Genomic DNA, 71,025 nt, shown 5'->3' on the forward strand with positions numbered 1-71,025 from the left:
TAGCACTAAGGTTATTTAAAGATTAACATATCATATGATGATGATGATCCTACCCACCATGTTGCTGATAACATGAGTGTGGCAGCTACTTAATATTGCTGGCAACTGCAGCAAAGATTTAAACGGTAGATCATATGAGCCTATGGATGAGATCCTACGGGGTACCTTATCAACTCTCACACCATTTCTCGTGGAAAAGCAGGGAAGGAGATCAATACATGGGGGGGGCGGCGCGGGGCAAGGAATGTAATATAAGTAGCCTTGTTTACTAATAAAAAAATTATTCAAAATGCTTATTACATATTGGAACTGGTGGTCTCCTCGTGGATAAATTTATTCTTTTTTTCTTTTTTTTCCAGAAATTGTGTACAAGCAACAGGTAGTGCTTTAGAGGCAGTTTAGGATGATTTCTTGTGGATCGCCAAAATGGTGGCCACGCTAGAAGCAGTAGCCTATCTGGTCGATCGGTTACTATGATCCAAATTTAAATAATTTTTTCTTCTTCTCGAAGAATGGTAGATGGATTAGATAGAATTACTTAATATTTTTTCTTTTCTCTTTTTTTTTTTTTTCAAGACAAAGGTAGGAATACATGTCCATACTATAATTATCCAGGTTTAAACACTTGGTTACATCATCCAACACTCGAAATCTAGATTATCTGGTTACCAGCTATAAGGGTCTGATGACTGTACTTAGTTGAATTTAAATACGTGGGGCTACTGGAAAGAGGGAAATATTCATTTTGAGTTTTATCAATTATTGTTTTAGTTGATAAAGGAGCTTAACTGTTTAGTTGTTGGTCCTACGAGTCATCGTATGCTGTTGTAGCAATAATAATAATGATTATTGTTGGTGCGAGATATCAGTCGGCATAGGAGGAGTTGGAGCGGACGGACAAGATCAATTTTTCGAAGATGAGATCTGTAAGAAAAATTTCGATCAAAGATTATTTCGATGGAGATTTTTCGTCGACGCTTAGGTCAGTATCTCGTTTAACAGAAGAAGAAGGAGCATGAAAAGCAGAGTGATAACGTATCTTGGAATTCTCTTTTTTACGTCTTCTTATAGATGAAGTTCGGAGGTTGTTAGGCTTAAGCCCGTAGACTATTAGGGTAGGCCGCCTACTGTCTATCCACTAAGTAGATTGTTAGTCACGAGTGTCCGTATTGTCACATGGCCACATTTCGAAGGTTTGTCAGGATATTTTATCCGTTATATTTTAAAAATTTATTAGGATATCTCGTCAGGTTGCTCAGACGATCCGATCAGTTGGTGGAGGGGCGTCGGCAGTCATTAAGAGGGTCATCGGACAAGTCATTGTTGGTGAATAGGACCGCGAAAGAGTCGAATGTTACGACTATTCTCTTGGAAAGAGGGTCCTTGGTCGAGGGTTAAGCTGATCGCTAAGCATGAGATTTGTTTATCATTGATGCCTGTTTGTTCAGAAATTACTGACTATGAATAGATGTTTAATCGGTCCGTATAGTTCGCAGATAATTCTGGAAGTCGGTACTAGCGAATAGGCCACTGGGGGGTCACCAATGATTTCAAATAAAACTCATCAAATTATATCGATGAATCTTCGGCATTAATTTTCGTTTAGCCCATGTGAGCCAAAGATTAATCATGGCTTAACTCGGGTGGAGGCCGATCATGAGTCAACCGTATCTTCGCACTATTAGAAATTGGATCCGATCATTTTGGACCTTGAATTTCTTTACATTTTTGACCTGTACAAATTTTTCTCTGATAATTATTGTACTATTTCGTATCATTGGCAAGTTCAATATTGTTGGCATAGAGTATATCACGGAGGAAAGCGGTGAAGCTGTCATGAACTCTAGCTCATCAATAAAATATTTTTTATCCATAAATATTAGTCTATGTTAAGCTAAACTAAGTCTCAGGCTGAATATATTGGAGTTTGTTTTTTTAATAGTAACATTGTCGCCTTTTAGCAGGAGAGAAAGTATGTAATATTATATTAGGAGGGGTAGAGGATAGAGTGAAACGTTGAGAGAGGAGAAATTCAGGAATCCATATGATTCTTTTGACCTTTATTTTTTTGAATATTTTTTATTTCCATGTTTCCTTCTACTACCATTGTTTGATTTTGGTGTTTGTTCTATATCCTGAACTGATGCATTTAATCTACACTGAAAATTACACCATTCTTCACTACCATGTTTAAGATTAGTTCACCAATTGTTGTTAAGCTATTATAATGTTAATTACAGCAAAGGATCGAATATATAACATCATGTGAGTTTGGTTATTTTTGCTCAATTCTTGTTGTTTGCTATTTATGTTTTATATTTTTAAAAAATAAAACAAATGAAGGATTTTATTTTTTTTTTCTCAGAAAGGAGCGAAAAAAAAAAAAAACAACAACAACACCACGATCCAACACCTCTCCATTTAAATGATCACGGGGGTATATCTCAATTAATTAAATGGAAAGAAGTTACTCCATAGATCCCAGCATGTTTATTCATAATATGATTTGGAAAATACTTTGTTCTTTTATGAGTATTGGCCTCGCTAACAAGCAACTTATTAACAAACAAGATCCGAGCTTCGGATTATCTTCCGCGAACGTTCGTACGAGAGGTGCAGCCTCCGATAGCTATCAGCCGCCCGCCGAAAACGGGATATTAAAAGCTTCCTTGCCTGTAAAGAGACAAGCATTAGGTGAGTTTAGGGTCCTCAAACCCACCCAATCTCCTAATCCCTATCATCAGAATAGAATTGAGAAACCTAGAATATAAATCCAATAAGGTGATGTCAAGGAGATAACCACGAAAGAAACCAGGGCAGCCTCCTCGTGTGCCAAGCATGGTCTAAAAATACAAAAACTGCACCAAATTCAAAGGTAGAAATGGTAAGCATCTCATATTTTATAATGCGTGGCTTTTTATATATATATATATATATATATATATATATATTGGGATTTTGTCGTGACCCATGATTCATGCATATTAAATCCTAGTGAAACATGCTGAAGCACCATTGTTACCGTACTTATCAAAAAGGGAAGGGGAATGGAAAAGAACAACAATATATATCACGGTGGATCAGCATCGTTCATGATGCCAACGAGGATGGGAAGAGAGTGTGGTAATGTTCTCGTCGGAGTGCTAGTATGCAAACGTCTTGTCAACGATGTGGACTGAGATTAAACATCGTGAAATGTCTACTTCATTCCCCATCTTATCCAACTTTAGAACTTAAAATCCTCCTGGACATGACTCCCAGCTTTTATCAAATTTAGACGTAAGTATAATGTTTATTTTAATGGAATCGTCATCCAACTTTGATATAGGCTAAAGTTTAAAGTTTATCCAAATTAAAAAAGAAAAGGTCCACCTCCCTCCCTCTCTCTCTCTCTCTCTCTCTCTCTCTATATATATATATATATATATAGTCACCAGAAGATGGACGGTAATTAAACAACAGATGCTGTATATAATATGATAAATACTTGCTGATTATTTTATTTGATGATCGTTCTTTTTTTTAATGGTGGCCATTGAAGGATGTAGAGCTTATGATACAATCCATGCACCACAGAAAATGGTTATATAAATGGTCCGTGATATCGGTTAAAGGTCGACGACGATTGGACTTAGGTGCTTAAGAAGGCGACATGCAAATAGAAAACAAGAGCCATCGCTTCTGCCATCCGATTCCTGGATGACTGCAGGGGCAAAATTTTAGACGAGGCCTACGAAAGCACTTCGAACCTAATAAGATAAAATGGAAAAGGAGGCGAGGACTGGAGGGAGCGGGTAGAAATGGCAGCCAAAGTTAGATAAGCCTTTTGGCCCGGGATCGACCACGACCAAATTAGATTATAGTTTATGGTAGGGGATTTATTTTGTTTGAGGATGACGGATTTTTGCCGAATCACAACCAATCACACTAATGCCGTATTGGAAGATGGGATCTTACGGTGTGATTGAAAGGCACTCCATGACATTTTTCTATTTTAATGCCGTCGAGGTACCTAGAATTGGTTACCTTGGAGCTGGTCTTGACTGTGGGCTTGTACATAGCTAGTTGCATGGTTATTGGTAGATTGGAGTGGGATGCCGACAACCTAATGCATCCACAGATTTGGTACATGGACATGATTTTTTTTTTTCCTCTTTTTTTTAATGAATCAGCAGTTCACACAGCTCTTCAATAAATACATCTACTTGAATCAACCATCAACAAATCTCGAAATTAACAAGATAAAGTAGAGAAAGATTCCCACAACTCAAATCCACCATGATCAGCAATAAAGAACGCTATCCATTCAGCTGCCTGATTAATCTCTCTGCAGACATGTTTAGCTTCACACAACAGATAGTAGACTTTAATCTCCAAATGTCCGACAGTAATGCAAGAGTATGTTCCTATGAATGATCTTCCAACGTAATCCAGAAAATAATTGTTCTGGAATCCTCTTCCAACATGATATGATCGACGGGTAAAACTATGATATATATATAGCATAAAACCAATCCTTCCCAAGCGGCTTTCGATTCAACCATGGACATGATTTTCGTTAAATCTATGAGCACAAGAGTTTTAGAAGTTCCATATGCCCAAACTACACATGCCCTCCCATCCGCTAGAAGGAATTTTCAACCAGCATACCTTGGCAAACAACGTTTTTGATGGTTTGTGGATGGTGGCTTGATCACTTTGTGTAGTTGTTAATTCCATGCTATATAGCAGCCAAACTACTTAGCTCAGCAATTGAAGCGTTGAGGGATGGCTGGGTTGATCAAGTGTCCTGTAACGAGGAATTGCATAAATTGTAAAGCAAATATATAATGTGCTCCAAGACCATACTCATGTGTTGGTATGCCAGAATTGACAACATAAGAATAGATGTGTCTGGCAAAAAATATCTGCACCACACAATTATAAAGTAACTTACTTGTTCATAACTGAGTTGATTGGATTTATATAAATCTTAAAAGTAAATCAGAATTAGTCAATGTATGGTGGGCCTCTAGCTAATCCCCCAACTTGTTTTAGAGGGTAAAAACCAGTTGAATTGGTGAGGTGTCCCTTCGACTAGATTCTCGGCCGGGCTTTCCTGTCCGTGCTTGGTCTTAAAAGGGAGGGGGGGAGAGAAAGAGAGAGAAATTTATAAGTATTTCTGTATAATGAAATTTTAAGAAAAATAGATGCAATGCCATTCTCTTAAATAATGAGAAAGATAGGCAAAAGCAAGTTGAGTATAATGAGAATAAGAACTGATAAATAGGTCGGCAGCTTTTAGCACGACTTACTGTTCAAATTTGACAGCCACAAGCCACTTCGACAAATGTCGCATGTCTACCTTGGGACTAACATACCAATGCCGAAGGCGCCTCCTGCATTAAAAGTTGTTATAATATGGGCGGTGCTTGGATTCTCATCATATATCTTTGCTTTCTGGTTGCAAGTGCCAATTTCAACTAGATTTTTTTTTATTTTTTTTTGGGTACATAGCTTCAACTAGATTTATCTGAATGGCGTTAGTTCTACATGGCGTGAACCTGGGCACGCATATAACCAATTTTAAGAGAACTTCCAGGCTATGCTGTTCTGTGTCTCACAACATCCTTTGCTGCGAATGACGTGGCGAGTCCGAATTGGCAGATCGACGGTCGTCTCGCCCGTCATCAGCCTATATTTTTAAGAGAACATCCCTGCTGGCTCGGTGGCGGTCCTAATTGGCGGCTCCACCTCCGGAGCCGCCCAGGTGGTGGAGGGAGGCCGCCAGAGGAGTGACGTCACCGTTGACTTCTCCATGGTAACACGTATCATGCCACCACCAACTAACATCCGTACGTACGTTGTAATTAAGCAATCCGGCGGCCCGGTTTCGCGCTCTGGATCCACATCTATGTTAATAGCTCCATTCAGGGGTAATATTTCCCAAGAAAACCGACGAGACGACCTCTCTCTCGCTCGCTCTCTCTCTCTCGTCTTTCTTCAAGACAACTAGAGGAAAAGGTGAAGCCTCTAGCTTGTAGTAGCTTGTTCAGAAAAGATATTTTAGTTGTTTGTTTTCTCTACGTACTTTACGTCTCGGGTTTTAGGCTGTGGTATTTTTATTGATTTTGTGTTTGGTTAATGTCAAGGGAGATGATGATGGAGGGAAGAAAGAGAGTGGAGAAGAACACGGCACAAAAGGTGAAGGACAAAGCGCAGAAGGTGGATCTGAGTGGGATGAGCTTGAATTCCCTGTCAAACCCGCCTGCTATGGAATTGTTGTGTATTACCAAGCTCGACCTCTCCAACAACAACCTTGAGGTAGGCATGCGTCTCTTGGATGCTCCATTAATAAATTTAAATGAAAATACTTTCGAGATATCTTTGTTTACCTCATAAGATTTTATTATTATTATTATTATTATTATTATTATTATTATTATTATATTATTATTTTCTCCATAAGATTTTAGATGGTTTTGATAGTAAAAGGTAATAGAACGCTTTTCTTTCTTTCTTCCTTTTTCTTTCTTCTTCTTCTTCTTCTTCTTCTTCTTCTTTTGAGAAGAACGCTTTTAATACTGTTTATAGGTTTATACACTCCACTATTTCGCCAGTCCAAGTGTTCATGCGTGAGAAGAGAGAGATGTTTTACGTTTTTCTTCTTTTCATTTAATTTCTTGTTGATTTGGACAAACATCATCCTATGCATAGAAGGGGAGCAATTTGAGTATCTGTTTGTTTACTTAAAAGTATTTTTAAGACTACGTGGGTTTGGTAGGTTGTTGTTTACTTAGTCCACGTTTATTTAAGCATATAACTAAACCATTAGCAAGTTGATACATATATATCACCTACTTGGCATCCTACATGCAAATTAGGTCTTGAATAAAGACAGAACCACCAAGGTTTTGGTCATTTTCCAAAAGTTAAAAACGACTCTGCACGATTTGTGTCCCCAGGTTCCTTCTCAAAAAGAAGAAGAAGAAGAAGAAGAGAGAAAGAGAAGCTTTCTGCGGACCTCTTACTTAATTAAATGGGTTACCCATGCTTCTTTTTCATGAAAAATACAAATATATATTTTCCAAATATTTAAAAGGAGTACCAACCTCCTATTATGTTGCCCTTTTTTTTTTGTTGGTGGGTTGGTGGTTTTAAAAGAGCGGGTGCCAACATGTTGAATCGACAATTTTTTGCCTCCAAGCCTTGTAGTTTAGTAAAAAAAAATTCTTTTACTTATTCTTTGCTGACTATCTCTTGCAACGTCGGTAACAGAGCATTCCAGAATCACTTACGGCGAGGCTTTTAAACTTGGAGGTATTGGACGTGCATTCGAACCAGCTGAAGGCGCTGCCCAACTCTATTGGTTGCCTTACCAAGCTCAAAGTCTTCAATGTCTCCAGCAACCTTCTTGTGTCCCTTCCGAAGGCCATTGAGAATTGCTGGTAACCACCATGCCTCTACCTTTATTCTTACCTGCGGAACCCACCTAGACTTCATTCGAATAACAGGATCAGCGTCATACATGTTGAGGTTGTAAAAAAGCTTAGCTCTATCATTTATAGTTCTTCAACTTCAAATAACCAGAAATTTTTGCAATGAAGGACAAAATAGTAGAAAAGTCTGATCCAAATCTTCGAGTATCCACAACTGCAAGGATGGAAACATGTGTAGGTGCTGATCATGTGCCAAGTCTTGAGTTTCTGGTGATTGGCGAAACCTGTTTGTTGCTCTACATAACTTGGTCAGCCCATATTTTGTTGATAATTAGGGCACACTCAGATTTAGATATTGTTCGGCTGGGTTAGTTGTGCATAAATTCTTGGTCCTTCTATGAATTCAACTAATCACATTTTGAGATGGTACAAGGGAACGAGTCACCAAGATTAAATAACAGGTTTTTTCAAAATATTGCTAACTCACTGCGGTTTGATCATGTAACTCAAAGTCTTAATTTGTTCAGATGGGTGGGTCAAATTTGGCCCTCATGATCCCCGAACTTGTTTTACCTCACAAAAAAAAAAAAAAAAAAAAAAGGAAATACCCCAGAACTTGTATCATATTGGTCTAAAAAGAAATATTACAAAAGTGCTACGTCCCTATATGTCAAAATGAATTTTATGTTAAACCATTTAGATGCTATGGAAATGAAAATAAGACTTCGTGCGTCTTCGATCAGCTTAATGTTTTGCTTTATGACTAAGTACGTAATAGGAGTATAAGCTTTCTGTAATCTTATTTATACATTACAGTGGAGGCAAAACCAGGGACATCACTGTTTTTTTTCTTTGCCGAATTCTAGCCATCAAATTAATAATCCACACTAAATTGTATTTTTCATTTTATTTTTAGTGCTGTTCTTGTCTCTTATGATTAATCGCTCTAAACAGTGCTCTGGAGGAGATGAATGCCAACTTCAACCAGCTGACCAGGCTGCCGGACACCATGGGCTACGAGCTGACCAACCTCCGGACTCTTTCAGTTCACTCCAACAAGCTGGCCTTCCTCCCATCCTCCACCTCCCACCTGACCTCCCTGCGCTCCCTCGACGCCCACCTCAACTGCCTCAGCTCCCTCCCTGACGGCCTCGAGAACCTTATCCGCCTCCAGTCCCTCAACCTCAGCCACAATTTCCACCATCTGTGCGCCCTCCCCTTCTCCCTCGGTCTTCTCATCTCCCTCACCGACCTCGACATCAGCTACAACAACCTCACCGCGCTCCCCAGCTCCCTTGGCTGCCTCACCAAGCTCCGCGCCCTCCATGTTGAGGGCAACCCCCTCGTGAGCCCTCCCATGGCCGTCGTCCATCGAGGAGTGAACGCCATGCGCGAGTACTTGAGTGCAAGAATGAATGAGAGAGCGAAAATAGACGGCCTTCCCTCGAGCAAGACGTCCTTCATCGGAAAGCTGGTGAAATGCACAACGTTCGGCGGCCGGAGGATATCAACCGGCGGGTTAGACTGGGAGAGTGGCGAGTCCTTGCTGTCGGACTACCGCGTGGTGAAGGGATTCGCGACACCAAAGCATGTGGGCACGTTCTCGCCTCGCCGGCTCTTCTCGTCACGAAGATCTCAGTCTCTGAAGCTGTAGACATATGAATGACGTGTTTGGTATTTTGACGAAATGGTGTTGGCTTTAGTTGCTTCTTCTTGTAGGGGGAACGGTCGTGCATTTCAGTAAATTACAGGACCGCTACGACTCATAGTTCCTGCGTAAAGGAGACTACCAAGCACGGATGTATAATTACTTGCTTGAAACTTGGACGAGAAAAATATGTTGTTACTTTAAATTGAGGCAACCACTGTTAGTTTTGGACCTTGTCAACAGGTGCTCCGAGGTATCAAAAAGAAGGCAGTCGTTCCACGCAATCAAGGACATGGTTGGAACTTGCCGTCGTTCCACCCTGCTAAATCCTGCTACTTGTCGGCATGGAAAAATAAAAACTAATACAGTCCTGCTACCAATCACCTGCACAGTTTCTTGGTCCAACATGGTGGTCAACAATTGGTTCGGATTGATACTCGGAGATTTTTTTTCCCGCTAAGTTAAGGAGGTGGATTCTTTGATAGAAACATGAAATAATATCCCATATTGCAGCATTAAGCATCCCATCTAGATTACATATAGACTATTCAACTATAAGTACCGTACAACTACTAACAACATAAATGTTAAATCCATCCATACAACTAAGAACAGGAAACTTTAGACAGAAAACTTTTGACATAACCGGCTGTCGCATATCTATATTCATTAAATCAGCAGATAACTTTAGTTTCTCCAACTTTAGATTTGAGATGATGCCAATAGCCTTACACAAATCAAACCATCTGCTAGTTATTCCTGTCAAACATTGTTCCACTTCTATCTACATGCAACAAGAAAAATAATTCAGAATGAATTAGCACTGGACCATTCCAGAGACAATTATCCGGTGAGCATATTTGGTAACAAAATCATCTATTTTGTTTGCCGGTCTATAAATATGATTGAAATGAATGTTAGGATTTTGTTGTTTCCAGCAATGAATATCTAATAGCAAAAGACTAATCTGATCAACTTTTAGATATGTTTTATTAATTGTATAAATGGCATAAGAAGAGTCACCCTCAACATAGATAGAAGTTGCTCCTAGCTCAATTAGTGCATCATATAATCCCATCCAGACTGCAACAATTTTTGCATAGCCAATGGGGCAGTAAGATAATGACTTACCAGCAGTCTTGATAAGGTGATCATCACTATCATAATTATATAACCTGCAACCACCTTTCCATTCAAAGCAAATGCATTAAAATTTACCTTAAGGCTTCCATAGGAGGGTGGTGACCAAGCAACAAGTAGAGAAGTTGGCCTGCCCAAATTGAGTAGTATAGAGTCACCACAATGCCTATCTAAAGAATATTATATCCAATGTTATCCTTGTATCCTGCACAAATAGATAAGTATGCACTCTTCGAAATAATTGAACAGCTGACTGTGATTGGCTCTGAAAGACCCTTCGATTGCAATTCTCCCATAACAACCCACATAAGGTTGCCATAACAGATTTGCAATTATCGTCTACATGGGCAGCAAATAATACATCTATCAGGCTCTGGAAAGAGTCAACTACAAATATAGCAGGAATCCTATTTTGAATGAGGGATCAGGAATCTCTTACAATGGGACATGAGATTAGAATATGTTTGACATTTTTCTGTATGTCGGGGCATAAATCACAAACAGTCATAGAGTCGTTGATTATTCTCCTTCTTGCTAGAAGAGTTTTACACGACAACCGTTGCCAAAGAACTTTTCACCAGAAAAACTTCACTCTGGGAGGGACTTTCATCTTCCACATCCATGATAATGATAATGTTATTGTTAGTTCAATAGTGTAGAAAGTAAGATAAATATTCTTGATCCTAATGCACTTAGAGAAGTTAGTTCTCCAAATCAACTGGTCAAAATGATTATGAAAAGCAATAGAAATTTTAGTTATCAAGTTCATCATTTCAATTGACATAAGTGGTGGTAAGAGGGTCAAATTCTATTGTCGAGGGGATCTATCAAATCACTAACCCGACAATCTTGTCATTGTGCCTCCATATTTATGTAAGTAGGCCAAAAACTGAAAGGCATTATGGAGCACCAAGGATCTGTCATAATATTTATTGACTAATCTTTCCCAATAGCCCACATGAATTGATGTCGAATGATAGGACCATATGTTGATATTTTCTTCCATATAGTCAAATAATTTTTAGGCTTTAATAGTGAATCCAATTACCATTAAAAATATATTTAGCTTTTACAACCTGTGCCTATATGGACTCAGGGTGAAGCAAGAGAAGGCCAGCCATTTAGTTAGAAAGACTTTTTATCTGACCTGGAGAAAGGTGAGTCCCAATCCTCCTTATTCATAGGTAAGCAAACAGACTCCCAAGCCATCAGATGAAATCCTTTTCTATCTGAACTGTAATCCCATAAGAAAGCTCTGTATTCTTTTTTAATCTATTTAAAACAGCAATAGGAACATCAATGCAAGATAAACAGAATAGCGACAAGGATGAAAGTACAGACTTGAACAACATAGTTCTTCCAGCCATTGATGGCACATTCTATTTTCAGTTTTGAATTCTGTTTATAGTTTTAATCTCTAGAAATGAGTTGGATGATCTGCTTAATGGTTTACCTGCAATAGGAACACCCAAATACTTTCAAACTTGATTAGACATATTGATCTAAAGTAATCTTCTAATGTGGTTTTTATTGTGAGTAGAAGTTCTTGGGCTTATCGTTAATTGTGATTTGGATAGATTGACTGCTTGACTAAAAATTAAACGATACTCGAGGATTTATAAATAATTAATGTTTCAACTTGTGATTTACAAAGTTTCAATTAAATTTTTCTCCACATATACATATAATCGAGTGGTCAGCAAAATTTTTGCCGAGTTGAGGCTCTTAGCTTTTGAAATTTGGGCAACTTATTTAAGATTTAAGCGAACAAATTTTTAAGATCTGGATCCAAGAACAAAGAAAGAAGGTGGCATTGTGGGGGATTACGATCACGACGGGAGTCATAGATCGCTTCGTTCTTGTTCCATGAGGGACGCAAAGCCCTAGATGCTCTGCAGTGATACCTTGAACTAGAGATCCTTCTATAACATGATCCTTTAATTATGTTCCTCTCATATCTAAGGATTATCGACAAGATGAGTGGTTCCTATCACCCGTTCTTCGATTTAGCTGTGGTTTAATTTGGCCTCCTGGTTTTCTTGTTATGCATTTGCCAGTGAAAATCGAGTGAATTCTTGAGGTGTGAGGTGCTTAATTCGTGTCCAAGTTAAAATCACACGAAGCTAAATTAATTTTCTTTAAACGCACCATTGCTTTACTCCATTTTATTTGAAATCATATGCACATGGAGTGCCTCCATGACGATTTATTTTGAAAAGATAAAAAAATTTATCACACCCCAACCATTACCATTATCATCTAGGCGCAACACCTTAGCACCATCCAACGTAGTGACAAAAGATTTTCGTGCCTTCCCCCAATATCATGTTGCTACCTTATGTTTTTGATTTCTAATGCTTGCATGGAGTAAACTGGTAAAGCTTGTGGATCTGGTGAGATCTTGCTCTTCGCTTGGAATGAAAACGGTGAAAAATCTATTAATTTATGGACTACTATAATATTTATCCATACTTTAGAGTTCTTTTTATTTCCTCGCTTTATCTCACTCAAGATAGATTTGCTGATGATTATTTCTGATCGTTTATCATTATAAAAAATAACTTATATGCACTTGGCTATTCCTTATTCTTCTATAGATTTGACCCTTCATCTTGAAGTCAAAAGAAGCATGATTCCACTGCAGATAGCAATCAAATGCCCTGCTGTGACTCCTCAGTAAAATCTTATCTCCACGGTATCTTGCCATGCGAGATGATATACCTCGAAACTGATCCTAGCCGACATGGCATTAAGAAATTTAAAAATTTCTTATCTCTACGGTATGATTGATGAGATTTTGCAATATGCCTGCATTAAGAAATTTAAAAATTTTCAAATTCTCTCTAACTAGTGTTAGTTATAGCTTAGCCCATGATCGCGCGTGATTAATCCATGAGTGTAATGCATGGGCATAACAACGGATTGCTACCAAGCAATTAGGGTTTGTACCCACCTAACTCAGCAATAAGCGCTAAACATTGATTACGTAAAAAACATCGGAAGGATGTTCTCTTGACCTATTACCTATAGGCTACTACTTTGCCACTCCAAAACCTCTACTATTTTTCTGAGATCCCGGATGATTCTCCGCCAAACACATTCCGGTGATGAACTTTTCCTTTTTTTTTTTTTTTTTTTTTTCGGGCTAGCAACCTTGTCAGCTTGGTGCCTGGCAATTGGGCCGGATTTCTACCCCTTTATAAATAGCAATCGTTATGGGCCCGATTCACGCCCGATTCTAAAACGTCTAAGAATGGCCGGTCTCGACTGGAGCCCAGCCAGCAACACTTGACGGTGCTACTGGAGACAATAAAACGCGATCTGAAGTCATTCTTCCCCGCCGCCTCCTCCTCTCCCCCTTCTCCTCTCCTCCGCCATCCGCTGGGCCAGGCCAAATCCGATCTCCGTGTTCGAGCGTCCTCAAGTTCCAGATCTCCAATCCTATCTCCACGTCCTTCAAGGTACTACCAATTACTCCATCTCTGTTCTAACCAAATTGTCAGATCTTCTAAGATTTTGATCTTTCCCCCATAATTCTCCCGAGATCCGAAGCGATCTAATCTAGATCTGGGTCCTCATTGCTCCTCTTCGGGGGTTAGGGTTAACAGCTACAGCAGCAGCGGGATCTAGGGTTAGGGCAGCAGCAGCGATGGAGAAATCTAGCACGCTTCTGATCCACTTCGACAAGGGCTCCCCAGCCCTAGCGAACGAGATCAAGGAGGCCATGGAAGGCAACGACGTCCCGGCCAAGATCGACGCCATGAAGAAGGCCATCATGCTCCTCCTCAACGGCGAGACCCTCCCGCAACTCTTCATCACTATCGTCCGCTACGTCCTCCCCTCCGAGGACCACACAATTCAAAAGCTCCTCTTGCTCTACCTGGAGATCATCGACAAGACCGACGCCCGTGGCCGTGTCCTCCCGGAGATGATCCTTATCTGCCAGAACCTCCGCAACAACCTCCAGCACCCCAACGAGTACATTCGCGGCGTCACTCTCCGCTTCCTCTGCCGCCTCTCTGAGGCCGAGATCTTGGAGCCCTTGATCCCCTCCGTCCTCACCAACCTCGAGCACCGCCACCCTTTCATCCGCCGCCACGCCCTCCTCGCCATCTGCGCCATCTACCGTCTCCCCCAGGGCGAGCAGCTCCTCCCCGATGCCCCCGAGCTGGTCGAGAAGGCCCTCTCCTCCGAGCAGGACCTGTCGGCCCGGCGCAACGCCTTCCTCATGCTCGCCACCTGCGCCCAGGACCGTGCCGTTGGCTACCTCCTCACCCACACTGATCAGGTCCCGATGTGGGGTGACCTCCTTCAGATGGCCGCCCTGGACCTCGTCCGCAAGGTCTGCCGCTCCAACCGGGCCGAGAAGGGGAAGTACATCAAGATCATCATCTCCCTTTTGAGCTCCCCCTCCACTGCGGTCATCTATGAGTCTGCTGGCATACTCGTCTCCCTCTCATCCGCTCCCACTGCTATCCGGGCCGCCGCCAACACCTACTGCCAGCTCCTTCTTTCTCAGAGCGACAACAATGTGAAGCTTATTGTCCTTGACCGGCTCAATGAGCTCAAGTCCTCCCACAGGGACATCATGGTGGAGGTCATCATGGATGTGCTCAGAGCCTTATCCAGTCCGAATCTTGATATCCGTCGCAAGACCTTGGACATTGCATTGGAGCTGATTACCCCTAGGAACATTGACGAGGTGGTGCTCACCCTTAAGAAGGAGGTTGTCAAGACCCAAAGTGGAGAGCTTGAGAAGAATGGAGAGTATAGACAAATGTTGGTGCAAGCTATCCACACGTGTGCAATCAAGTTCCCAGAGGTTGCGAGCACTGTTGTCCATCTCTTGATGGATTTCCTTGGAGACACCAATGTTGCATCTGCCATAGATGTGGTCCTCTTTGTGCGAGAGATAATTGAAACCAACCCAAAGCTCAGAGTTTCTATTATCACGAGGTTGCTTGACACTTTCTACCAGATTAGGGCTGCTCGTGTCTGCTCGTGTGCCCTTTGGATCATTGGGGAATACTGCCTCTCATTGTCTGAGGTGGAGAGTGGGATCGCAATGATTAAGCAGTGCCTTGGAGATCTCCCATTTTACACTACCACTGAGGAGGGGGAGGTGACCGATGCTTCGAAGCAGCCGCAGCAGGTGAACTCCTCTGTTATTGTTTCTTCGAGAAGGCCCATGATTCTGGCGGATGGGACATATGCAACGCAAAGTGCTGCTTCTGAGACTGCTTTTTCTGCCCCCACAATTGTTCCTGGCTCCGTGGCTTCAACTGGAAATTTGAGGTCTTTAATTCTTTCGGGTGACTTCTTTTTAGGGGCAGTTGTGGCTTGCACTTTGACTAAACTTGTTTTGAGATTGGAGGAGGTCCAGCCATCAAAGGCTGAGGCCAACAAAGCTTGCACCAGTGCCTTATTGATCATGGTCTCCATGCTGCAGTTGGGGCAGTCTTCATTTCTACCCCATCCGATTGATAATGATTCCTATGACAGAATTGTGCTCTGCATAAGACTGCTGTGCAATACAGGTGACGAGGTTCGGAAGATTTGGTTGCAATCATGCCGCCAGAGTTTTGCAAAGATGCTTGCAGAGAAGCAGTTTCGAGAAACGGAGGAGATTAAAGCAAAGGCTCAAATATCTCATGCACAGCCTGATGATCTTATTGATTTCTACCATTTAAAAAGTAGAAAGGTATTGGAATGTCAACCCTTCACATTTCATAAATCACATATGATATGCACTTGCATTGTTACATCTCTTAGTATGGAGTGATTTATCATTTACAAGACATACAACTAGCAATTATTTGAAGGATACTTGAAATTTGTACAAAACTTAAAAAGCGTAACTAATAAAAGTGGAATAGATATGTGTTTAATACAGAAAGTTCAATATGACAGCAGGAACCTTTTAATTTATTTATTTTTGAGTAAGTAAGGAACTTATTGGAAAAAAGAAAGCCACATGAACATGCAAATTTGGGGTCTCTTCTAGTACCCTGTGAAAGAGTCCTAAATGATAACGGCAAAAAACATTTTAAAACACGAGATTTCTTAATTTGTTTCATGGAATGAATTTGTGGAGTCATTTTTTTGAAAAAAAAAAAGGGGTTTCTTTAGGATATTTTTTGAGTTATTGAGGCATTTGACACCTTAAATTTGGACGATGCAGCCTTATTTCACTACTGTAAATTGAAGCTGGCAAGCTTCATTTTCTCTGCAAATTTGTTTCTAGGATTTTCATTGAATTGCTATACATTGCAGAGTTAGGAGATGGTTGGCCTCTAAGAAGATTTTATTGTTTGAGGTCCATGTTAAAACTAGATTAATTATGGTCTTTTGTAGATAAATGAGATTGGCATATTTATTAGATGTCATGAAGGGAAGAATTAATCTTTAATGTGAAATGTACAGTAATTTGGTCAAAGGAATTGCACTTGGGTTTTTCACATTCTTCCAATTGAAAACAGAATGTTTCCTCAACTTAAAAGCACAATCAAACTGTAATAGGGGGATCTTAGTTCTAGAAGTTGCGGGAAAGGAGATTCTTTGTTTCGTACATAATGTACTCAAAAGGTATGTTTAAGGATGTGAAATTGATTTAACCAGCCTATTTTGTTATAATAGTGTACAAGATCCGGTGTCAACCAATATGAGACGCCAGAATCTTTGATATCCAAAGAACATGATTCAAGAACAACATTAAATGGATTTGGTTCCATGCACATCATTGCTTTTCTCTTTTTATGCATACATTAATTTTAAAACTATGTATAATCCATGAAGAATTCACCAGTTATTAAGCCATTGTGCTATGATCAGCCCACAAAAGAAACATTTCTGGATTAATCAAAATATAAATCCATATAGAACTAAGCTAAGATTGTTTATGCTTTTCAACTCGCCATCTGATATTATATTTTTCTTCTATACGCTATAATTTTTCAGTTTCTTCTAGGTAGCAAAAGAAAATAAAGAGAAGAATTTTTCAAGTATTTGGTCTTAAGGATCATGGGGTGATTTTTTTATAAAATCAAGTTTCTAAAAAAAACACAAAAAAGAACTACCTGAAAGCCACTATCCTTTTCCATGGTAGTGAAAGGAAAGGAATATCTAAAATGGAAATAGTTTTACCAGAACTAGTTTTGGTCTTAAAGGTATCATCTTTGAGAACTTAGTGAAAGGCTGCTGAATTCCCACCAAGAAAACACCTTGCTGCAAGTCACCTACCAAACATCATGAGGTTTTTTTCAAGTGAGAACCACTTCAGTGCTAGCACGTGTTTCACACTAGAAGATTAAGATACTAGAGTGTGGTACATAACCATTTGGAGGATATGTGAATGATATTGTAGTCGTCTGTTGCTGGATTGGGTGATCGAGTCAGTTGATCCTATGAAGCTTTGCAGTGTTTGTTATATTTACAGTGTAATCCTGTTCTAGACATGGTTCTCCATTTATCATGAGGCTTGTCTGACACAATGAATGATGTCTTTTACATTATATAAGTAATCGTGGATTCTAATCATTTCTGTGAAGTATTTGATATCTTGGGCATATTATTATGAATTTTTGATGGAAGGATTGCAGTAAGAGAAAAGACATGGTTTCTACACTGAGATTGCACTGGATATTGTTAAATATCCAATAGGCATGGCCCAAGAGGCCACCAGAAACAATGTAGAATATGGACCGTTGACCTTCCATTTTCAGCAGGAGATGTAATTGTATAGGAAACAATGTGGTACATGTTGAAAGTTGCATGTGGGGAAATGATAATAACTCATCAACCAGAATTTTTCTTTTGTATATGGAAGAACACCATTTGGCTTGTCTGATAGCCCATATTAATTAGATAAAAAAGATAATCGAGAGTAAACTGCAACAAGATAAGTGGTCTTGTTTCTTAGTTCGAAGTTGATTTGAGATCACTTTAACATTTTACATGGTACTTGAAAGTTTCCGTTTTTATCTGCTTGTTTGAGGTAAATCTATGATGATAGTATGCTCTAGAAAATGAGGAGGACAGTTGAATACTCATCCATGAATCTTTTACTTTATTTTGAAATTTGTAATATGGTAACTGAGCTATTAATTTGTACTGTAAGATTCTTGGATGCCGCATCCATGAAACTCTGGACTTGGATAATTATAATATGGCTGGGTCTCCCCTCCTTTTGTCTCTCTCCAAAAAACAAAAAGAAAAAGGTACTGTAAGATTCTTTTTATTTTAAGTGACGGTAGAAAATGTTAATTTTCCCCACTCCTAAGACTTCATTTGTGCCGCTTTGATGCTATTATTCATCTACTGGAACCACTGCACTGTGAAGGATTTCTTCTTGTAATTGTGTTCTTTGTACCTTCTATTGACAGGGTATGAGCCAGCTTGAGTTAGAGGATGAGGTTCAAGATGATTTAAAACGTGCAACTGGAGAGTTTATGAAGGATGGAGATGATGCAAATAAATTGAACCGTATTCTTCAACTAACAGGATTTAGTGATCCTGTGTATGCTGAAGCATATGTGACAGTCCATCATTATGACATTGTTCTTGATGTTACAGTCATCAACCGAACAAAGGAGACGCTTCAGAACCTGTGTTTGGAATTGGCTACCATGGGAGACCTCAAACTTGTAGACCGCCCACAGAACTATACACTAGCACCAGAGTCAAGCAAGCAAATTCGAGCCAACATTAAGGTCTCATCAACAGAAACAGGAGTTATATTTGGTAACATTGTTTACGAGACTTCAAATGTACTTGAGCGAACTGTAGTTGTCCTTAATGACATTCACATTGACATCATGGACTACATATCTCCTTCCACCTGTGCTGATGTGGCATTTAGAAATATGTGGGCAGAATTCGAGTGGGAAAACAAGGTATATTATCTGTCTTTTCCATTTTGTTTCATATAGATGCTAGCTTATATCAGATCATATCTATGTCATATGGAAATTATGTGATGCAATGCAGGGCTTTAATATCATCACATATTTTCTGTAATAATAATATATGTTTAACATTATTTGGTATTTTCGTTATTAGGAACCTTTTCTTGTATATCTGGACCTTGTTTTGAATTTGACACAAGTAACTCCTAATGTCAGTTTTTGAATGTATATTGCTATTACACAGTTTGTTTATAGCAAGTTTAACATGCTTAGTATTATCCCATCTTGGAAAATGTTATGGAGATTAAATGCATGACCGGTATTTGACTGCAGGCTGCATGTGTGCGTTTACTCTAGAAATTTGAAAGGATATGTTGGATGAAATGACAGATTTCATTCAACTCTTAGAGGTGACAAAAAATAGTGGACTTCATGCAAAGGTGTATAGGAGCTGAGTAACCTTTGTGCCAGAAATCCTTTGCCGTCTGTTCATTTCTTTTGGCCTTGCCTGCATTATATTCTAATTCTTTAATATTTTGACTCTAAGCAAGGGCAATTTTGCCAGTTTTATATGATGGCATCCTATATTTTTATCTGTTTCTCATGCAGAAAAATCCTCACCATCAGTGTCTTAGTATATAATATCTCAACCAATTGTTATGGAGACTGTTTTTCCAATTTTAAATGAACACAGTTTTTGTGAATGTACCTACATGCCTCTGTATGTGTGCATGTGTATTTTATTTATATGTTAATGCACATGAGAGCCTTTTTTGCGTACTTTTATCACGACCTGAGTTTTTTTTTTTATATTATTGTTTCCTCATTCAAAACAGCTACATTCACAATTTATATAAACAAGGAACAGCTGGGAAACTCATTTTCTTCTAGCTGATGGTTCAACGTTTTGCCTCCAATCTCCAGTTGTCTTATGTGAATTATATTTTGCTGCATAGCCAGTGTCCCATCTCTTTAAGAGCATTTGCATTCTGAAACATGCTTTGTCCATGTGATTGAATTATGAGAGTGGTATTTTCTGGTTGCGTTTCAGGTGGCAGTGAACACTGTAATTCAGGATGAGAAGGAATTTTTGAATCACATCATCAAGTCAACCAACATGAAGTGTCTCACTCCGCCGTAAGTTCTCAACCCATTAACATGTTGCAGACATATCTAATAAAAAATGGAAGCAAATATGATGCAATGTGTTAGTTGGTGTTTCTCATGATATGTATGGTTTTCTGGAATGTTATATTAATCTTGTTTGCGTTTTCAATGCTATTGTTCGCAGTTCTGCATTGGATGGGGAATGTGGCTTTCTTGCAGCTAATCTGTATGCGAAGAGCGTCTTTGGGGAGGATGCTTTGGTGAATGTCAGCATTGAGAAGCAGGCAGATGGGAAGCTTAGTGGCTATATTAGGATAAGAAGCAAGACACAAGGAATTGCCCTCAGCTTGGGAGACAAGATCACTCTCAAACAGAAGGGTGGCAGTTAGCTGAAAACCTTATCCGTCAAATATCTTTTGTCAATTTATTCATCCTTGTACTGCTTTGTTATCATTAAGTTCTTGCCATTTTCGCATTTGATAATTTTTACCCCCACTATGCTGCCCTTGTATGCCTACGGGCTATAGTGGTAGTATCATTAGGGCCAGCAGTTGTCTCTGATTTAGCTTTTTTGCTTAGTAGGACATGTATACGGGAACTGGATTTTATGTGGTGTGCAAGAGCTTTCTTTTTGAAACAATGGGTCTGCAAATACCTATTTGACCAAACTAGCCATTATGTTGAAGGGGTTTACATAAATTGGAGGACCTATTCATTTATGTGAAAGATGACTCCGGAATTTCATAAATAAGAATTTGGCCTTGGAGTTGCATTAGTTTATTTTTGGTGGCTGCTCATATCATGAGAAACATCCACTGAATGATGATAAGTTTGACCCTTTTTTAAAAAAAAAAAACTTCTTCATTATTGATGTACGTAGAGCAGGTACTCTTTCAATTCTAGTGGTAATTTCCAGTATGGCTGTAGCAGGATGTTAAACATGGCTGTGCACGGATGCCAGCGGACCCCGCATGGTAGCTTCTGGGCAACAGATGACAATGAATGCGTAATTGAGTAGGTGCGGCCTGTATTTTAAAGGCATTCTGCAACATTTGTGTGGTGAATGGATGTTTGTCGTACCAGAAATGATCCGTCACGTTGTCTGTGGTCCAGTTTTGGCTCCATGAAACATGCTTTAGAGTGATGTGCTCTATGTCAAATCTTCCATGGTCTAAAATAATCTTGGATTCGGGATTTCTACATTAGCTTAAAATCTATATGTATGGTTAATAAGCTAGCCTTCTCTTTTGAGTGATGACTTCAGGGCTCTCTCACGTTGGACTGCTGTCACCAGGAATTGGACGCCAAATCGCAAGTGGTTCAGACGGGCCAGGAGCCAGTATGGATGTTGGAAAAATCTGATGGGAGCCATAAAGCTGGGCTAGGTACGTTATTGATGATTTAAAGCTTGTTGACGAAGGGTGGGTTATTATGTCTGCATGTCCTTGTAATGCAAAACCCTAAACCAACACTCTGGATGAATTCAAGGTATTTTCGGCTGCCATAAACTGGACATGAATCAGAGAAATATCAAACATCGGATTGGACGGCTAGCATTGTGGGATCCCCAAGCAATAATGCTAAGATGGCGTGTAATGTATTATATAGGTAATGTTGCTATGATAATGTATTGTAGAACGAATATGATTATTTAATAAAATTATAGAGAATTTTATATTATAATATTTGGTATGTACAGTAATGTTGTTATAAAATTACAGAATATCCTATGTTGCAGTATTTGGTATACAATTTAGATTATATAAAATATAAGTTAATTTTTTTTTAGTATCCCCATCTCGGCTTAGTGATTATTATTTATTTTCTAGGAGACAACTTAATTTTGAAACCAATCATTTTTCGTGACATCACTCATTATATTTTTTTTTTATTTTTATCAACTGAGATTACTAATAATTTATTTTGATGGAGATACTTTGATCCTGAAGTTATCTTGTTGTAAGATTACGGAATTATAAGATTACATATAATCATATAGTCATCTTTTTCTATACAATCAAATTATCATTTTTTGAAATAATACTGTATTATATTATATATAATACAGTATTATCTATAAAAATAATAAAAAAATATTATAATCTAATTATTTATTATAAAATTATATATAATTTTATAAAGATAATATGCTACCAAATACCTCCTAAAGGCAAACTTTAGCCATTCGTTTTCCATGAAACAGACAATGATAGCTGCGCCTTACCGGCAACTTACATGCGGCAAGCATTTCTAACTTTTCTCATGGAAAACTTCTCAAGAATAAAAAGAAAGAGGTTTATGCCATATATTTAATTCTCCCACCGCTCGCCATCCCTTTCCGGCAGCCATGAGGCCGAGTCTGGGAACCACCGGAAGGTCACCACATCCGGTCACCGTCGCCTTTCACTTCGCCCGTCCCACGAAACAGTTGTTGAAAGCTCCTCCAGCCCCCGTTTCGTCGTGATCGCCCGCACCCGGTCCTCGGTAGTCCCCGCGGTGCTCCACGATCTTGTGCCCTCACCACCGTGGCACGTAGTGGACGTTCGAAGGGACGGTCTCCATCGGATTCTTATTCTCCCTCTGTCCCACGCATTGGACCGTTCAGATCAAAGCTAACCAACCAAAGCACTCCACGTGTCCTCCACTGCTGTCGGCGGAGTGAGGGCGCGGCGCGATTCCCTCAATCTCTCCAGCCCTCTCGCGCAACCAGCTGGCCGCGGTGTGGTCACCTCCCCCAGCTTTTACCCCCGGATCACCTCACCGCGTGCAGGCCGTTACTGGCCCACCCTCTCTCCTCCGCTCAACTCCCTTGGTACTACTCTCTAGTCCCTACACTTTTTGCCTGTTTCTGCATCGAGTGTTTCATGGCCTCTCCTCTGCACTTTGACTCAATGCAGTGTGGAGAGTGTTTTGAAGGAGGTTTCGGGAGGATGCTTTGCGGCCGGAAGGTGATGAGCTTCTTCTTGAAGAAGGATGCGAGGAAGTTCCTGAAGCGCAAGGACAGCGACGCCGGCGAAAGAGGTCTCTCCCTGCCGCCTCCCCTTCTCTCTCTCTCTCCCCCCAAAAACAACAATAAAAAAAATATGGTTGTTTCCATGGGCTTTAGGCTCTTTTCTTGGGTTTAGGTTCTTCTGAGGTTCTTGATTTGGGCCAATTGGATGCCTTCCACTCTTTAGTTAGTTTCATGGCCGCATTTGGTGTTCTGCGTTTTATTTTTATTTTTTCCTTAAAAAAAATCGTTTTTGGACCTTTGGTTGATGATTATGATCCGTCTGATTCAATTTATTGGCTACGTTTTGGTGAAATATGATCGGGCTCTATTCACTTTCCCGTTATGTATAGAAGAATTCTAGAAAGGCGCGATTTTTTTACTTGAGAAATGAAGGGGTTTGATGCTTTGTTTTTGGTGCCTACCGTCTATTTCCCACTCTTTAAGACCAAAGAATTTGCAAGGGAAGGGGAATCGTTACTTTCGTTAAGAATTGGAATCAGAAACCTTTTCTTTTCGCTTCGGAAAGAGTATAGCAGAGTTTTTTTTGGGGTTAAATGTATGAAATCTTACGTCGTTTTGATTGAGGTGAACACAGGGAACAAGGTGGAGTTTTATTTCAGATAAATACTGTTCATAATCAGTAGATTTATTTAGAAATTATTATTGCATTTCTCTTCTAATGGATCGAGCTGTAACTACTTAGTAGGAGTTTTTTCGTGCTTTTTACTTGAATTGAGATTTATCAGGCAAATGATTTTAACTCTAGAAGGCGGAGGGATCAGATTTTCATGTCTGCTGCTCATTGTCCGTTTCTTTTTCTATTTTTGAGAATTTGCAACAAAAAAAAGGGTTGTAATAACATGAAACCGCACTAATTGTCAAAAAATCCTTCGACGTTTTAGAACTTAAACCACTCATGCATAGAGGATTTACTTCAATTTTTATAGAGTCTAACATCACTATACCTCCACTTGCAAGCATTTAGTATTAGATTATTGTTTGCTTTGTTTCACTGGTACAGAATTTGACTGTTATGTGACTACACGTCAAACTGGCCTGTTGAGGAAAAGATTAGAAGGCTCTAGTGTAATTTTTCCCTCTTTTGCCTTTTCTTTTGATTCTGTCGATCAAAGTATTTCCTGTTTTTCTCTGTAAAATCAGGTAGAGCTCTTGAGGATCTGCGTGCTTCCCTTTTTAGTGAGCTACGCACGTCTGAGGGTGCCAAGCGTTTGCAGCAACGAATTTGTGGTCCGACGGTTGCCTTGTCTTTCAATTTCCTGGTTTCTGTTGGTATAATTATGATGAACAAATTGGTGGGCTTTCCTCTACTATCTCTCAGTTTTTATGTCTTATGCTTGGTCATTCAAAAATCGCAAGTCCGCAATTTTGATTTTGTCTTCAGGTTCTTGGGAGAGTGGGCTTCAATTATCCAATCTTTCTCACCTTTATTCACTATATCTTGAGCTGGGGTTTAATGGCTGTCTTGAATGCCTTCTCACTGCTTCCAGCCCCACCTCCTGCCAAGTCGACCCCATTTTCTTCTCTGCTAGCCCTGGGCATTGTCATGTCCCTATCTAATGGCCTTGCTAATGTTAGCTTGAAGTATAATAGGTAATATGAAGCATGTCTGGCTACTAAAGCTTTATGAAATTTTAAATTAGTGAGTGAGGCTTCAAAACTGTTTGCTCTTCAGTGTGGGATTCTATCAGATGGCTAAGATTGCTGTTACCCCGACAATTGTTCTAGCCGAGTTTATGATTTTTAGGAAGACGGTTTCTTACCAGAAGGTAACACAACTCATGATGTTAAGATTTATGGTTTCATGAATGAGGTTAGTTTCAATTGGTATTGGTTGTGATGTATGTTTCTCTGGATGTTGCAGGTGATAGCGCTAACCATAGTATCCATCGGTGTTGCTGTTGCGACAGTTACTGACCTTGAATTCCACTTCTTTGGTGCTTGTATAGCATTAGCATGGATTATACCCAGTGCAATTAATAAGATTCTATGGTCCAATCTACAGCAGCAGTATAACTGGACTGCCTTAGCGTACGTAGTCTTCTGATGTGGAACTCCTCTACATTTATATCATTACTTTAGCTAGCATCCATGCATCCTTGACTAATGATAGGCCATCCATCAGTTTAATGTGGAAGACGACGCCAATCACGCTTTTCTTTTTGGTTGCCTTGATGCCTTGGCTCGATCCCCCTGGTGTTCTCTCCTTTCATTGGAACTTTTCCAATACATCAGCTATTCTCATGTCAGCCATCTTTGGTTTTTTGCTTCAATGGTCTGGGGCGTTGGCACTAGGGTAAGGAGTTTTTGTCTGAGGATATTTCTATAAGATGCTTGTTCCCATTTGGAAGACTTGTTGAAGTTGTTTAGCTGGGACGACAGCTATTTGATCGGCATAGGTGGCAGTTTAACATTTCCTGATCCTGAAAGGATTTGTCTCTTGCTTATTTGTCACAGGGCAACATCTGCAACTTCTCATGTTGTTCTTGGACAGTTCAAAACATGTGTCATCCTTCTTGGAGGGTACCTTCTTTTCAATTCCAATCCAGGTATGTCAAGTATCTGCGGAGCTATCACAGCTCTTGCAGGGATGGCCTTGTACACGTACCTCAACATGTTAGGTTCTCAATCGCAAGCAGCTAAGGCAGCTCTTCGACAAGCATCATTTTCTTCAAGAACATCTAAGCTTAGCAAGGAAGGTAGCAATCCCCATGGAGAAAATTGTACCACTGAAACCGTCTAAGGGGCAGATTCAACCCCAGGGAATGCATATTCTAGCTTGTGGATCCATATAGAGTGAAGAAGTTAGGATTATATGAAAAGTAGGCAATGAAGAATAGGCTCCAACCCGTTCAAGTTTTCACTTGCTTTTTCAACTGTCTCTCTCCTTTCTGACAATTTCACTTTCAGTCTGGGGAGCCACAGTTTGATAGAATTGTATATAACTATGTAGTTTGTATGGCCACAAATGTATATTGTAGACATACAAAATTAACTTTCAAGTTCTCTTCCAAGAAGAGAACTACTTCAATTAAAACCCATACGTTTCCCATCTATATGTGATTTTATTCTTGCTTCATTTCTTAACAGAATGATGAAAAAAATATGACCATCTGTCATGTTTTGTGGTGGGTTAGAGAATTGCATTATTTTGAATATGAATGGTGCCTGTTGCTCATAAGCAGTTATTCCAGTTGCTTGCAAGATTGTACTGGTGATCTTTTTCAGTTAAAAGCTGCTTCCTACGTGTTATCATACTAATGATTATTTCCGGTTGTGTGTCGCCTTTGGCATTTATTTCAAATTCCTTTTTTTAAGTGTATTAACATGGTATGTCTGCAGTCATACGCAAGCATACGTTTTAATTAAGTGTCTTTGCTACGGTGCCCCCACTCCATCATTTATGACTAGGCATCATCTCTCTCTGTGTACCACCACAAATCTTCATGTTCACGCTTTTCAGTATGCTTAGTTAGGTGAAAAGGAAACATCTGGCACATCATGTCAGCTGCTCTGAGAGTTGTGGGAGATGCAAGCATTACAAAATGGAAGGGAATAATAGAAAGGTGAGTTGTGGACGGTGAAAAATTGCTGGAGTCCTGTTTTTGCTGATTACACCACGTCGCCTGGTCATTCCTGTATCAGAGATAAGATGCTTCTGTCATTATGCTTATGATCATAATTCCATGGTTATTAGACTTTCTATTACATTAATCTGTCCCTTTTTGATGCTATAATTGCTTTTTTTTTTTTTTTTTTTTTTTTTCAATTTGAGATTGTGCGGGGTTTGAAAGTGCCTACTGGTTCAGCCAATGAATTGATTGGAGGTTGAATACCTGTGATCTAGACTCGAACCTACCCTCACCATGATTTTGGGCGGATTTCTTTCTGTCCTAGTTATAAATTATTAAACAAAATAACGAGGTTTGTGTTTTAATTATCCCTCTCTATAATGGACCCCACTTACGCTACGGTTGTAACTACCACCTACTTCATGTAATCTCCCCCCAAGTATTTCTCATTCTTCGCCCGGCCGATCGCTCCTTTTCTCTGGCTTCACGCATGCCATGCGTTCTGTTTTTTGAACGAAGCTCGTGACGAATGCATGTCGGCATCACCGGTGCATGTAACTTTCTGATCTGGAGAGTAAAATTGGTGGGGGAAAAAAATAAACATGGGAAGGAGCGAGGGGCCAGGAGAGTTTCTTACCTTGTCATTTTCTCCGTCAGGGGCTCTCATGAAAGATAATGGCTGTATCTTTTTCTTTTAGCAACTAGCGTTGTCATTATTTTTTGTGAAGTAAATAGTGGCTGTCATATAACTACGAACAGCCATAATTTTCTCTCTCCCCCAACCTTTATTATACTCATCGATGATGACATAATTTTGTGATGTTGCCGCAATCAGGGCCATCCAGTGAGTCTGTTGGGAAAAGATAGCGGGAGAGCACAGGATTCGCCCGAGGAGATTTTTTTTTTTTTTTTTAAATAACATCAGTGCATTCAAATAATTTTAATATGAATATAAGCAAAAGATACCGAAAGCAAAATATGTCTAAAAAGTTCCGGGATTATACCTCCTCTACCCAAAGAGACCCTATCTCTCCCTCACCCAAAGAGACCCTCTGGAATGGTCCACGACAAAGACAGGCGTACAATGGGCTGCAGTATTCATCTTCCGTTAAATATATCCAGAAATACATATTCGATAACTAGATAATAACATAAATACATCCTTCAAAAAGGATAAGCGTGATCATCATGGGTACAATCCTGAATCCAAATCACTACTACAGCTAAGTCGTCTTCAATGATAGGATGGTCGGTCTCCATGATTTGTCTGATATGTAAAATCCCAGCTAAGCAGCACACAGCTCAGTCTTAAGAATCGTGGATAGAAAGAGATGATTTTCCCCAGCAATAATCAACCTAAAGTCATGATCATAGATCACGAAATCAGCCTCACCTTGTTCATACCGTATACTGCCGTCGAAGTTGACCTTCAAATATCTCGAAGGATGAGACTCCCAAATGATAAACACTTATAAGGGAGATTTTTTTTTTTTTACGAAAAAAATGAGAAGGGCCTCTCTCAAATGTTGGATCTAATCTTTTATGAGATTCATGGTCCAAACACCAGAAGCTAGACCTGTTTTACAGCTATCCAGGATCATTGTGGGTCGATCCGAATCCCATAGGGAGAAAAATTATCTATTGAGATTTTTTTTTCTTCCTATGGGATTTTAGATCAGTCCACTCAAATAGTGATCCTAGATAATTGTAAAATAGATCTAGTCTAGCTTATAATTCTGTATTTTTGGTGGTTGGATCATGAATCCCATAGGTTTCTAGTCCAACCATTTAAATAGATCAAAAAAAAAAAAAAAGCCTTGAGAGGTAAGATGTCTTGTTATTCATCTATCAAGCTCATCATATTAGGAGGTGTTTGTTGGGGAGAGAAATGAATGACTTCCATTCCAACCATTTATTTGAAGAAAGCCTGATTTTTCTGAGATAGAATAGAAATAATTCAATTCTTCTAAAACTAAATCCCGACTCTCTCTCAAAGATTCAAATCTTCATTCCGATTTCAATATCACGAACCAAATGCTTTGAGAGATATAATTATTTTGATTCCAATCACAAGCAAACAATCTCTAGGTATTTGGTTGGAAGAGTTGGAATCTAAAATAGACGGCTCTCATTCCAATAATTTAGTTGAGTTCTATTAAGATTTTAATTCTGGGACGGAATGAGCGTGACCCAAACCCCCTTACGATACAATCATAGCTCCCTTAAGAATTCAAATTTTTATTTCGATCATAAATCAAATACTTTAGAAGATATGATCATTTTGATTCTCATTTCAATCCATTCTAATTCAATTGTGAACTAAATAACCTAGATCAAGCTATCATAACACAAGTCAGTTGGGCTTACAAAATATTATTTTTTTAAAAAATATTTTATGCACAGGCAGTGCAGCTCACACGCACCACCCGTGCAATGATTCGCTCACATGCGGGGCCGGACGCAGCGTGCGAAAAAAATTTTTTTTTTTGCTAACTTCACACGGGAGCCGTGAACAGTGTGTGCGGTGCTGCACAGCCTGCGGACTGTGGTGCACAAAGTATTTCTCCATTTCCTAAGTCTCCATTCTTCAAGTTCAAAGTTACATGGCCACTTAAACGGTAGAAGCTTAGAACGATTGTTGGAACGTTCATCTTAGATTTTTATTGCAACTACAAGTAACATGACATGCATTCATCACAACAATCCACTCAATCATACACGCACTCCTACCACGTAGCAATGTTTATTTTTATGCTTTCCATTGGTTTCAATCTCCCATAACAATTAATGAATGAATATTCATCATTGTCAATTAGTTTTACTTAGAAAAAGGCGATGCATGCAACAAGGGCAATCATCAGATACTCGGCTTTGTACTTTTGATCTATATGTTAGCACAGGGAGAAAGATATTTCACCCACGCTACCCAGAACCATGAAACTTGAGATTCTTCCAGGAGCAGGTAAAATATAGTCGGCCTGATTACATGAACAGAGTATAATGTTAAAGCAAAACAACAATTTCTCTCTGGATAATTTAGCATTAAAAAAAAAAAAAAGGACTTTGAACAAAAACTAGTTGGATACATAATTCATCCAGTTAATTTCTGCGAGGGCAGAATTACATCACAGTCATTGACATTATCTGTCGTGCAAGACCAGGATCTTGTTGTAGTAATTCTCGGAGGTTGTTCTCCACCTCTGCCAACTGCTTCTCTAAGTACTCCTTGGATGTCTGCTTACAAATAACACAGCAGATCTTATATTTTTCAACCTTTTTTTGGGGGGTTCTTGGAACGAAAACTGACAGGAAAGGGAGAAACAAACCTGCAAAGAGGAGATAGCTGTTTCACTATCCTTGAACTTCTGTTCTTGCTCATTCAACAAGAGCAATTTTGGCTCCAAAACAAACCTGGACATCATTAAGAGAAATAGATGAATACTGCTAAGAAAATTCTTATTAATCTACGACTGCATCACAAAGCGAGGAAACTTTAGCCAGATAAGAAGAGCTTCTGGTTCATCAGCACTCACACTTTGCCTGCAAAATAACAAGAAAATCATCAAACATTAAATGGAAAGCATTGTTGTGCGGTAATTATCAACAAACTTATGTTATCTATGCTACTATTTCATTGATTTGGTTACGCAAAGAAATAAATGGACTGGTCCTGTCTGCCAACAATGCCCAACTAAGGAGATGGAACTTTGTCTTACTTGTATTCCCATCCTCTAGAAAGTAACTGCAGTATTTTAACCAATGTGAACACGCAGGTTACTGCATGTGGACATTGTGTGCATTGATTCATCCCTGCTCTATAACTATCGACCATTACATAAGGATGTATGAACATTTTGACGTTTCTTCTTTCATACATTAACTTACTAATACAAAATTTTGATTTTAAACCAAGCATTATATGTGCTAATATTCATGCCAGCCTTCCCAAAATTGTTCGTATACAACAATTGGACAAATCACCAAGGTTCCAAGGTTAAGTTTTATGAGAAAGTTCTAATGCCAATATCAGTGGGCCCTTCGGGAATTAGAAAAATTAGGTAAAGGAGATACATTAAGAGCTCTTATAAGTCACATGTGTTCAAGTCCTCTCAAAGCTGAATTAAGTCCTAAATGGTTTAGTGTTCAAATGGTTGTCGTCAGATTTGTCTTAACCCTTTTTTAGTTTCCTAACCAGATCAAATCCTCTGAAGGGTTTAAACAAGGTGATGTGCATGGCTTTCTCCTTTCCAGATCTTGAACCTGGGCAAGGATAGAGAGGTCATATTAACATAAAGTCCCCTTATCAAGCAAGGCCATAAAGCATGTGGAATCATTTAGCAGTCAAATGAAAAAAGGATAGAGCCATCATAGTTCATACTAATGAAGACACCAATCAAGTTGATTTTGAAGCTCATATCCAGCTTGTTGACGATGATTAGCACTAATTAATGTGATGATCAATCAACTAGTTTGCAAAGACCAGTGGATTAGAAAGGCCATGATCCTTGGTACTTGTGCTCGGTTGTCATATAACAGACAGATCAAACAAGAGGCCCCCATCTCAACAATGCAACAATATATGTAATAGATGGAGGATAAAGGTATCAAACTGAAGAGCTGCATGGCCATCTGGCATTTGATGATACTCTCATACACACTGTCAACAGTATGCAATCAATTTGTTTTCACCTCTTTGATACAAGGGCTGTCTGGTGGAACTCTCATCCATGAAGGCCGCTTACATGATACAGTTAAGATGTTGTTCATAATGCTTCAATTCTCACTAAGAAAAAAATTTTCTATCAGAAACTGCAGTTTAAATGAGGTCATAGTTTTACAATAAGGTTGATATACTATAAAGAAAACTTGAATTTATATACCAGGTGTTAGAGCAATTGAGGAAGTTAAAGATCAATGTGCTCATTGATGAAACAATAACTACCCACTGGATCCCCTCATAGCACTCCAAATCCTAAAAGAAGGTTCACATAATGTTCAGCCGACAACTGTTTCATCATTTTCCTATTGTTGCTCTTGCACTGAATACAGCAACTAGCAATACTAGTAATGGCATGCAGCATTTTATGCTTAACACCACTTTAGATGGCTCAGGCATGGAAAACCGATAAATGGCACCACCAATGGTCAACCATGATTGGGAATTATCATAAGCACAATGAGGTTTTGATATTCATAGATAGAATAAATGGTCTCTAAGTGCGCATGAAAAGATGCTTTTGTGGACCTTTGCTTTGCAAGCGACATCTATAAGAAAAGGTAGTAAAGGTATTACTAGGTTAGCGCGATGTGTAAAAAGAGATCGTGGATGCCAGACAGACACTTCGATAAGAATTAAATACTCTTTTCATACCAATAGACTTATATGTGTTTGTATCGTCTGGTAACTGCCGAAGTTCCTCCAGTGTTAGATAAGCACGCTTTTTCTCGCCTTCCTTAGCACGCATCTGATTCTGCACCTGAAAGGTGAAAGAGACTTAAAAAGCACAAGTTAAACAATGTAAGTGTAAATATGATCATTTTACATGCAACAACTTGCTTAGACCTGGATGATCAACTTCCCTTTTAATGTAAAGCAAGCACATACAAACTTTTATCATCAGACCCTTCAATTCATCAATAAGTACCCACAAACAACATGATTATGGGTTTGGGTACACAAACCCCACATTCATACCTGAGTCCATGTAACACAACAAAGAGAAAATGAAGGGAAGAAAATGGAAAAACAAAGAATTTTTGTAATGCATCGTTACTAAATTTGAGGCATGTCTACCTTTTGTTATATTTGAGATAAATAAACCCAAATAGACATGGTCCAGCTCAAAAATTAGTAGTTTGCTTAAGAATCCATTTTCTTGATAATCTTTCCCTTGTTAGTAGGTACCCACCTTTTTTTATTTCTTGTTCCATACATGGAAATAAAAAGAAAGAAAATATCTCAAACAAAATGAGGACTTGGTAACTCTATGTGCGGAGCTAGTAACGTGAGATCAATGAAAGAAGCATTGAAATTGATTTAAAGAAAAGACTGTTTGAAGATTGACCTCAGCTCTCTCAAAAGATTTCAAGTTACTAGTAGACCATAAGAAATTCATCCATAGGGAACTCTTATCCTGCCCGGTATTCCTCATTTATTTTTTTTTCCCTCTCTTTTCACTGACTTCCCAGCACTAGTTTTGCAAACTTTATTTTTACAGAGACAACCTTTTCATCTAAATTGATTAAAGAGTAAGTTCTCACATTTCCATTTCTATAAATACAATTGCCCAAACCTATGGTTAAGCTAAAAAGTCATTGGTCTCAAGGGCTTGTTCTCTCAACTTTAGTTAAAAAGCATTTAGCACAATTAATCTGGGAAAAACATAAAAATAAGCCTTCAAATGGTATATTTTCAGTTAGGCACCATACGTGTCATAAATCCATATTTCCAATACTTGTTTCCTTCTAAATGGAATCAACGAGCATTTCAGTTATTCCCATATAATCCTAATTCCACTGTAAATTCATGACAGATGTATGATCAAGTTGTTGGCATGGCAAAAGAATGCATTGGGGAATGACCAACTAAAATGCAGCGTAGAATCAAATTCTAAGTTAACTACTCAACAAAGAGGATCAACATAACTGGTTCATCCAGATAATTGAACTTTTATTCTTGTGAGGCACTCATGAAATTTATATTAGACATTGAAATCCTAGTTATTCAATAATAGTTGTTTCAGTATGCTGTCCATGTTGTGCAGGTACTAAAACGGCCCCCATCAATAATCTGCAAGGATAATTGAAGTAACATCCGTACACCTAAAAATAAGAAGAAGAACTAACATCTGCATTTTGAGATTTGCCTCAGTTATTATTTACCTCTACCGTTTGGAGTTACAACACGCAGACAAAATACTGATTGTATGGCAGTTTAATAAATCAAATCAGTAGACTTTGACAGCTTTTATTTCAATAGCAATAAGGATCTACTGATTAACTCAAAAGGCAAACTTGTTTTCCAATATTAGAAAAGGAGATGGTAGGAAAGTCTCATGGATTTCAATTACTTGCAGCATGAAGCACAGGCAATGACTAATTGACACAACAGGCTTGAGTAATTATTACAACAAAAGCAATCAAAAAAGAGAGCAATGTTAATGTGGACTGGGTCATATATGCATGGCATGACAACGAATGTTATAATCGACATTTCCCAGTGCATGATTTTGGAGAGAGGGCTACAGTTCCCGTTCCCACTCAGATCTCTGTCTATCCAGGATGGTCACGGTTTCTAGTCACTCTTATTCCAAATCAGACGAGTACGTTGGTTTCAGCAAAGAACACTGTGTGTGATGGATCATAACAAATATAACAAGCATATGTATTGATTGGCAGCTAAAATGTTGAGAGACAGAGAACAGGACAAGTATTAGCAAGCCACAGTATTCCCGTCGGAAATATCTAATCAAACAAGGCCGCCTCAAGCATTCGAAAGAGTACACATTACTCCCTGTTCTTAGAATTTCAAACGAAACATTAGCAAAAAAGAAACCAACTCGCCCATCTCGACACACTATCAGATTATTACTTAAAAAGGAAGTCTTTCATTCGTTGAGAGAAGAAGCTCGCAACAGTAAAAGGAATCAAGAAATCGGAGAGGATCATACCTGCTTCAGCTTTCCTGTGGTCTCTATCATGCGGCCCTGGAGCTCAACGAAAGCCTGCCAACAAATCTTGCTTAGAAGAACTCTATCATAGCAACAATCTACGTTAATTAAAGGAGTATAATCCAAGAGAAATTAAAGGGAAAACGAAGAGGGACTTCCAATTGATCGAAAAAGAAAAGGGACCTACAGCGAGGTAGGAGGGATGAGATCTTTTGATTACCGTGCGGTTTGCTTCGTCCGCCATGCTCGAGATTTTCTGGTGAGATTGCGAACTCGAACTCGAACCCTAACTTTAGGTCGAGGGTGGAAAGAAAGAGGGCGACGGAGAACTGAGTGCAGATCGACGCCCAAGCCGAACTTGGTACAGTGGAGACGGGCTTTTAAAATTGCTGGGCCCAGAGGCGGCCAAACTACAGGCTGGACGCCTAGTAGACAAATTCGGCCTGATTGAGCTGACATGGATAAGAAAAGGCAGGAAATTCTTTGTACACGGCCCATATAAAATCGATGCAGAGCATACTATTTTATTTTATTGAATCACATAATTATTAATTTTTAATATATATTTAATATTTTTTATTTTATTTTTTTTAATTTTGAATGATAATTTTTTTTAAAAAAAATTATGATATCCTATTTCGATGTTACGATATTTTACGTTGAAATTATGATTTTTTTCATAAAATATCATAATTTTTTCATAATATGTTATTAAAAAAATGATAAAAAGTTATAATTTATATCCTTCTTTTTTTTGAAATTTTGTTAAATAATTATGATATAAAGTCATAATTTGAAAGCAGGATGCCATAATATTAGCATAGGATTTCATAATTTTTAAGAAAAGCAAAGAGTATTTTCGTCATCCAAAATTTTAAATGAAAATATAGAACTATAAATATTAAATGGATATTAAATGTGCATTAGACAGTGGTGGCTATGTGATTCAATCGGATGAGGTGGTATGCTTTACGTCGGAATTTCTACATCGCAGACGGTGTACAAAGAATTTCTCAAGAAAAGACTGTTGTTTAATAAGTGGATTAGGAGTAGAACTAAAATCGGATCGGATACCAACATATCCATATACATATTTGCTTTGTTTGACGAATACAAATATGAATATGAATATTATTCAGATACAAAAATTTATATCCATATTTATTTTAAACAGATACAGATACCGCAAATATGGATATAGTAATAGATATAGCTTAGATAATTAAATTTTATGATTATAGAGCCAATGATACTATTGAATAGATAATAAATTAAGTTAATAATATATTTATATAATTATATATTTTTTTAAAAAATTAATAAGTACTATATCAAATTATATAGGATTGTATGTAAATTTGGATATTTGGATATAGATCGAATAGTTGTCTATCTAAATTCATATTTATTTTTTTTAATAAATATAAATATAAATATAACTATTAGTAAATTTTTTAAAATTTTATTTATATATAAATTAATTTAAATATGAAAGCAGGTCCGAATAAATAACATGCTACTTTCGTGCCAAGGAGGATATGAGTACCATGCCGTGAACATGAGTGCCAGCTTGAAACTCGGGAGGTACCACCTCTGGCCAGGAAGGCTTGAAGTCGGCCAGGGATCGCTTTAGGCCCAACGTAAATTTAAGACTATAAATTTCGGACCAGTCGTGGGCTTTCAAGGCTTAAGATCAGTCTAAACCATTTCCACTGGGGCTGGCTTTATCAAGCATATGGTTCGCCCTGGCCGGACCTTTCCAATCCTATTCACCCATTGACGAGAGACGGCAGAGATTCCATCCCAAGGTGTCTCTCTTGTTTCGGCCCCTCTTTCAGTGATTTCTTTGCTGATGCTCGGAAAAAATAAAAAAGAAAGAAAGAAAACACGCACACACGCACAAGTTTTTTGAGATATTCACGGAATCTCTTATATTTTTCAAGGGGCTTATAGATTTTTCACATGCATATTTACATATTCACATGTGATACAATTCACGAACTAATGCCGTAGTAAAACATGGGGAGCTCAAATAGTATAAAATAAGGTACATATCATGCACTAGGTAGCTCTAACATATTGTTGGGATATACCGACCGATCCTAATGTCGACTCACCAGCGCCGACCCGTCCTTAACGCCGACTCGACTTCGGGTCCCGATCCCGACCCATCCATGAGAATGGGCCGACCGACTTCGCCCGACCGACGGCGGGACCATACCCTCTCTCACTATATATATATCGGGGAAGGCAACAGTGTCGGAGGTTCCTTTCGAAATTCTTGAATCCCTTCTCCTCTCTAGCTCTCGCTCTCTCTCGTTAAACTCCTTGTTTCTTTTCACTGTTGCCTAGTCTCCTCTCTGACTTGACCGACGGAGGGTCCCGCCGGAGCCACCTCCGGTCAGTGCGGACTTTCTTTTGCAGGCGCTCGTCCCCGGCGATCAGGCGACAAAGGGATTGACCGCAATACATATACATGCACATACACATTACACAGCCTATATGTGAGAACTAGAATCTCAACTTCTAGTAATTTTATCATGTCCCAGTACACCATGGACATCATAAATTAACCATCTCTGGGAAAACTGTATCCACAGATAATGAAACTGCAGGCCCCCATATGCCATGATCGCAAGTTATTTTCGCTAATTAGCGAAGGGTCTTTTTTTCTAGTGTTTAAGCAAGGTAGTAGGACTTTTTGTTGAGATCTCTTTTAGAAACAACCTAACAATGCTATATTTTTATTTTTATTTTTTATACCTAATCGCTTGAAACATGTTTAGTGATACTTGATGATGCCGCACAAGATGATCAATGATGTGCATTTTACATATCACCTATACTAAAACAACAGGAACATGTTTGGTGCTCTAAAATAGACAACCATGGTGATCTAAGATTACTGATTGATGATCTAAATCATGAGATGATTTGATCCTAATAATCTAAAATGATTGTCTTTCGTAGGTCATGGTCCAGTAGTTTTGGATTTCATGGAATACCAAATAAATTACTCATGGATAATTAGTGGTTAAAGATCTCAGGGAATCCATGAGTAATTTATTTGATATTCTATATTATCGAAGATCACTAACATATAATATCAAAACTATTCTTAATATATTCTATCAAAATATATTTATTAATCATATAAAATACATCATAATAAAATATCAATATATTTATTCTTGCTGTCAAGGGCTTGGGGCTCGGTCTCTGCTCCCACGCACGTGAGATATTGTCTCATCTCATATAAATTAGAGTCCGTCTTAACTCACAATTAATGCGGGACTAATGATGCCCTCCTACATTACAGCTCTCCAGTCAAGAAAGACTCTGAACAAGATTGCGGGAGGTGCACCACAGTTCGTAGGCATATTGCCTCCTACATGGCATGCCAATATTGCGATCAATGGCTCATGACTAGGATGGGTCAGTCTTCACTCTCACGCACGTGAGATACTGTCTACTTCAATTTTTAGCCACTATGGCATGGGGCCTCATGATTTTGTCCTTTAAAAGATATCTCATAGGGAAAGAATGTCTTATTCCATATAAGTCAGAATTCTTCTTGACTCACAATCAATATGGGACTAATGATATCCTCCCTCTTACACTATAATATTTATTAATATACCAATTACTCATATATTTCATAAAAATTTATTTATTAGTCATATAAATTATTAATCCTATAAATATATAGTAATTATTATTAGAATTAATATTTTATAACATATTTTTTAATATTAATATTATTTTTATTCGAAAAATAAAGCAAGAAGAAGTAATATATCAAATAATTTCATTATATAAACACAAAGTATGGTAATATATTTTTTACTATAATTTAAAATTATCATTGAATAATAATATGAAAATAATAAGATTAATAATATAATATAATATAATATATATCATACATATAATCATATAATGTCAATATAATATAATATCATAAATATAATATTGTTATAATGTATTAATGATATATCGATATATCAATTTTTTTATTAGACGAAGAGGTATTTTTGTTCTCAAATTTCAGCCCAACGAGTTTCTAACACCAAGAATGATATTCTATCACTGGATTGGACGATGATTTGAGAAGCTGGGATGATATGTGATAATTACCGCATAGAATTATTATGGTACAACTAAATATGGTACACCATTATTTCTATCCATATCATTCTCGATTTTGGGTTGAACATTCTGTGCACACCAAATGCCTCCTTATAGTAATAGCTTAGCATGCAAACAATATAGGATATTGTATATCGCATGATACTCACAGGTACTATCGACACACATGCATGTATACACACGTTTAATTCATTTCCGAAGAAGATGAAGTGCTGGGGTGCATCCGGTAATCCAGTTGAACTTGTCACTCGACCACAAAGTAAACAATAATTGGCCACGACCAATAATGGCCAGCGTACAATGGGGATAGACAACAAAGGAACTGTGAACAAGAAGCTGGATCATGATTTCCATACAGATGACTTCCATCCCCTCCCAGTTACAAAATCTCACTCATCAGCTTGATTGTTTATTATACTTCTTTAGCTAAACTTTTTAAGGCTACGAAAAATCATCGTATCAACGGCATTTTCAGCCCTCCAAATTATCAACCATTCCGCCGCATGATGAATAATTTTTATTATGGGTGTTGATAAGCTAACCTGCATTAATTTCTGTTACAGCACGTCCAAACTTTAATATATACGTTTTAGATAAGTGACATCCACTGCCGGTATGGCGTAATATCCAGCGTAAGCTTCTACAGCTCCTGATAAAAAGCATCCACCCAGTCGAGGCATGTCATCATCACCAGCTCTCAAATAAGTTGGAAGGTTTCATTTTGCTTGTCCAAGACGTTAGCCAATTAGTTGGACGGTCGAGGCGACCACCCAATCCAGTCCGAGATAAGGGAGACAAGACTAGATTTCTTTAACTTGGAACAACAGGTTCAACCCACCTCAAGGACCATTGGATGCTTCAAAAGATGAGAGGGCCCAAGACCACCTAACCCAACATTACCTGCTGCCCATCCAAAGGATCAAACATATCGGACAACTTACATGGGTGATCTGGGTGGGGCCTACAGCACCAACCTTCCACAAGCTGCTGCTTCCCCTGAATCCCCCACCAAGGATAAAAACAATAACCCCCGTAATGAAAATAATGACAAATCCCTGCCCTTTACGGAAGTAACCGTCGAACTGTGTTTACTTGATTTTGGTAGATTAAAAAGCTAGTGCAACCGTTCCAGCTCGTTAAAGTGGACGCTTGACACAATCATGTAATGATCATTACCATGACTACTTTCACATTTTCATATGATCTGAGCCAAGATAGTCACTGTAACCAATGCGAGTTTGTGACGGTCTATAATCTTGTGGTTAATTATTTGTTAAATGAGATGTTCGAAAACATCAAGATTATAGAAGGGCGGAAGCCTTGTCATGGAGAAGGAAGTTCATTAAATTCTACGTGAACGGTTTTGTCTGAAGCTCGGAGGTTTGTCATGGGGGAATATGCCAATATCTTCTTTATATATTTTAACCCTCTTCTAATGTCCGAGTCTCATGCTATTACACCTATTTCATTCGAAGTTGGAAGGACGAGTAGGCTGATTCACCTAAAGCGACAAACAGGTAAAGCGTACGATTTGCGCTTATTTTAATGCTCCGGCGCAAAAGGATAAGATCACCACGACATGCACATTGCGGTGGTCCCTCATGCCCCTTAAACCTTATCCTATCCCTCATCCAATAATCAATGACAGTTGCCACAATAATAATAATAAACCATGGGATATCAAAAGATATCATAGGCTCAAGCCTCATGTACGTCTTCATTCGTCTCTCTTCTTGGAAGGCTCGGGAAACTCCGCAACCCAGAATCAGAACGAACAAAGCAAGAGTTTTCTTCTCGGGTGAGGTTGGAATTGTCCATATCTCCCTAAGAACTCATCATATATTTTTTATATATAAAGCAAAAAAAGAGAAAAAAAAAGAAATCGGGAAATGTAAGAGACTTCATTTTCTTACTATATTATGCAAAGACCTTTATATATAATATCAGTATCATCATGTTAATACGAGAAGGACTAAACATTTTGGAGATCAGAAAGAGAGAAGGACCTAGGGGATCTAAAAGCTTTCTTGATCTTCCTTTCTCTGCTGACGTGAGGTGGAAGGGGAGCCAATGTGGATGAGTCTCCACTATTCCTCTCATCTTCATCCTCTTCCTCCTCTTTCTCTATCTCCTCTGCGATGTGGTCCGAGGAGAGAGGCGGCAAGCATGTCATAAATGAAGCATAGGAAGCTCTCCTTGTTCTGGAAGCCATCAGCAGCCTTCTCCTTTTGTTGAAGGGGTTCTCTGGCTTCACGAGATCTCTCGCGGTCGAAGTTGCCACATCTGCCAGGCTCGCAAAAGATTTCGACTTCCCGGAAAAGAAATTCGACAGCCCTCGCCTGCAAAAAATAAAACCAACAAAATAACCGAATTTATATTTCTCATTAAAACCCACCCTTCATCAAATCATGATTTTAATAATCAAAATTTACTTCCAATTATTCTTTTTTTTTTTTTTTTTTTGCTCTCATCAAATATTTTTGTTTGTCGATCGATCAAGAAACATTTAGATGAGAATCGATCCACATCGAAATTTTTTTTAAAAAAAAAAATCACACACACATCAAGAGATGGACAAGATCTAAGGACTACCAAGAGTGCTAGCTGATAGATCGAACTCAAGAACAAGTTTTTTTTTTTTTTTCTTTGTATAGATAAAAAAAGGGAGGAAAAAAAAAGAAAGGAAAGAAAGAAACTGACTTGATGGGAAGGGATTCCTCTAAGGAAACCAAAGAGCCGAAAGCCCCATTCTTTGCCTTGCTCTGGACCTCATCCTCCTCCTCCTTTTCCGACGACGAATCAGACGACTGGACTCCGATGGAAGAGGTCTCCGAAGACTCCTCCTCCACCACCTTTTCCTCTATAAAGAACCCATTCCTTTCCTTCCTCTTCCCCTTCTCCTCCTCCCCTTTGTGGTCGTTGTTGTTATCTCCGTGCTGCTGCAGGTAGACCGGGATGGTGACGTGGTCCTTCAGGCCCACCGTGGGTCCTCCGACCACCTCGACGCCGGCGAACACCAGAGACATCCTCCTCCTCCTCCTCCTTTGCGCCTCGTTCTTCCCGTCCTCCTCCTCAGCTCCCTAGTCATCAATCGGACGGCTGGCGGGCGGCGGGGCGGGGGACAAGATAAAGCTGGCGGCGGCGCTCGTGGGTCCCAACCTAACGCGGGGGCATGGCGATGCCCTCTGCTCTCCCTCCCTTTCTTTGTCTCCTACCTCCGCCTGTGCTTAAATCTTTTTTCCTTCTTTTGAGAACGAGAAAGTGAGACAAGGGAGAGATGGAACGAGATGAGAAATAAGAGAGAAGAGGGGAAATATAAGGAGAAGAGGGGTCCGGATGGCGGGCTTTGACACGTTCCCTCTGGGTCCGCAAACGTGTCTCCGTTTGCGACAGTGACGCGGCCCTCAAAACCACTACTCCCTCCCCGGTCACCACTTATCACCCAGACCCATAGAATACGATGCCGCTCCGGCCCCCATAATCCACTCTCCTCCGTATCCTTTATCCCATCTCTATCCCTACATCTTTCTCTCTCTCTTATACACCTGATCCTGCTCGTGTATCAGTGAGATGGTGGCGCCCGTTGGACCAGGTTGATATTTTTGGAAGGTTGCTGCAGCACGAGCTAGCTGGTAACCCTTGCGCCTTGGCACGTTCCATGAGCTGTTTCGACGTTTGAATGGGGACGAGTGGATGAGGATTCGTTGTGCTCGGTGGCGGCACCGTATGGTTCGGAGATGGGCTCCATGTCATCACAAGGTGACGCTTCCTGCTACTAGATGGAGTGACACAGGGGTGATGATATGAATGCTTTAGGTTGCTTGATGGAGATCATCAGTATCAATGGCATGGATGTATAGTCCAAAACAGTAAAAAAAAAAAAAAATACAAACGTGATAGGTGTCTATCATGTTGTATACGGCTAAATATATGGCCTCAACACAATATGCCGGGATTGTGGATATAAATATGGAGAGAGAGAGTGTGTGCGCATGTGTATGGACCATGGTAGATGTGCGTGTGTGTATATATTATTAAAATAAAAATTGAATATGATAGTGCATTGTAAAAACATATCTAATATCACCACTAACTAACTGCTTGTTTGTATTAAGATCACAACAAAATAAAAATAATGAAAGATACATTTTGCTTCATTTTTTGATTTTGACGGATTATAGATGTTTCAAAAAGATGTGGAAAATAACGAGAGGATACCATCATATCCAAAAATTTTAAAAACTTCTATGGATCACAAGGGATCAGCAGGTTTCATGAAAGTATATATATGCATGTGAAGTTATAAAATTTTCATCATACCATATTTATAATAAAAATAAAAATAATAGCATATTGTTCTGGTTCATCATTTGGATATCGGATGGCCCTCCTGATAAATTATAGATGTGATGGAAAGCAGCAATGCCTTCATACACCACAAGAATTTTTAATGAAATCATACGAGAAGGTAGATTTGTTGAAAAGTAAAAGTCTTTTCTATTTTTTTCAGTATTGTAATAACTTTTTCTCAAAAAAAACTATATATTGATGCAATAACGTTAATGACAACAATCCAATATGGATTCATGAGCTAAGCACAACGAACATAGATAGTCTGATGTCCTAGATATGGGAAATCTCTTTACTTTTAGGCATGTGACAGATGTTCAGCAGATATATAGCATTTTGAAAAAACTCCTGCCCAATCAAATAAGATGATATTGTTTATTTTAGACTGATGTGGGAGAGATTTAAATGCAGGTTTACCCCTTAGACTTGTCAATGCTTGATAACACCCAAAATGTATAAAATTCACATAACATGAGAAGCAAACGCATTTACAATGTAAAGTGAGTCACCGTCACTTGTCATTACATGAGGCTCATAGGACGAGATCTCTCTTTCTCTCTCCTTTTCCTACTGTTATTGGGATCCTTTTTGATGTTAAAGAAATAGATTGTCTATATCAATTTTTATACGATATTCCAATTGTTCTTTTAATTGAATCGGCATGATATATATGTAACAAAAGGGAAGGAAAATAATGAGAATATTACTAATTATTAATACTTGACGAAGGTTTTTAAAGAAATTTCATGAGAGAGTAAGAGCTGATGACCAAGTTCTCTGATGATAGCTTGAATCTAATAAATAAAGCACCTTTTTTATCCAATTATAAAGGTTATCTAGATAAAAAAAAAAAAACAAACTTTGTTTCAATCGATAATGCCCCGCGGCATATTAGACACCATTATTATTAAAAAACTTCATGAGCCTACACTCGGCATGCATCTGGCACAACATCCGTGTCTACCCGAACATCATCACTCATCTCATGCTAAACCAATGCCAGACGCCATGTGCAGGTGTTGCTTCATAGAAACAACAGGTCTAAGTTAGTGCTAAGTTAGACTTGGAATCAACAGGTCTAAGTTAGACTTGGAATCGAAGGCTTGCGACTTGTACAGTCGTAGTACTCGCTGTCCCCACCGAAACCTGTTATGAAACTTCTGCAATTAAACATTGCGGACCGGAATACTTCGGGTGAAGAAGGAAGAACCTCACACGGAGAGAGCTTCATCAGTACCTTATCAAAAGACCAACCATTTCCACTAATCTTTTTTTTTTCGGTAGGGGCGGTTCTAAGTTCTGAGAGATCTGAGAGCTTACCTCGAGGAGCAAAACAATTCACAATTAATGCTTTGACCAAAGGCCCAGTGTTATTATATTATGTGGCTGGGGACTTGGATGCGGGAGGACTTCATAGGCATTGGCAGACAGATATTCTAAGCAGGGTCTTATAAAAATATTTGTAGCATGTACTGTAAATTAAAGTTGAGGAAGGGAGGGGGAGCGTGGGTGAAGATGCATTCGGTCAATGGATTAGAAAACCAAATGGCTTGGAGGATGGTTGGATTGGGACTAAATAAGAGATCAGAGCCCCATCATTATTACCATTTGTCCCTCAACTTATGACGTATCTTATAAAAATTTAAGCCATTCATTGCATGAGAATTTTGATATATCTGATGAATCGGTAGCTTAATATCGATGCATGAAATTGAACTACCTCCCACTTCCATAGAAGCAGGGAAAAAAGATATTTAGAATCTTTTGCTTGAGGGATATGGTTTGCAATTATTTAATCATTCAAAAGAGAAGAAGATACTGCGATGGAGCTGGAAAGGATTGATGGATGGATGGGCATAGGAATTAATGGGTGCGATGAGGTGGGTGCTGTTTTGTCCAGACGCATGCACTACGTTGCAGGTGGCGTCCACATCGACACGGATCGGTGTGAAGGAATCGTAGTTAACTGGGATATTTTCATCCATGGTACGTCTCTGCTTGCGGAACTTCTTATACTTACTTTCTAAGCCGAGGATGCTTTCCACCGTTATGCATAAAGATACTTCTTGTGGTATTGTATAATGACCGGTGTATCAACCGTATGATCCATTGGGATCCTTGTGGCCACCCTCCTACGAAGGTATGATCAAATCCAGTGGTGGAGAAGGGAATGTTCAGCCCCTTCTAGGCTTCCAAGGCTTTCTCTTAATGAAGGAAGCTTTGATCCCAACCTTCACCGAACCTTAACCTGTTGCAAGAAAGATCAAAGTCTGGTGTGGACGTACAAGTTCAAAGTCCGGTGCAAACGTACAAGACGGACTTATATATGCTGGCGTAACCTGTTTTAAAAGATGTTGAGGTTGCTATTACCGTGGAAAAGGATAACGATAGGACAGGCAATCGAGTAGGATTGTGGAATTAGATGGTGTGGCAGTTAAGGAGAACACGTTAATGTCTTATCTAACCATTAAGTATGTCTTGGAGTCAAGATTTGATAAGATTGCATGGAAACTTATTATTAAAAAGGATAAGACGATGGTACCTGCAGGGAGACTAAAAATGGCGTAAGGACTAGATCAGGGGAAACCAATGTCTGGGTGCATAAATAAAAATGAAAATTGTGTGAAATTATCTAGAAAAATTGATAGAAGATAAAGCTGCAAACGGAAGATAAGTTGTGAAATAGGATTTATAAAGTCTTTTTTTTTTTTTTTTTGAAGAGAGAAATAGGATTTATAAAGTCTGACCCGTATGATTTGGATAAAAAGTTAGTTCTCGTGGCGTAAAACAGAGAAAAATAAAAAACCGTGCAAGCGTGCAAGGTGGATGGGACATTTAAAAAAACAAAAGAAATAAAAGTTCAAAGATCCTTCCATTGCAAGTCCTGAGCCACTGAGTCTATTGGTTTGACATGTTCCATACCATTGGATGTTAGCAAAACATGTCAGCTGCCCATGGGATCAAAAATCGATCAATTCCAGTGGTGGCGGGCATTGTGACCAACCATCTGGGACCGCCTCGAGCCACCCAAATAAACAAGAACCATCCGTTTAGGCATCATGTCAGTAGATGGGGGTATGTTTAGTTGGTGACGTCGGAATTTGAAATGGGAACGAGGATAAGTAACTTCTATCTCAATTATTTGATTGAAATTTTTTTATTATTTAAAAAAAATAAAAATATTTTAATTTTATAAAAATCATCCTATCAAAATTTTATTCTGATTTCAACATTGATTCTGATCATGACCATCTCGATTCAAATTCGTTCGCGAACCAAACATATGCCGTGAATATCTTGCAGCGCGATCTCCACTTGGTGTTCCACCGAAGCAGCAGCTGGACGACAGTTCCCAGTACCAGGAAACTTTAGAAGTATAGGATAGATGATGGGATTGATGAGAGAAGGGAACATGGCCCGTTGTGGGCCCCCCAGCCCAGCATCACCTTTCAAAAAAAATAGGTGGAAGTTTCGTGCGACTCGATGCAGCTGAAAAATTTGGAGCCTGCCTCTGTTTGGTGGGATGGAGATATGGGAAGAGAGCTGAATCTACCTTGCAGATGGAGAGATATTTTTCGGCCAAGGTGGTACGATTGCCGACCTGGTGTGGGATTGGACTTTTGCATAAGAGCGTGCCGAAAAGTCTTGGATACGAATCTGTAATCTACTGGAACGGCAGATGCTGGCGTCACTTTACCCGACAGCATCCAGCGTTCCACCATCCACTACGTCGGATTTTGTGGTGAAAGGTGAATAAATTAGATTTTCAATCAACTTTTATACTCTTAAAAAAAAGAAGAAAAATTATTGGATAGGAGATTATTAATGCTCATTTGTGTTGATTTGTTGCATAATTTCTGTCATATTTTTCAGTTGGACGAGATTGTGAACGCGAATGCATACGTGACCAGCATCAATGGGTTGTGAAGGTTTTGGGAAGTCCTGGTATCAGAAATAAATTATAGGTGGCGTAGCAATTGGAATGGTTGAGGAAACAAAGCTAGAGAGAGAGGTGGCACGTGATAAATGACCTATTGTTTTCTCACGCTGGTTCTCAAAAAATTGAAAAAAAAAAATGATAATAAAAGAGAGATCCAACGTGAATATGACACGAGTGGAAATTGCAAGGAGAAAGTGGTTACCCAGGTATTTCTAGTCAAACTGCGTTGGAATAACTGGCTAGTACAACCTCAATTTTTTCAATAATTATTGAAAAAAATAGCTGATATCAGTCCACGCACCCTCAAACTGGCTGATCATTACTCACAACATCTGGAAGCAGATCCGTTCCCAAACATCAGCAACTGGTGCAACATGCGATGCCTGTTTCACGGCCAACCAGTCTTTTTCTGGAATCTGTGAAGCAAAGCCTCTTTTCTGTGCCAAGCATGGTGCAGGATGAATTAATAAAATATTGGAAAACCGACAGCGCATGAAATTACTGCAGATTAATTCAGTACCCGATGGAAAAGAAATACCAACTCACCCAACCATCAAGAAGTTAAGGCCACCGCACACTGATGCTCAACTCCGACAGAATTTAAAATAGGACAGCCATATTCATGGGCAGATTCAGTATAACGTCCTTAGTAATATGACAGCTATATTAACAGTTAAAATTGATCTAACAACCACATGATAGAATTCGGGAGACATGGACAGCAAGATTGACAAGCCAACCAAACCAATCCAGCAGCACAAAACAGGAAAAAAGGGCATGTCCCACTTAAAATTGATCGAACATTCGACTCACGACATCATCTTCTAATTCTATAATAAGTAACCGCTATGGGGCTCTAATTATGTGCATACATACAATTCTCTTGCCAAGTTCCAAGAGGGGAGTGATACAGCTCACAGATTTGTTGCCAAAAACAGAGGCTGGAGGGTTTGTTGACCATGGAGTTGCCAAATAAGCAGCCGTAGGCCAAATGAATTCTTCATGTATGTGAAATGGCCACCTCGAAGTATTTTCCTTCTGCAAGTGAAAAGAGGAAATAATATTGACACGAGAAATATGAGAGATGGAAGCCCACATTCTTGTGCAAACCTAAGTATAGACTTGAGTAACAAAAGATGATGAACCGGACAAAGTTTACATTTGAAAAATGCATCATTGCAAAAATGTTAAGGATGGCTTGATTTCTTGGAACTCTTCCAGCAACACTAGTAAACATTTAATAATATTTATAAAGACCGGTGGATTTCCATACATATATATATATATATATATATATTATATATATATATATATATCACAGATAGAAAGGCTACAAGCAATACAGAACAGGCTTGCATTACCAAAAAGCAAGAACATGGTCATACAAAGCTAGTCACGCCTCTGCTGTACAACATAACCTTTGTTTCCCATTTGCGTACAGTTGAAGCTATGAAAATATTGATCAGCAGAGTAGGAATAGAACAATTCTAGAGAGATGGCAAGTCAATTTGAACTCGTGTCACCACAAAAACAAACGAACATTTGTTGCCTGGTCATGGTCCATATGACCATTGGCCATATCACCAAAAAGAAATTCCATAAGGTGGCATCATTGTCACAAGAGAAATCATTCTATCACCAAAACAAGTCAAGCTCTTGTGACAATGCATTGCAAGGAATTTGTCAAATGCAAATTGACCTAAAATCTCTATCATAAACCCCATGTAAAGAAAAAAAATGCTAAAATTACAAGCACCAGGACAAGCCTCCAGAGCCAAGCAATGCTTTTATGGCAACATCACAAGGAATGGGCAGGTGAATAGGGAAGGAAAAAAAGAGATGTTGAGAAGTTATGGAAAGAAAAAGAAAAACTTATAGTGAGACAATTGTTATAATAAAAAACATTGAGAGATTAAAACCAATAAGCTATGATAAACAAACCATTTATTTTGCCTTGTAACCTGTCCATGATGAATGCATATGGGGGGGGCCAAAAACTTGGCGCATGAAAAAATTGACTGGAAAGTAGCTCTACAATAATTAACATACAATGAAGGGATGATAGTTTTGATATCATTGCTTGGCATACAGAAAAGATTGAGAAAAATGTAGAAAAGGAACTTCACATCAAAGATGATGTGTAAATGAGTAGTTTTCGACTTTTTTTACCTAGGTACACTGCCTTTGCCAGTAACAACCTGTTCGGAGCAAAAAAGTAAGAGTTGTCAAAGTAAAGAGGTGCTGGTGAGTAATGCTTATTGTCCCCATCCTGTTTCAGTCAATCCATTCAAGCACACAAAGTTTAATGTACAAAGGTTTCTAGCAGAGCTACAGAACATGGGGTAAATGTCAAGAGTGATGAATAATTATTAAAACAAGTTGTTTAAAAAGGACAAAAACTTCAGCACAGAGAGCAGAGGACTAAAATGATTTTATGGAAAACAACAACAAAAGAAGGTAAAGTTTAATTGTTTTTAACTTACAGCAATTCTCCGATCAGGATCAAACCAAGGACTTACAAGGGAGGCTTCAGCAGATCTATGCAGAACATTTCTATACAATTCCAACATAGCAAATCCTCTGCTTATATTTCTTGTCATCTTTTCTACTATTGAAGACAGAAAGAAGCAATTTCACGATAAACACATACACAGGAGATGATAGCAACAAGACAATCATGTCAAGAATTTGAACTGAAGAAAAAAAAAGTTAAAATCTGATATATTTTGCATTGTACAAATTCAAAAACAACAACAACAACAACAAACCATTCAAGTCAACCTCAACAATCATTGACAACAGAAAGATCCAACTAAAAGACCTCAATCCACGCACATAATGGGATGGGAGAAAAGTTTGCTGGTTTCATTCAAATTATTGTATCTACGTGCATCCTGGGGACGAGATTCCTGATTGCATCAGTATGTTTACTGTATAAGAGTAAAAAAAAGAAAAGCTTAGGGCGCACCAGCAGTGTGCATTCCAGATACAATATGGACACACAAGCCGTAGTAGGGTGGGCTGCATGGACATGGACATTCTTTAATGCAAAACATGATCTTCGAATTCAACAGTCATGTGAGTCTTAAAGATATATGACCCTATCTGTGTGATATTATCCACACAGGTGGGAGGTTCTGAGCCGAGAAAGGGATGATCGAAACATCATATGCCATTGCTCCAACAGTAAAGAATACTGAGTTCCATATAAAAAAGCAATGTCAGGTATTCCAAACTCGAACTCTGACCTGCTTTGCTTCTCCATATCTTCCCACTTGTATGGGAGATATCACACAGAAAAACTTGGCTGGCAATACAAAGAAGCTCACAAGGACATTCAAGATCATGACTTCATGATAAGGGCATTAAACTTCATGACTTCTTAAGACATGATGGCAGGTTGGAAAAAGTACAGCAACTGAAACATTTGAGCATGGTTGATTGTATAAAACTGAATACTATAAGTTAAATAATTGGATGCCGTATTATTTAAACTTTACATTAACAAATCATCTCCCACTCTTGAACATAAATAAGTCTTATTCATAAAAAAAGGCATCATAATCAAATTCAATGAGCTTTTCAGGATTAAGGAGTACATCTCTCACAGCCAAAGTTCTTTTGAGCTTCTGGGGCCCTACTGAAAATAGGACATTAAGTTACTGGAAAAGTGACAATGTTGAAACTTCTGATAGAAAGTCATTAGAATGAAGCTTGCACCTATTAAAGCTACAGACCACAACAAGCATCTATCCATCTTACATGATGCCAACACTGGATAGTTTTAATGGTTCAACCTCTGTTCCGTCAGTCTTTAAGCCCTTAGGGATCAACAAAATGCAGCCCAAAAGAACAGGCTAGTGATTTTTTTCAAAAGTTTGAAGTACAGTTTCTTCTGCATGATCTAAGTGATCCCCATGACAAGGATTGCAGATCAGGATGCACGTTATTAACCTTATCACAGAATATCCAATAAGGTAGCATGACATGCTTCAACATGAGCAATAAGTGCATCTAAGTGCATTTGATGAACCAAAGAGGCAAAGACAGGCAAATCATATGAAACTCGAACTTTCATTACTCTCCCTGTCACATATTATCCATGAGAGTAAGTTAATTAGAGATTAGATAACAAATTAGCATTTCTTAAAACCCTAGGATAAAAATTAGAGGAGGGGGGGGGAGGGGGGGAGAGAATTGGCATAAGCTTCTTGCAAATGGGAGCGTCCCCCCTTAAACTTTTAGTGGCTCCTCTTTTTTATTCTCCCTTCTCTATCTCTGCATCCCAAGGTGCACCAATTAATAGTCCCCACCATTTCCATCTCCATTAACATCATCCCTCTCCTACTCAATTTCCCCCATCTCCCCTATAGCTCCGTTTTCCTATTATCTCTTCACTATCCTGTTCCTCCCTTCTCCATAACCCCCTCTTCTTTGCATCCTTGGAGGCTAGATGAGGGGAGCAGCCAATGGAAGAAATAGAGGAGGTGGGGAGGTGGGGTGGGGGGTTGATGAGAGGGGAGAGGTGAGTTGAAGTGGGTGATGGGAGAGTAGAGGTGGCTGAAGGTGGAGACTACAAGGGCCAAGCAGTGATTAAGGTCCTTCAGCCAAAAAGGGAAGGAGAAAAAGAAGAGGGTGCATCATTTAAGCTTCCAACGTCTAACAGATCCTGCTGCCTCGCTTTAACCAGAAGGGACAATTTAAGGGGAGACTTTTTCTCTCTTCTTAAGAGGTGCTTGTCCAACTATACAAATGCAAGTGTGTATGCATGCATGTGTGTCTAGATATGCACACATGCACAAAGCACATGTATATATGCATACAAAAAAGGATAGCAGCCAGAATTTACTTTTTGTAAAAGAAAAGGTCCTTTTGCCTCCCTCTCTTTTTCCTATTTTTCTCATTCCTCATTTCATCCTCTTTCAATTTGCCCACTCATCATTTTAATCTTTATTTGCACAAAAGAAAGTTTTATGGCCCATCTTCTGCTTCTCTTGTACATAAATCAGTAAGCTAGATTTTTTATAATCTTCTCATCCCATAGTTTGATACAAAAAAGGCCATCAAGATCACAATAGAGCCATTGGATGCCTTTTCTATTCCTTTATCGGGAATGCCACCATAAACTCCTACATCACCGTGCTGGTTTTGTTGTCTCTCCCCTTACTGATAATTTACCTATCCTACATCGCATTGTCCAGTTCTCTGTACATCATGGTGTTTTAATGAAGTTAAAGATTGAGAGGCCACATTAATGTTGCTTATTCTTAAAGAATGACAAGCCTATGTCTCTATAGATAACTAATCAAATGTATATGAAGCTTGTCAACAAACTGATAATACGCCACTGTCAATAGCATAGACAACTATTTGATCTGGACAAAAATCCAAGAAAGATTCAGGTGCTTTTAAGTTGATTGTTTTTGAGCTTGCAACTAGCTCCTTGAAAGTGGTTGGGTTGGGAATGGAGTGTAGGGCCTTTTTTCAATTTGAGAGGAAAGAGGTCTAGGTTGGGAGCATCCCAGCCTGGTGGGCATTCAAAACCCTGATTCCTAAGTATGCTCCTTGTAGTGTGAATAGAAAAATGAAAGGAGAAGGCCACGATGCCTTCTACTTTTAAAACTTTGGGCAATGATAAGAGCTGCAGATGGCACTATGAGAGTGGTGGGTCAGAGATCAGACTTCATCTAGGCATATTTGATTTTTTACTTTTAAATACTAAAGCAAAAGGATGGGCAAAGCAAGTCTGCATAGTAACCCATTGTAAGGCATTAGAAGAAAAGCTCTGATTTAGCCCAAGATACCGAGGCTCTCTGATATGTTGGGACCCTTCTGCTTGTCTAGATTCCTTACGATGTCATCTAAACATATGCAGCTTGACTATTTGAACTCCACAAGTATGATCTATATTTTACTTCAAGTATGTTTTATTTAAATTGCAAGGAAAAGAAGGCCTAGAAGGGCATAAAAAGGATTTCACTAGGAATTTCAGGAAAGATCCCTGCAAGAAAGGGTTTTCCTTTTCCTAATAATTGAATTATAACACAAACAGCAATGAGCAATTTATAAATGGTTAATCTATGGTTAAGTCCTATAATTTTGAAACAAAAAAAGGTGCTTAGCTTTAACTCAACTTGGGTGTCTCTGTTACTAGGAGAGTTCAAAATGTCTTTAAATGACATGAACCACAATTTCAACACATGAAATTGAACATGTTGAAATCTGTGTTTTCACTACAGCATAATCATAATACATTTGATTGACTGATTTGAAACAAAGCCTACTAAAGCAAGGATGTGAATGAAGTGTATGCAAATAATTTCAAACAAATAATTTAACACATAAGGAAGCAGCAGGAATTGTAGCATCACTTTCATCATGAGAAATGGAGAGCAAATGCAAAACATAATATAAATAAGGATGAGGACTCAACAGAAAAAATGATAAGACCATTGGATTTATTGTAATCAATTTCCATTTTAAAGTCCACCTTCTTTAGCCACCGAAGTGCGCAGGTATGACCACTCCCAAAGTTCAGAGCAGCTCAATAGTGACAGATGTTTAAGAAGGAAAAAGGGGAGAATTTTCTAAGATGCAACTAAATCGCACGAATTTACATATATCTAAGAGAACAGTACACATTTTGGCTCTTACCATCTTAAATGCCTAAAATGAATGAGTACAACCTAAGGAAAAAAGTAATACATGTAGGGACGATAGTAAGAGTCAAAATATGGTACTTAAAGGAGGGAATAATAATTTCTACCAGAAATGTGCTGAGGAACCAATCCCATCAGCACCATCGATAAACTTTGCTCTTGAGAAGCTTATGCTCATATGTGCCTGCTCTCGGCACCAAAAGGGCCATGCAGGGAACACTTCTTCTCGTGCTTCCACTGCGGTTAGTCTTTGAAAAATTCCTGCTAATCCATCACACATCATTTAAAAAAATTTCATGTAAAGCCGCCCATCCATGCCACCTCTTCAAGTACCAGGATATGCACATACAACCAGTGTCAGCACACCAATTGCTGCACGACCCATGTCTTTTGGACTGATGCGTAAGCAAGGAAAAGTGTCCTTTTCCATTCAAGGTAGCCAGGGAAAAGGCCTTGATCACATTACAGTTGAAGCAGATCGAAATTGGCTGGCCATGACACTGTTAACTTTTCCATTGGAGTGCCTAACCCTAAAGCTTGCAGACTTCCCAGGCTTATGATGAAATAGAGATGTAAGCATCTTCTCCAACGTCTGGGCCGTGTACTTGGCATACTTGCTTGCACTCGCATCCTGCTCCACCAGAGGGCCATAGTTCTGCATATAGCTCCTATACACGGGAACGATCGCTTGCACCACGAGATGGCAAGTCTTTTCCCTCAAGTCTTTGTCCGATATGACCCAATTCGACTGCTTCTGATACAACTCATCGAATGTCTCATTGAAAGCTTTCAACCTCCTCTTCACCAAATCCCGGGCCGTGGCCCTTCCCCCGGAAAACAAAATAAGCCCTTCCCTACTCAGCAAAGATGGAAGCTTTCCCCAGCTCTCCCTCAAGAAAATGGCAGCATAGTACTCCTTATACTGCTCGTGCTCCCTCAGCCATGCATCCCCTAACAACTCCCCCAGCTTGGTCCCTTTCAAGTGCTTGTAGAAATGCCAGTGGGTGTTCATCATAAAGAGGTAGGAGAGGGTGATGTCCTCGTAGCCCTTGGACCAAGCCTCGAAATTTGCCTCCAGAGCCTTGATAATATTGAGAATTGCATCAGTCAGAAGCCTCTCCTGGAACTTCTCCTGCTTCCAGCTTCGATGAATGATCAGTACCTGAGTGAGAACCGGGCAATAGTCCTCACCAAGGAGCTTGTTGCAGTAATCTGTGATGAAGCTCACCAGCCTCGGAACGGCACCATCGGAGGGCGGCGGCGTCTGCCTCTGTAGCTCCACCTGAACCAGAAGCTCCCAGAAGATCTCGCAGGCGCCATCGATCACCCTCTTGATGAGATCCCTAGTGAGATTTTGAATCTCGACGCAGGCCTTCCCACCAAAGAGCCGATTGAAGTCCAGCCGGAGCTTGTTCAAGGAGTTGAAGATGTCCAGGAGCTTGAGCAGCTTGATGGGGTCCTTCTTGGCCTCGGCGACGGTCTTCCCAAAGCGGAGGAAGGCGAGGATGCCCGCCTGGGCGGCGATCTCGGCGAAGCAGGCTGCCCAGACGTCGGGAGGTCTGGCGCGCTCGAAGACCTCGGCGCAGAGCTTGTACTCGGCCTCGAAGAGGTGTTTGACGGCGAACTCGAGGTGGCGGCCCCAACGGTCAATGTAGGACTCGATGCTCTGGACGTCGTCGAGCTCGACGGGGTTGATCTCGAGGTAGTCGAGGTCGAGGGCGCGGAGGCTGGCGCGGACGTTGGAGCTGCGGACGTCGACGTAGGCGGCGACGCAGCGGTCGAGGCGGTTGTTGGCGATCATGCGCTCGAGGATGGGGAGCAGCTTCTGGATGACCGGGACCGGAAGAGGAGCGGGGGCGATGACGGCACCACCGCCGTTGGCAATGACTCCGGCGGCGGAGGAGGGCATGGGGAGGGGAGTGCTGTGGTCGGAGAGGAGGCGCCGGAACTCGGCGTCGAGCTTGTCGAGGGCGGCGTCTAGTAGGCCGCCGTCGAGGGGGGAGGAGGACGTCTTCAGAGCGGCAAGGGAGGTCTTGAGAGTGGATAAGAAGCGAGGGTCGGCGACGGAATGATCGTCGAGGTAGTCGACGATGTCATCGAGCCACTGGACGGCGAGGCCGCAGTTGTCGGAGAGGAAGCGGAGAGCCTCCTCGAGGCGCTTGAGGACGGAGAGGTAGCCGGGGAGGTCGGCGTCGGGGTCGGAGAGGAGGGGCCGCTCGAGGCCGTGGACGGCGTCAAACACCTTGAGAACGGCGGCAGCGGGGCTGACGGCGCGGTCGATATGGCCGCCGACGGCAGCGAGGGCGTCGCGGTGGGCGCGGATCGGGCGGACGGAGGCCTCGAGGGAGGGGAGGCGCTGGTGGATCTCGTCGAGGCGGGGGCCGGCGCGGGCCAGCGCTGCCGACAGCGCCCGCGACTTGTCCAGGCTCGCCCGCAGGGACTGCCGGGCGGCCACAAGGCTCGCGATGTCCCCTGGCTCCGCCGTATCCATCTTGATCATCACCCCAAAACCCTCGATTAACCAACGCTGACGCGACGTTAGAAATGGCAAGTTGTGGCGGTGGAACCGGACACGATACTCTCCAACACTAGCCAGGATAGATGATGGAGAAGAGAAGGGTCGGCATTCTTTTTATGCTGAAAGGATATTAGGATGATGGGGATCGATGAATAAGAGGGGGTCGAGAAGCGGTGGACCAACTAATGTTTTGACCGGATTGGAGATGGGCGGTTTTTCCGTGGTCCACGGCTGCCTTTCAGAGAGGGTTTTGGTAGGAAAATTAGAAGGGGAGATGGGTTTGTGGAAGAAGAGGGCAGCAGCGGCACGTCGGGCTAATTTAGTAAAATACGGAAAGGAAGGATAGGATAGAGATGGGTGGGTGCTGGAAAGGTGGTGAGGAGCGAGAAGCTAAGAAGACCACTCAGGCAGGGATATAGAAATATAAACTTACAGAAAAGTAGTAAAAAAAAAAAGGCTTTGCTGGAAGGAAAGTGGACGGAAAAGGAAGGCGGGTTTTCTTTCTGGGATGATTGGGCTGGTGAGTGGAGGATGGAGGAGGATCCGGCGAAGGAGTGGAATCGGTGGGGCCTTTGGGAGGTGAGGTGGAAAGAGCGGAGGAGACTTTTGCAGGTGGAAGCGTGGGATTGGAAGGGGGGCCGGTCGCGGATCAGTTTGTTCTTTGATTTTTGTTTGTTTGTTTGGGGGCAGTCTTATGTGACTTTTGAAGTCGTCCGTCGAGCTCTTGGTGATTTTTCGATGGGGGTGATTGGTCTATTAATAATAATAATAATAAAAAATTTGATTGTGATCTTTGTACATTTTTTTTTTTCACTTTAAACGAATTTTAAAAAAAAAATTAAAAAATTCCAGCAGACATGTTTTGATGTCAGTGCCCAACCCCGGGTTGATGGCTTCTTCTTGGCCAGCTTATAAAGGGAGCATAGACATTTTATCAGCGTTAAAAGGAGAGAGAAAGTGTACCACAAAGTTAGGGAGATAAGAGCCATGACTGGCGCTGGATGGATGGTACGGCACTTCTCATTTGAGATCCTTGTTCAACCCTAATTTAATTAAATATTATTTTTAAACTATCATTAATTTTAATAATTTTAAGATTTTATTTAATTGTTTATTATGTGTCCTATGTCAAAAAAAGATATTATTTCTATAACTATTTTATTTAGTTTAGAGTTTATATTTTAGTAAATTTTTTATTTTTAAATTTAGGTATTAGCCAATTTCTCATCAATATGGCATTCTATTTTAAGAAATTTTTTGATGTCTTTTATTGAATGTGAAAGAGTATGTGTAAGAAGTTTGGAAAAAAAAAAGAGAGAAATTATTTTTTTATGTAAGAACTCTCATTTTTTGTGAAATTTTGATCTTTATTTTTTTTTAAAATATATTTTTTTATAATTATTTTTTATTATAAATTTTTAAAAATATTTTTTTATGTCTTATATTTGTTCTATATCTTAGGGTATCTATTTCGAATAACATGTCGTCATTGTATACCTACTACGAGTTATAGAGGATCTAGTATAGTTCAAAATTAATTAATATTTTTTGGGATTTTACGCTGGTTTAATAACTTTGGTTTATCAATATAGAAATCAAAATGCAGGATTTTAGGCTAGCAATGAAATTTGAGATGTTAAAATATTTGCAAAAAAAAAGAAAAATAAGCTAGAAAAAGAGAGAGAGAGAAAATTTAATATATATATATATACAACTCTGCTCCATCATATTTGGTATATTTTAAAGATTATATATACCAATATATGGAGTCTATATAATATAGATGGATATATACTCATGCTAATAGACAAAAATATTATAGATTAATATAAGTTCTTATGTGATCCCTAAAATTATTTTAATAAGATCATGCTAATAAAAAAAAAAATTGATATACCAAAAAAAATATTATAGATTAATATTAATTATTATGTGATCCTTAAAATTGCTCTAAGAAAACTATGCTAATAAAAAAAAATAATATAACTTGATATAGAATCAACTTCACAAATAAAACTATCATGGTTTGATGCAGATTGCCACGTGGTCCCTAAAATTATGGCAACACAAGAAAATCATGACCTGATATGATCCTCTAGGCAAAATACTATCTTGAATTACAAAAGAAAAACTAAAGAAATAAATGACAACTTGCGTTACAAAAAAAGGAGAGAGAAAGTTTGAATCTCAAAAAAATAATTTTTTGTTTTACATGTTGCAACAAATGTTATTTCATACTACAATAAAAAGATAAAGCTATAAATAATCTGTCGACAAAGAAAGAAACGGCTGCATCAGATTGACCAGTAACTTAAAAAATAACAATTCAAAATCTTGCTCAGAATAATTTTGCGAACCTGCGAGGCAATTGACTCGAGCCACTGGGCCATGTGAAAAAATACAATTATTATGTCAGGTTGCTTCGCAGGATTAAAATGCAACACGTCCCTTTCACTTAAAGTGTGAACCAACAACAATTGGAAGTCGATCAACGCAACAGCACGTGCTTCTTTCTTCCTTACTTCACTAAGCAAAATTGCAATGTAGCTCACATCTACCCCACCACGCTTGGCAGAATCAGAACTAGCAAATGATACGTGCATGAAGTGCATCATCAATCACTGCTTTTTGGTGTGAAATAATTAGTTGTCACAGGGAAAATTAATTGTTGCCCAAACCTCGAGGGAATAATACCTTCTCATGCCGGCAAGTGATGAAAGGAAAGTCTGCTGTACCGATATGAAACAGATTAATTAACTTGATCTGGACCTTCAAACCAACCGCTACGATGCATTGCTAGGCATATGAAAAGATAATAAAATAACGGATAGATGAGATTGAATCTTTATGGCTAAGAGTATTATTGAAGGCTGATAACCAATTAACTTGATCCGAAACCAATCCATAATATAGGACCAATGTATGAAAAATGAATTGGGCAAGTTATCGGATTGGATTTGGATTCCGAAATTAGACCTAAAGTCTCATTGGATAAGTTTGTATTTAAGTTGTATTTCACGTGAAAGAATGAAAACGTAACCAACTTGTACTGCCAAACTTCTATTCATATCATTTGTTTGGTCTTTTTCTAATATATTTATTAGTTTCAAATTACATTGAGCTCGATCTTTTTCTTAATTCCTTTTGCCTTTACCATGGAGCTCGGGTAATAAAATTAATGTTGAATAGATACTACCTTTTAGAAAAATTTTATAATTTTTATATTTCCACATCTCAAAGTTCAAGTCAATATTTTGGATACGTTAAATAATTTTGAAAATAGTTCGATAGTTCAGCAAAATAATGTTAAGTATCTCACTTTTATCCAAGACTTGACCTAGTACCCAACTTTTTTTGGTCCAAAATTAGATGTGGATGTAAATTTTAATCGGATCTGGTTTAGGCTCGGATCTAATAATAATGTTTGTGTTTGCTGTAGCCGAACCTGTCTTATCGGTCACCCCATTTGTGGCTCTAATCTAGGAGCATATAAAAGGATAAGGAACAAAAGAGAGAAAAGACGATAGGTAGATGGCTCAATTTAATGCAACATGAAAGTGATATTTAAATGAATTTCCATGAACTTTTTAGCGGAAATCAAAGATAAACAAGGAGTATGAAGGGTCTGACCTTCAGCACATTTGACTTGACGTAGCCTTGCGCCCCAGTCCCTACTAAATTTCTTGTGACATTTGGCATGTGCAGCAGACATCCAAAGACCCTCATCACATAAGAGAAACATATATATTTTTAAAATATGTTATACAAAAAGAAACACTCTCCAATGTTGGCTTAGCAATAACTTAGAATTGCTTGTAGCTTACGGAGGCGGATCATGCGGAGCTAACGAGGTTGTATTCCACTGATGCCAGCTTTTAATAAAATAATTATTACTTTTCAGCTGGATAACTTCAGGCGTTTACGCTAACGTTCTTTGGTACCGCAGAAAAATAAAAGTGATTGCGAAAGGCAAACCTGGGACGGCTTGGTGCGGACATCGGGTCCCCCAAAATCTACTATAATTTTTTGGTGAGACCAAAATATAATATAATTACTGGCGGAATGATGGTTGGATAGAAAAGAATAGAATAGTCTGGGATTTAGAATCTGGATCTCGCCTGCTGCCACCATCTTGCTCCCCACAGCGGCGTCCCTTCAAATGTATTGCATTCGGCAAATAAAAGATTCTACAAGACTCGCTAATAAGTCCGAACTTATCGTGAAGTCTAACCTTCAATATATTCAGTAACGTAAAAACAATTCAACTCACAATACTATTTATTTAAAAAAAAAATGCTGAACAGACGTCATCATGAAACCACAAAATGAAAAAAATTCAGATATTACGAAGGAGTGGATTATTGCAGAGGATCCGATACAACACGGTATAACAGAAAGAAAAAAAAAAAAAAACAAGAAACATAATACAAATATATGGATCGACCTCAAGCCTATCTCCACAGGACGTGCAACTTTAAAAGAGAGAATAAAACAAAATCAATACAAGAGAAACTCACCACTCAATCTTTGTACAAGAGTCTCTCAATAAAAAGTCTTAAAACCTTCATAAAAGTCTCTGAAACTTCTTTGAAGCTTTTCTGTACCTCCAAAATGTCATCAGCTCTCTAACTAACAAACGACTCATCAATCGGAGCTATATAGACTCTAGAATATCAAAAACACTGTTTTAGTAAGAATACATAGTCCCAATCAACCCTAGAACCATCCGTGGCCGTCCGATCGTGATCGGCTTGCACCAGAGCCGTCCGATCGTGCACATCAGGGCCACCGATCACCTGATCAAATCCGGAATGAGTTCCAACCGTCCGATCGCAACCGCATGCGATCTGGATAGTCGGTCGTGTAAAAAACATCGTAGACCATGTGATTGGTCCACGCGGCCCTATGGACCGCCCAGCGCCTTGCGGTCCACGATGGACCGTGCAGGGGCGCTGGGCTTGGGGTGCACATGCGTTGGGTCGGACCACGTGCGCGCCCACAACGGGCCTGCCCGTGCGCTGCGCCGCGTGCGCATCTCCACCGGGCCCGACCGCGCTGCCGTCGGCCTCCACCACCAGCCGCCGCACCTCATGCGTCGTGCCATTACTTCGAGTTTCTTTTGCACGTATCTTCGCCATCTTGTCAGGGGCTCTTTTTGCCATGTATTTTGCTTGACAATGGCCTCTGATACAGTCTTGTACATACTTTGTAACTAGATAGCATGAACAACTGCCGCCATACCATTTTTTCTTATTTTGGGAGGTTTTGGGGTGTTTTCACCATGTCGGGGCTTTCAAAGGCAAGCATGAAAATGCAATGCTGCTCGATCATTTGGAACCCCCAAGATGGGATTTGGATGGATGCCCTACATATATAGTATTGGAAGGGTGGACGAGAACAATCCAGTGGACCGATTTTCTTATGGATTCTTGCGGTATCCATTGTTGCCTCCCCTACCTCCTAAGCCCCAGTTATAGTCTGAGTAGCTATTGTATAGGCTTGTATTCTTTTGATTTCATTAATAAAAATATTATTTTTACAGTGCCATATCTGAGCATGTTGCCTTGTCTTTCCTTGTATCTTTTGTGCATCTTGCTTAGTGCGTATCGGCTGGCTCTTTTGTGCAGGTAACATCGGGGCGCCGCACGGATTTGATCTATCAAGAGGCGAAGTTTGTGATAAAGTGGTATCAGAGCCAGATTCGATCGAGGACACCTATGCAATACAGCTGGGATGCAAGAATGGTGGAGGGGCAAGCGGGATGATGCAAGAGGAGGAACGGTTGCCGCCTCGGCCCAGTGAAAGGACAGTCGACATTGAGAAATCATGAAGCCATAGAGAGTGGATCTCTACGGTGGAGACTCATTTGACCCAGATTGAGGAGAGCTTGGTGCCCTTATTCTCACTGGGGGATCGTCTGACCAGCTTACAGTTGAATCAAGAGCAGCTTGTGAGATGGTGGACAACCTTACCGGCAACACATAGGAGTCTGTCCAGCACCTGCAGGAGCAATTCAATGACCTGGCTGCTAGAGTTACAGTCTTGACCCGAACAGTTAGTGCCATACCAACTCCAACCACTGGTGATGGTGGGCCAGGCCGAATGCAAGTGCCAAAGCCTTGAAGTTATGGTGGAGCTTGTGATGCAAAAGAGTTAGAGAACTTCTTGTCTGACATCAAGTAGTACTTTTGAATGGTGCGGCCTGACTCAGAAGACACCAAAATCATTTGGCTACAATGTACTTAACTGGGGATGCGAAATTATGGTGGCGGACTCGATATGAAGACATCCAAACAAGGCGGTGTACCATTGCCAGCTGGGAGGATTTGAAGAGGAGATTAAGGCACAGTTTTTGTCAGAGAATGTGGAGTTATTGCCTAACGAAACTTAAGACATCTCCAACAAACTGGACTGTTTGGGAATACGTCAAGCAGTTCTCTCACTAATGTTGGATATTCGGGACATGTCTGAAAAAAGCAAGTTGTTCTACTTCTTGGAGGGCTTGAAGCCATGGGCCCAGCAAGAGTTACAGAGGAGGGGTATCATAGACTTAGCATCTGCACAAGCCGCAGCGAGCACCTAACGGATTACCTCCTCTCTGACCACCAAAGGAAGAGGCCACTCCGAACACCCTCAAGAATCATAAGCTATCAAAGGGTAAGGCTGTGATGAATGAGAAGAAGAAAGACTCCAAGATAAAGGGGCCGGAGATAGTAAGGGCTCTGAAGTCTAGGTGTTTTCTATGTCGAGGGCCACACATGGTGAAGAACTATCCCCAGAAACAAGCTCTCAATGCATTACAGGCCAGTGTGCAGAAGAGTCCAACCAGCCATGATGACAACAGCAGCGATGATGAGGAGCAGGCTGAGGGCCCTCGCATGGGTGCCCTTAGGTTGCTGAATGCCATCAAGGGTCAAGTGGAGGAGCAGTCCAAGCCATCCAAGCAGCAGCAGCCACATCAGACTCACCAGCAATCCAGCTAGCGGATCAGTGAGCTCATGTATGTGCAAGTGGAGCTCAATGGTCATGTGACTCGGGCGATGGTGGACACGGGGGCAACCCATAACTTCGTTGCCGATTATTAAACTATCCGTCTTGGGTTGAAGTTGGAGAGGGACTCTTACCGAATGAAGGCGGTGAATTCTGAAGCACGGCCCATTGTTGGGCTTGCAAGGGATGCAGCTATTCGAGTTGGAACTTAGAGTGGAAAAGTCAATTTTATGGCCGTACCCCTAGATGACTTTCAAGTTATCTTGGGTATGGATTTTTTTCAAGCTGCTAGGGTGGTGCCAATGCCCTTTCTAGATGCTTTGTGCATGATGGGAGATGGATCTCCCTGCATTGTCCATGTTGCTTGGCAAACTCAAGAAAGGATGCATCAAATCTCTTCTCTTCAACTAAAGAGGGGAATAAAGAAGGGAGAACTAACATATGTGGTTGCCTGAAGCTGGAAATGGAACCAAAGGACATAGGTCCTTTCCCTCCTGGGGTCTTGAAGATCCTACAAGAGTTTGAGGATGTGATGCCCCTGAGTTGCCTAAGACTTTACCGCCCAAACAGGCGGTGGACCACAAGATCGAATTGGAGCCTGGAGCAAAATGCCCAGCTCGTCCGTCCTATCGAATGGCCCCATCGGAGCTGATAGAACTTCAAAAATAACTAGATGAACTGTTGAAGAGAGGGCTCATCCCAGTTCAAAGGCCCCTTTTGGAGCCTATTTCTCTTCCAGAAGAAGCAAGATGGGAGCCTTCGATTATATGTCGATTATCGGGCCTTGAACAAGGTGACTGTAAAGAACAAGTATCCAATCCCTTTAATTGCGGACTTGTTCGATCAGCTTGGTGGAGCTCAATATTTTTCCAAATTAAATCTTCGATCCGGATACTGGCAAGTCCGGATTGCAGAAGGGGATGAAGGCAAGACCACATGTGTGATAAGGTATGGAGCATTCGAGTTTTTGATGATGCCCTTCGGATTAACCAACGCCCCGCCACATTTTGCATACTAATGAACCAACTATTCCATGACTATCTCGACAAGTTCGTGGTGGTATACCTGGATGATATTGTCGTGTATAGTTAGACACTAGAGGAACATGTGGAATACTTGCAGACTATCCTCAGGATCCTGCGGGAGAACTCTCTCTATGTGAAGAAGAAAAAATGTTATTTTGTCCAGAAAGAAATTCAATTCTTGGGCCATCATGTCGAAGGTGGTCTGATATGCATGGACCAGGAGAAAGTTCGTGCCATCCAGGAGTGGCGGACCCCTACCAAGGTGACGGAGCTATGATCTTTCTTAGGGCTTGTCAACTACTACTGACAGTTTATTGTGGGTTATTCCCATCATGCCGCACCCTTGACAAAGTTATTGCGAAGGATCAATCATGGGATTGGTCCTCAAGGTGTCAAGAGACTTTTGAGGACTTGAAAGCTGTAGTGATGGAGGAGCCAGTGCTGTGGCTGCCAGATCATACATTACCATTCGAAGTCCACACTGATGCCTCAGATTATGCTATTGGAGGGGTCCTAATTCAAGAGGGCCATCCGGTAGCTTTTGAAAGTCAAAAGTTAAATGACACCAAGAGGCGATACACTGTCCATGAGAAAGAGATAACAGCGGTGGTCCACTGTCTACGAGTATGGAGGCATTATCTCCTTGGTCACGATTTATTGTTCGAACAGACAATGTGGTCCTTAGCTACTTTCAAATATAAAAGAAGCTATCTCCTAAACAAGCCTGCTGCAAGACTTCCTGGCAGAGTTTGACATGGCCTTGGAGTATAAGCCAGGGTGTATGAATCAAGTGGCTGATGCCTTAAGCCATAAGGGTGAGCTCGTTGCTCTAAAGGTGGATGAGCAAAGCCGAGTCAACCAGGTGCAAGCAACCTTTCTACCAAAGAATCGAGAAGGATTACTAAAGGATCCTGCAGCTATCATCCTAAAGCAGCTCATTGAAGAAGGAAAGACACGGCATTTTGGTTAGAGGATGGACTTATCTTGACAAAAGGGTGTCGAGTGTATGTTTCTTGGGTTGGCAATCTTAGAAAAGAGCTATTGCAAGAATGTCATGACACTTTTTGGGCCAGCCACCCAAGAATGCACTGAACCCTTGCCCTCTTGGAGCAGGCATACTACTGGCCAAAGATGGGGGAGGATGTGATAGAATATATCCGGCGTGTCTTATTTGCCAGCAGGATAAGGTAAAGCGATGTAAACCTAGTGGCCTTCTTGAACCCCTACCTATACCTGAACGGCCTTGGGAGAACGTCTCAATGGACTTCATCACGAGTTTGCCAAGAGTAGGGGATTTTGGGTCGATCTTTGTGGTGGTGGATCGTTTATCCAAATATGGTGTCTTTATCCCTGCACCCCTACATTGCTCAGTGGAGGAGGCGGTTCGACTTTTCTTGAAGCATGTGGTGAAGTATTGGGATATCCCTCGGAACATAGTCAGTGATCGAGATTCCAGGTTCCTGGGGCTATTTTGGATCGAGCTCTTCAAACTCTTTGGTTCCAAGCTATACTTTTCCATCAGCCTTCACCTCCAGACTGATGGCCAGACTGAAAGAATAAATACTCTCCTCGAGCAATACTTGTGGCACTTTGTGAGTGCCAACCAAAAAAATTGGATGAAGTTGCTCGACATAGCCCAATTCTCTTACAACTTGCAATAGAGCTCTGCGTCGGGCAAGAGCCCCTTCGAAATCATCACTGGTCAGCAACCTTCCACTATGCATACAGTGGTTGTGGGGTATACAGAAAATAGTCCGTCTGCATATCATCTGGCTAAGGAGTGGCATTGCAATACGGAGATTGCATGGGCATACCTTGAGAAGACTGCTAAGAAGATGAATAAGTGGGCTGATAAAGGAAGGAGACCTTTGGACTTCAAGCAAGGTGACATGGTGCTGGTCAAGCTCCAACTAGCTCAACTCGATTCTTTCGTAAAGTGCATAAAGGACTAGTTCGTAAGTATGAAGGTCCATTCCCTATCATTGGAAGGGTAGTTCGCAAGTATGAAGGTCCATTCTCTATCATTGGAAGGGTAGGAAATGTATCCTATCAGGTACAACTTCCCGCATGGTTCAAGGTGTATCCTGTATTCCATGAAAGTTATCTCAAGCCATACCATGCCGGCCAGGTAGATCTCACAAGGAATATGTCAAGCCGTCCAACCCCTATTTTTACCTCTTTGGAGAGATGGATCGACATCATTCTGGTGGATAGAGTTCAAGTTTTATCCAATGGAGCGAAAGAGATCCAATACTTGGTGAAGTGGAGAGGACTTCTTGAGTCAGAAGCCAGCTGAGAACCGGAGGATTCGCAATGGCACGAGGAGGATTGGGTCGAAGCATACAAAAAAGCATATCGACGGGGACGTCGACCTGATCAAGTGGGGGAGTCTGTCAGGGCCCTTTTTGTTTGCATTTTGCTTGGCAATGGTCTCTGACACAGTCTTGTACATACTTTGTAACTAGATAGCATGAACAACTGCCGCCACATCAATTTTTCTTATTTTGGGTGGGTTTTGGGGTGTTTTCATCATGTTAAGGCTTTTAAAGATGAGCCATGAAAATGCAATGCTGCTCGATCATTTGGAATCCCCATGGTGGGATTTGGATGGATGTCCTACTTGTATAGTATTGGAAGGATGGGCGAGAACAATCCAGTGAGCCGATTTCCTTACGAATTCTTGCGGTGTCCATTGTTGCCTCTCCTGCCTCCTGAGCTCCTAATTATAGTCTGAGTAGTGGTTGTATAGGCTTATATTTTTTTAATTTCATTAATGAAAATATTGTTCTTACAGTGCCATATCTGAGCGTGTTGCCTTATTTTTCTTTGTATCTTTTATGCATCTTGCTTGGTGCGTATCGGCTGGCTTCTTTGTGCAGGTAACATCGGGGCACCGCACGGATTTGATCTATCAAGAGATGAAGTCCGTGGCAGTCTGGATTCCGTTTAGACTTTTTTGAGTTCGTTGGATTTCGTTTATCGTCCTGAATCTCACTGTGGACTCGATGTGGAACGAATCTTGAGGCATATTTTCTAATATAGATGGATCTTCAACTATTTTGTATCTTTTTAAATTTAATCAATAATAATAATAATTTTTTTTAAAATGAAGTATTCTTTGCCTGCAACTTTCGGAATGGAAGGCTCAAAGAATTTTTTTTTTTATTTTTATCTCCTTCTGGGAAAAATTCAGCTACCAAATTCCATGACCCCAGAAAAGATCGACATGTGCGTAGATTTGCATCGGGGGAGGGGTGGGCGAAGAATAAAAAAGGATGAGTGGACTACATGATTTTCATCATGTGCATCACACGGACGTAACATTACTAAATGAGAAGGCATCCAATAAAAAACTAGACTCGCAAGAAATTTACACTCTCCCAAGCCCTAAGAAACTGATACCTGAACTCTAAATTCAATTATGCCTCCCCATTATTTAACTTGGGACAAACGGGGAGAAGAGGGGCATATCCGTCATGCTCATTTTTGCTTTCGAACTAATTTGAAAATAACTCAACCCAATCTAAATGGAAGACATTTGGATTTTGCAACATATAGATTAGATTTGAACCATTAAAATTATATTCGGATATTTTATGCTAAAAATTATGGTTTTTAATTGTTTTCATGACTTGAACTGTTTGAAACTTTAAAAAGGCAATATTTTCTAGGAGTTTGATTGTTGGTCACAAAGTTTAGAATGAATAAATTTTATATCTAAATTAATTTAATATTTATTTTTTAAAATTTATCAAATACAAAATGTTATATTTTATAATGTCATGATCAGTAATTTAAAAAATTGTAAAATTCCATTACTTTGCAGGACATTCAAATGCATCTCGAGTAACTTGACCTAAATCCAAACTGATTTAGAATTAGTAATATACATTATTACAGTCCACTTCCGCTGTAATAATATTATTCTTTTTAGTAATAAATTTTATTTAGTTAATCTTATCTAATGTTGTTTGTTACAGTTTATATGTGGTTGTCCCCCAAATTTTGTGAGACATGGTTTTTTAGTTATTCCTTACCCTATTTGACCAAAATATATGATGGATTTGATAAAATAAATATTGAACTCGATCCTATCTCACGCAAGTAAGAAACAAATTAGACTTTGGCACGACAGACTCAGTTTCGGCAAATAAATGAGACAAATCAAGGGAAGGTTTGGGTCGTTCCTCTCTTTTCCAGTCCAATTTAGTGTTTATAATGCCAGCACAGCATAACATGATGACAGCCGTTATACGTGGGCTTCAGGGTCTATCCAGCATTCGAAGTCTCCGAACTTTTGCTGTTCCATCGCGTCTCGTCCGCTTTCATCCGCGTCCGCCTCACCGTCTGGTTGAGCATGACCGTCCGATCTCCATGACACCCGAAATGGAGGACCCATGGACCAGACCAACTGGTTGCCTTTAGAAAAATTTTTTGTGCACCGCGGGCGGCACACAAGGTAGGCAATGCTCATGATGATTGGTTCATCCATAAAATCAAAATATGATATGTAAAAATATATATTTTTTTAATTTTATGCATGAATCAATCACCGTAGATAATGCATGTCATCCTGCACGGTTTATGATGCACAAAAAATTTCTCATTGGATCTAAAGAATGGGTTCTTGTTGTCCTGGAAGAGGAGATATTGCACATGTATTGCACGCGAGGCTATAGGATGCAGGCATGGGATAAATTGGATAGTATCATAAAATTATTTTATGAGCTCCTGTGTGGTTTTTATCTCTCTCTATGTATATATATACATATACACACACATGTACATGCGCGTTTGTGAGGGAAAAATGAGATTGTACGTAAGGAAATATAGTCGGTGGGCCTGTACCATGAACCGTATGTTTCTGCTTTCAGAAAAGCACAAGAGAGCTTGGAGAATGGAGATGAGCTGGTGATAGGAACTTCAATGCTTCTAAATGCCTGTCATATCTTGAATAGATTAGCTTTGGGACAAAGAGGGAGTTAGGGTGGCAAATATCATTCCAAGCCTATCCAAAGCGAAGCCGGCTGTTTGATGGGACATTTGTCCTTGTTCGATGATAGGTTATGGAAGCCCTGTACGGAATCAATGTGCTCTATAAATCCACGTTAGGTGTAGCATAAGTGGCTGTAATTGACCTGGCATTGCAGGGGTCCACCAGGTGGGAAGATTTGCCAAAGCAATTCCTTACTCTCTGAATTCTACATCAATGGGTTTTTGACTTTTTCAATTTTTGACTTTTCTAAAGGGATTCTGGGAAAGGTAAAATGCTAATATTAGGTGAGCCGTTAGGGTGGGAGCCCAAACCCACAATGACTCTATCAAGAAAATGAAATTCTTTATGCATCACAGATGATGTAAAAAATTTACTATATAATATATTATTTTATTCAATTAATTTATATAATTATTTTTTTATCATATATTATAAAATATATTTATTCTGCATCTATAATATGCACAGAATGTCATAATTTTTTCTAAAAAACAGAGATATTTTCATCATTCAAAATTTTTAAATGAAAAAATCGATCTGCATGCATTAAATGTAAGTTAAAAAATAATTAGATAAAAATACTCCTATCATATTATAATATCTTAAGTTATATTATAACATTCTATGCTGTATTACGCCACAGGATGTTATAATTTTTTTCAAAAGATAGAAGTATTTTCGTCATATAAAATTTTTAAACGAAAAGCTGATCTACAGATATTAAATGTGCGTTGAAAAATGTTGTCTACGTGAATCAATCGGACGAGATAGTATACTTCATATCGAATTTTCTATGCTGTCCGTGGTGCACAAAGAATTTCTCTATCAAGAAAAAGCCAAAGGCCCAGCCTGAGAAGGCCAGGCCATCGTTTCTCGCTGGTTCGGTCTGAGCCTACGAAGCCCAATGTGAAGCCCAATGTAAGATCTTCATCGCTGAGCCTGACGCTAACCAACCAGCCATGACTCGTTTAAGGCCAACAAATGCAGGTTATCATGCCTGCCGGATTCGGCCGGTCTACCCACCGTAGCTCTTAGTATTTTGAGGAGGAGAAATGACCAGTGGAAGGGGAACCATTCTTGTTTCACATGTGAATTAAGGACTTAGCTCGTGAGCATGCAATAAAACCCATATGTTGGATGTATATGGACTACGGTGTTAAATTTAAACTGATGGGGCCGGCCAGACAAAGACATTGGTTTTTCTCAGTACTGACATAGCAAGCGAAAATCAATGCACCACCCAAGAGTTTGGGGAGTTGGTGGTGTGAGCCAGGCCCAACTTATTGCTTGGTCAATCACTAGTTGCTACGTCAAACTGGTGAAGTGAGTAGTAATTTAGCCAGCAATCTATAGATTTTTCGTGGGAGCTTACTTTTAGGATCATCAGCATGCATTGGACCGTTGCTAAACTACATTTTTTTTTTTCTGCAAATGGAATTTACCATGTTGGTGGACCTATAGACAGGTCGGGCAGCTCGAGCAGTCTGCTCCAGACCAAATTTAGAAAACAGAGGCATCTAATAAATAAGCCAGACTTGGACTAGGAGGATAAAAGTCTGGTCCAATCCAAATTTCTTTGGTCTTTCTTATGTTTAAACTATTTTAATATTTAATTCTTCATGTTTAGCGGTTTTTTTTTAAATATTTTAAATATTTTAATATTTTAAAAAATTAAAAAGATGGTCATGAAGTCCGAGGCCTAGCTAGAAGCGTGAAGTTGGAGTAAAGATTGGGCTTGGGTCTGGAAGGTAAAGGTTGTGCCTGGAGTTAATTGTGCTGACCTGGTCCAAGCCCAACATGGCCTGATCCATGAACAGGTCCACACGTCACGATATAGAACAGAATCTATCGACTATTTCATGATGCAAGCACACGGAGGATGCCGACAAACCAAGAAACATCGGGGAGGATTTTCCTGCCAGCCTATCGG

At 39.8% G+C, this 71,025-nt stretch overlaps 6 protein-coding genes across 9 annotated transcripts; 3 read left to right on the forward strand and 3 right to left on the reverse strand.

Moving 5' to 3' along the window:
• Positions 1–5,782: 5,782 nt before the first annotated feature.
• On the forward strand, positions 5,783–9,271 carry LOC105050948 (plant intracellular Ras-group-related LRR protein 6-like). Its single transcript, XM_019852345.3, has 4 exons — positions 5,783–6,003; positions 6,132–6,303; positions 7,258–7,427; positions 8,373–9,271. Exons 2-4 carry the CDS (start codon positions 6,136–6,138, stop codon positions 9,070–9,072), a joined length of 1,038 nt encoding a protein of 345 aa, XP_019707904.2. The 5' UTR covers positions 5,783–6,003; positions 6,132–6,135; the 3' UTR covers positions 9,073–9,271.
• A 4,237-nt stretch (positions 9,272–13,508) lies between these two features.
• On the forward strand, positions 13,509–20,996 carry LOC105050839 (coatomer subunit beta-1). Of its 3 annotated transcripts, none has more exons than XM_010931019.4 (5): positions 13,509–13,667; positions 13,806–15,907; positions 18,588–19,097; positions 20,161–20,246; positions 20,401–20,996. In XM_010931019.4, exons 2-5 carry the CDS (start codon positions 13,856–13,858, stop codon positions 20,603–20,605), a joined length of 2,853 nt encoding a protein of 950 aa, XP_010929321.1. In that variant the 5' UTR covers positions 13,509–13,667; positions 13,806–13,855; the 3' UTR covers positions 20,606–20,996. The 3 variants fall into 3 exon arrangements, with proteins under 3 accessions (XP_010929321.1, XP_010929322.1, XP_019707902.1); XM_010931020.4 differs by having other exon boundaries at positions 13,512–13,667; positions 13,815–15,907; XM_019852343.3 differs by having other exon boundaries at positions 13,517–13,667; positions 13,751–15,907.
• Positions 20,997–23,013: 2,017 nt separating this feature from the next.
• On the forward strand, positions 23,014–26,284 carry LOC105049346 (nucleotide-sugar uncharacterized transporter 2). The gene is made up of 7 exons (XM_010928970.4): positions 23,014–23,237; positions 24,370–24,521; positions 24,611–24,819; positions 24,902–24,995; positions 25,091–25,257; positions 25,352–25,522; positions 25,684–26,284. The coding sequence occupies exons 1-7, from the start codon at positions 23,081–23,083 to the stop codon at positions 25,967–25,969; spliced, it is 1,236 nt and encodes a 411-aa protein (XP_010927272.2). The 5' UTR covers positions 23,014–23,080; the 3' UTR covers positions 25,970–26,284.
• A 3,437-nt stretch (positions 26,285–29,721) lies between these two features.
• Positions 29,722–34,843, reverse strand: LOC105050837 (prefoldin subunit 1). The gene is made up of 6 exons (XM_010931017.3): positions 34,689–34,843; positions 34,469–34,522; positions 32,170–32,275; positions 30,332–30,338; positions 30,125–30,209; positions 29,722–30,032 (listed from the first exon to the last, which is right to left on the reverse strand). Exons 1-6 carry the CDS (start codon positions 34,710–34,712, stop codon positions 29,919–29,921), a joined length of 390 nt encoding a protein of 129 aa, XP_010929319.1. The 5' UTR covers positions 34,713–34,843; the 3' UTR covers positions 29,722–29,918.
• Positions 34,844–40,509: 5,666 nt separating this feature from the next.
• Positions 40,510–41,888, reverse strand: LOC105050836 (protein OXIDATIVE STRESS 3 LIKE 4). The gene is made up of 2 exons (XM_010931016.4): positions 41,318–41,888; positions 40,510–40,956 (listed from the first exon to the last, which is right to left on the reverse strand). The coding sequence occupies exons 1-2, from the start codon at positions 41,641–41,643 to the stop codon at positions 40,590–40,592; spliced, it is 693 nt and encodes a 230-aa protein (XP_010929318.1). The 5' UTR covers positions 41,644–41,888; the 3' UTR covers positions 40,510–40,589.
• Positions 41,889–47,545: 5,657 nt separating this feature from the next.
• Positions 47,546–56,447, reverse strand: LOC105050835 (exocyst complex component EXO70A1). 2 transcript variants are annotated; one of them, XM_010931015.4, is made up of 3 exons: positions 53,674–56,447; positions 49,391–49,515; positions 47,546–47,945 (listed from the first exon to the last, which is right to left on the reverse strand). In XM_010931015.4, the coding sequence occupies exon 1, from the start codon at positions 56,064–56,066 to the stop codon at positions 54,024–54,026; it is 2,043 nt and encodes a 680-aa protein (XP_010929317.2). In that variant the 5' UTR covers positions 56,067–56,447; the 3' UTR covers positions 47,546–47,945; positions 49,391–49,515; positions 53,674–54,023. The 2 variants fall into 2 exon arrangements, with proteins under 2 accessions (XP_010929317.2, XP_073117700.1); XM_073261599.1 differs by lacking the exon at positions 49,391–49,515.
• Positions 56,448–71,025: the final 14,578 nt, after the last annotated feature.

This window comes from Elaeis guineensis, chromosome 8, assembly GCF_000442705.2.
Source record: "Elaeis guineensis isolate ETL-2024a chromosome 8, EG11, whole genome shotgun sequence".
NCBI lineage: Eukaryota > Viridiplantae > Streptophyta > Magnoliopsida > Arecales > Arecaceae > Elaeis > Elaeis guineensis.

Coding starts and splice junctions, on each gene's coding strand:
- LOC105049346 (XM_010928970.4), top strand. CDS start 23,081: ATGGCCTCTCCTCTGCACTTTGACTCAATGCAGTGTGGAGAGTGTTTT. Junction 23,238..24,369: donor CAGCGACGCCGGCGAAAGAG/GTCTCTCCCTGC, acceptor CTGTAAAATCAG/GTAGAGCTCTTGAGGATCTG. Junction 25,258..25,351: donor TATAACTGGACTGCCTTAGC/GTACGTAGTCTT, acceptor GCCATCCATCAG/TTTAATGTGGAAGACGACGC.
- LOC105050839 (XM_010931019.4), top strand. CDS start 13,856: ATGGAGAAATCTAGCACGCTTCTGATCCACTTCGACAAGGGCTCCCCA. Junction 15,908..18,587: donor ACCATTTAAAAAGTAGAAAG/GTATTGGAATGT, acceptor TTCTATTGACAG/GGTATGAGCCAGCTTGAGTT. Junction 20,247..20,400: donor ATGAAGTGTCTCACTCCGCC/GTAAGTTCTCAA, acceptor TATTGTTCGCAG/TTCTGCATTGGATGGGGAAT.
- LOC105050837 (XM_010931017.3), bottom strand. CDS start 34,712: ATGGCGGACGAAGCAAACCGCACG. Junction 32,276..34,468: donor CCACAGGAAAGCTGAAGCAG/GTATGATCCTCT, acceptor TTCACCTTTCAG/GTGCAGAATCAGATGCGTGC. Junction 30,033..30,124: donor CAGCTATCTCCTCTTTGCAG/GTTTGTTTCTCC, acceptor ATTTGTAAGCAG/ACATCCAAGGAGTACTTAGA.
- LOC105050835 (XM_073261599.1), bottom strand. CDS start 56,066: ATGATCAAGATGGATACGGCGGAGCCAGGGGACATCGCGAGCCTTGTG.
- LOC105050948 (XM_019852345.3), top strand. CDS start 6,136: ATGATGATGGAGGGAAGAAAGAGAGTGGAGAAGAACACGGCACAAAAG. Junction 6,304..7,257: donor TCTCCAACAACAACCTTGAG/GTAGGCATGCGT, acceptor CGTCGGTAACAG/AGCATTCCAGAATCACTTAC. Junction 7,428..8,372: donor AAGGCCATTGAGAATTGCTG/GTAACCACCATG, acceptor CGCTCTAAACAG/TGCTCTGGAGGAGATGAATG.
- LOC105050836 (XM_010931016.4), bottom strand. CDS start 41,643: ATGTCTCTGGTGTTCGCCGGCGTCGAGGTGGTCGGAGGACCCACGGTG. Junction 40,957..41,317: donor GAGGAATCCCTTCCCATCAA/GTCAGTTTCTTT, acceptor TATTTTTTGCAG/GCGAGGGCTGTCGAATTTCT.